The following is a 50,618-nucleotide window of genomic DNA, read 5'->3' as shown; positions in this document are numbered from 1 at the left end:
CCTCCAAAGATCCTCAGATTACGTATCAGGAATCCAGGCTGGGCACTCTTGTTATCCCAGGGAGCAGTCACATGAGCCTTCACTATCTTAGACACACATCCTGGGACACCTTGCAGCATTCCCAGGCTGGGTAAAGGGGTTGGGGCCCAGAGGAGGCAGGTGTGAAAGCACCTATCCCCAGGGTCATGTCACCAACGTGTCCTGGCAAGGCCAGCATGTGTGTACCTGGGGTGTAGATCTCAGAAAAAACAGGTCCATGGATTGCCTTCCCGAGACGGAGAAGCCAGAGATTGTTCCAAATGACAGCAACGGGCTGGGTGATCAGGAGGTGGGGTGAGGGGTGGAGGGTAGAGGGCTCACCTGCCCTGATTTTAGCGTGTTGGAAGGCGGCTCCAGCCTAACAGTCCAAGTCTCAATATTTGAAACAGCTCTCTGCCTACCCTCCAAGACCCAGGTTGCCCCACGATTGGCCCATTACATCTTGTCTTCCTTCCCAACATGACCTAAGGATTCAGGGAAGCTCAGCTGTGAGCAGTGGGAAGCGGCACCCGGCTCCAGGTTCCCGACTCTGGGATGGGACACGATGGCTCAGTGTCTTCCCTAAACTGTCTGGGGTAGAGTGCAAACACAGTTGAGTGTGTTGAGTGCTTACTGGAGTGTGGAGCTTGGGCTGGGGCAGGGCGTGGAGACCTGGGTGAGACATGGCTCCTGCCCTCAGGAAGGTTATGTTATGGTTTCACTGGGGTGGAGGGAGAGAGGAGAGAGAACACCAGGAAAGATGCATGTTTTTTTGTTTTTGCATTAAATTTTTAAAAAAATTGAAGTATAGTTGATTTACAATGTTGTGTTTATTTATTTATTTAAAAAATGTTGGCTGCACCCTGTGGCATGCTGGATATAGTTCCCTAACTAGGGATCGAATCCATACCTTCTGCATTGGAAGGCAGAATCTTTACCACTGAACTGCCTGGGAAGTCCCAAGTTGCGCCACCTGGGAAGCCCTTAAAGCCCCATAAGGTGACAGAATTGCCTTAAGAGCTATAAAATGTCAAAAGCAGGAAGAACAGGGTCTTCAATTCCTGAGCACCTACTGTGTGCTAGGCCCTTTGATGTGTGTTTCCTCATGTCAACATCCGGGACCCTGTGAGTGATGATAAGAATAATGGTAGCTGCTATTTGTGGAGCGTAGAAAACGTGCCAGATCCTTTTCTAAGTGCTATAGTCTTTCTAAGACATTAAGAGGTGAGCATCAGATTTCCGTTTCGTGAGAAAACAGGATCAGAAGTTTCAATAACAAAGCTGATGTCTGGCAGTATGTGTGGTGATGGTGAAGAGACAACCCAGGTCCAGTGAGGAGGGGAGCTGGAAGAGATTCCTAAAAGCATTCCAGGTAGTAAGAGCTGCAGGAGCATGGTTAGGACACCAGGGAAGGCCTGAGCAAACAGCACAGCGGGTGAGAAGGTGAGGTGGCACCCAGTGGGGGTCAGGGATGGCATGAACACCAGGAGTAGAAGTATGGGGGGGGGCACGGAGAGGGGTGTTGGCAGGCAGTGAAGCCATTTTGGAGGTTGTGAGCTAGAGAATGTCAAGACCTGAGCTCTGCTTTGCCAGGCCGAGGGTTAACCTGGTGGACCTTGCTGGAGAATTGAAGAGCTAGCCAGGCTTGGGGCTGCCCTTCTGTAAGGCTCTGGGGAGTGGCTGTGGGTCTCCCTTGAGCTGGGGATGTGTGGTAGGCTTAGAGGACAGAGTGGGGCCCATTCAGAAGAGACAGGCAGCCTGATGGCCTTTACAGCCAAGAGGCCTTGGATTCAGCTATCTGCTGGGCTGGTCCCTGACTTTTGCAAGCAGTAAAAGCCCACAGAGGGATCGCCCGGCATCACTCAGAAGATAACAAGTTGCAAAACTAGGATTACAACTTAGCCGTCCATGAGGGACCAGGGCTCGGGAAGGTCTTTGGGGGCAGCCCAAGGAGCCTAGGATCATTCCAGGGGGAGGAGGTCGGAGGTTCTGCTCCCTAGAACCTGTCCACCCATGAGAAAGTGGTGGTGGGGGATGCGTTCTGCTTTGGCAGTTGCGGGAGAGAAGCACCATCAGGACTGATCCTCAGGCAGATGGGAAACTAAGAGCTGGAGGAGATCAGGAGGGGCAGGTAGGGGGTGTTTGGGAACTGTACATTCTTTGGGGCCCTTTGGAAATAGGGAGAGAGAACTGGAGACCCAGGCCCTTCTAATGCTCTTCCCTGACTTATCCGCTCATTCATATCTCATTCATTGCCTACTCTGTACCACGCATAGTTCTAAGGCTTTAAGATAACATGAGGGAACAAAACAGCCAGAGATACCTGCCCAGACAGACAAGTTAATTGCTTAGTGTGTCAGAAGGCGATGAGTGAAAGAGAAGGTTGGGCTAGGGAAGGGGCACCGGGAACGCTGGGCAGGTGGGGCAGACAACAACATTCACTGAGCCAGTCAGGGCGGGCTCACTGCGTAGGCGATGTCTGAGCCCAGCGAGAGGAGGCCAACTGGAGGAGGGAGGCTGTTGGGAGAAGAGATGGAAGCCAGCGTGGCTGGAGCTGCTCTAGAGCCTAGGGAGGCTTTGGCTTTTTCCTTTTTTGCTGCAATGCAAGGCATATGGGGGGCATCTTAGTGGCCCCTGCAGTGGAAACACAGAGCCTTAACCACTGGACCATCAGGGAAGTCCCTGGAAGGCTTCGTTTTGTTTTTAAAGATTTATTTACTTGGCTGTACGGGTCTTAGTTGTGGTGTGGTATCTGGTTTCCTGACCAGGGATCGAACCCAGGCCCCCTGCACTGGTAGGTGGATTCCTAGCCGCTGGGCCACCAGGAAAGTCCCCAAGGCTTCGGTTTTGACTCTGAGCAGGATGGGCCCATTGCAGGGTGTGGAGCAGGGGAGAGAATGGTCTACTTCAATTTCAGTTGCGTCATCAGGCTGCTGGTGGAGGACAGGCTGGAAGGGGAAGTGGAAGGGGTGGGGCGGGGGCAGGGAGGCCAGCTGCAGGCAGGTATCCAAGTGGCGGTGGTGGTGGTTTGGGGCCAGGGCAGAAGCAGCAGCGGAGCCGGCAAGGGATGGATTCAGGGTCTGTTTTGGAGGTACTGTGAATGCGTTTCCTCATGGAACGGTGATGAGGTAGAGAGAAAGGGAGGTGTCCAGGCAATTCCAGGGGTTGGGGCTGCCTTTGGGGCCATCACAGCTTTCTCTGGGCAGTGACACCTGAGCCCGGGGTCTCCGTGCCCTTGAGAGAAGACCCCTTTCTCCTCAACCTCCACCCCAAGGCCCCAACTGCCCAACATTCCTGAGAATACAAATCTGACAGAATATTTCATGTTTGTCCATGTGAAGCACGTGTTCCATTGGAGTGCCCCCACTCTCTCCTAATGCCGTCTTCCTCCGGGTTTGCAGTCAAACTTGCGGTCAGCACCTTGCCTGCATCCATGGGTCTGCCCCACCCATGCCTCCACATCCGCACCGCTGCTGTCTTCCGGGCTTACTTCATAGGAATACATGTGAGATTAACAGACAATCAGAAACATGATCCTGGATGATGTGTCCTGAACAGGGACACTAACAAAAGGAATGTTCACTTACTGAGGTGTGGGGGAGTCACTCTGGCTTATACATGAGTTAACTTGAATTTGATGCTAACTAGAGCAGCCTGTTTGTGGCCTATCAAACATACACTGTAGATCTGCTTCAATTATTGACCAGAAGTAAAGAACGTCCGTGTTAAGGGACATCCCTGGCAGTCTAGCAGTTAAGACTCGGGGCTTCCACTGCAGGGGGAGCAGTTTCGATCACTGGTCAGGGAGCTAAGATCCCACATGCTGGGCAGCCGGGAAAAAAAAAAAAAAGAATGTCCATCTTAAAAATAAAGATGAAATGCCCGTCTTCCTGGGACACCAACACACCTTCAATGATAAGACACCCTTCCCAGGCACCAAGGCCATATTGGCTTACTGTGTTCGTGCTGATTTGTTTTTCTGAAACTTTGAAGGAATATATCACTGATTCGTTTGATGTTCTTTGTCCTTGTCGTTGTTCAGTCGATAAGTCTTGTCTGACTCTTTGCGACCTCATGAAGTGCAGCAGAGCAGTCCAGCAGAGCAGAAGCCAGGCTTCTCTGTCACTCACTGTCTCCCGGAGTTCACTCAAATTAATGTCCATTCAGTCAGTGATGCCAGCCAACCATCTCATCCTCTGTCACCCCCTTTTCCTCTTGCCCTCAATCTTTCCCAGCATCAAGGTCTTTTCCAATGAGTCAGTTCTTTGCATCAGGTGACCAAAGTATTAGAGTTTCAGCTTCAGCATCAGTCCTTCCAATGAATATTGAGGGTTGATTTCCTCTAGGATTGACTGGTTTGATCTCCCTGCTGTCCAAAGGACTCTCAAGAGCCTTCTCCAACAGCACAGTTCAAAAGCATCAATTCTTCGGCACTCAGACTTCTTTATGGTCCAACTCTCACATCCGTACATGACTACTGGAAAACCAAACCAAAGACTAGACGAATCTTTTTCTGATCAGACATAAAAACTGTGCTGAAAACCATGCTTCTCCGGAACTATTCCTCAGAGTTACCTGAGGCTGTCTTCTGGGGTATAGTCCTCAGTTTTGCTCAAATAAAACTTCTCAATTCTTATTATAGATTGTCGCTGATTATTTTTGTCTACAACACCAACACCTGGAAAGCCCCTTTGATGACCTCCCAAGCCTCCCAAATGACATGGGACAAGAGATCCTCAAAAAGCACGTGCCTGGCCGGATCGCCCTGTTGACTGGGGCAGCTGAGACTGGAACTCAGTTAGAAGATGCCAGACCCTGTGCTTCTTTCACTCCAGATACATGTCTCCCCTTGTGGGGGAGAGAGAGATAACAGAGTAGGAAAAACCAAAGTACCAGACACTTATAGAAAACATAACCTATGAGCAATCATCTGATTTATAAAAAGAGGCAACACAATTTTTTAAGTCGAAGTATAGTTTATTTATTGGAAAAGGCCTTAATGCTCAGTAAGATTGAGGGCAGGAGGAGAAAGGGGTGGCAAGAATGAGATGGCTGGATGGCTTCACGGACTCAATGAACATGAGTTTGAGCAAACTCCAGGAGGTAGTGAAGGGCAGGGAAGCCTGGTGTGCTGCAGTCCATGGGGTTGCAAAGAATGGGACAGGTCTTAGGGACAGAACAACAATAACATAGTTGATTTACAATGCTGTGTTAGTTGCGGGGGGGTAAGGCCAAGTGGCAACACATTTTTAAACGATACAAAATAGCATTTTCAAAACAAAGCATGTGTGTTTTGGGGCTTCCCAGGTGGCCCTAGTGGTAAAGAACCTGCCTGCCAAGGCAGGAGAACTAAGAGATACCGGTTCAGTCTCTGGGTTGGGAAGATCCCCTGGAGGAGGAAACTGCAACCCACTCCAATATTCTTGTCTGGAAGACCCTATGAACAGAGAAGCCTGGAGGACTACAGTCTGTGGGGTCACAAAGAGTTGGACACGACTAAAGTGGCTTAGCATGGCACAGCTCATAACAGAGCAAGAGGGTGACTGGAGTAACCATTCGTTTAGCGAGCTGGCAGCAGGGGAAGAAGGTTTAAGGAAGCAGAGAGGAAGACCGGGATTCCGGTCCCTGGCCCGTTGGCTTGGGTTGTTGTCCACAGAGAAGTGGGCATCATAGCCTGGTCACCCCAGGCAGAGAGACACACCATCCTTTGAACACCAAGTCCCCAGCTCTCCCCTGGGAAAGAGGCTCCAGGAAGAGAGGGCTAGGGAGGCTGCTTCTGACACATGCTGGGGAGTCAGTGGTAAACAACCCTCGGAGAAGGCGGCTCCCGGCCCTGGTGAGTCACTCCTCTCGGCTGGGCCTGGCTCCTGGTGGCCAGGCCCCACCTACCCCAGCTGGGGTGAGCAGCTTGCTGTGCAGGGCCAGGGGATGAGCAGGAGTTGGGCCAAGGGGGGTTGGCTCCTTAGATCCTTGTCCACTGAGGCAGCCCCGGAAGGACCGCCCCAGGGCCCGAGCCCAGCTGCCGGGCCTGGTCACACTGTGAGGCCCTCGCTGGCTGTCAGGGGGCTCAGGCCACAGTGGGCCATCCTCCCTGCCCCGTGAGATCTCACACCCTGCACATCTCTAGAGCTGGTTGGCTCACCCTCCTGGTCCCCTGAGGTCTTGGCACCCGGCCCTCACCCAGGGTTAAACATTAGTAGCAGATTATCAGTCCAGGGTCCGGGGAGGGTGGAATTACACTTTCACCAGCGTCTCCTCTGCTGGAGCCACCTGTGCCCGCCCCTGCCAGACATGCCCGTGGAGGAGTTTGTGGCTGGCTGGATCTCCGGTGAGACACTTTTCTTCCCTCTGTCATATCAATGCCAATTGCAGGTCACTCTTCCTGGGGAAGGTGGGTGACCTGAGAGGAGCTGCAGCCAAAGTCCTGGTGGCCTGTGAGAGCCCAGAACCAGCTGTCCCTGGGCCTCCTGGGAGTTGCCTGAGGGGGCGAGGAGAGGACGGTGCAGTGGGTGGAGGCTACTGCCAAGCCCCAGGCTGCACCCCCCCAACCTGGACACCTGTCAGAGGTGAGGCCATGGTGAGCGCTCTCCCAGACTCACCTGCACCACCAGCTTCATCTCCAAGGCTCAGAGGACAGTTCACCTTTGACATCACCCACTGTCCTGCATTCCGCTCTGGACCTCTGTCCTACCTGGCAATGCGCTGTGAGCCCTGAGGCCAGCTGAGCTGTCGCCCCGGCCCAGCATCTGAGTGACATTCCCCTTTGGGAGAAAGAAACGTCAGAACTCACTTGCTGGTGTTGTGACCTCCCTGAAGCTGCATGACCAGCTTTGGCTAAGTAGGGCAGGACCAGGAGGTAGCGAGATGCTGAGGGGGCTGGATCCCCCTGGTGCCAGAAGGCGTCCTCTCAGAGCCCCTGACTCTGCACTGCCAAGGCAGAGAGCTGGGAGGACGGGCCTGGACCAAGGTCCTGCACTCGACTGCAGTTGTGAGCTGAAGGGAGGCTGGAGCCCTGGAATCCCCCAGTTAGACAAGTCAGCAGGATGCTCGGGGGTCAAGTTCGGATGGGCGATGACTCTGTGTGTCTGGAGTTGGCTCCTCCCCGCCACATGTGCATCCTCCAGGCAGGGCCAGGCTCGCTCGCTCTCTCTGCTCCCCACACCTTCCCTGCCCAGTGCCTGGCACGGAGGAAGGTGCCAGGGGGCAACTTCCGCTCCCCCCTGGCACACCCTGGCTTCCTCAGCCCAGCTTGAGGGGCCTTACTCCTAGCACCTTATCATCCCCACAGGAGCTCTGGGCTTGGTCCTGGGACACCCCTTTGACACTGTGAAGGTGAGTCTAGGGGAGGCACCCAAGAAAGGAAAGATGTTGCCTGAAGCAGACATCAGGGAGAGAGCAGGGCCTGGCTCGCAGAGGCTCTCTCCGCCTCTCCCGCCCTACTGGGGTCCCGCCCAAAGGGCCCGAGGGATGAGCCGGCTGGACGCCTGGCCTTCCAGCCTGCTCTGTCCTCCCTGTCCAGGTGCGGCTGCAGACCCAGACCACGTACCGGGGCATCTTCGACTGTATGGTCAAGACTTACCGCCATGAGTCGGTGGGTGACCTGGGTTGGGGGGTTTGGGGGCGAGAGGCCTCCGGGCGGTCAGGGCCAGCTTCCTTCTCCCCCAGCAGGGCTCTGCCCCCTCAGGAAGAGAGAAAGAAGATCCAAGTCTGGGGCTACTGGGGGTGGGCTGAGCAGTAGCTCTATGCCCCCCAAAGTGGAGCTGAGGCCATCCCCGGCCTTAGCTGGCCTCCACTTGCCTGTGGCCGGACTCGGGAGTGGTTTCCAGCCAGAGGAGGCCGTGCCAGGCCTGGAGAGGGCCAGGGGAGGCTCCCACAGCCCCAGGCCAGCTCGCACCGTGTCTCTGCAGCTCCTGGGCTTCTTCAAGGGGATGAGTTTCCCCATCGCCAGCATAGCTGTGGTCAACTCCGTCCTGTTCGGGGTCTACAGCAACGCCCTGCTGGTGCTGACGGCCACCTCCCACCAGGAGCGGCGGGCCCAGCCGCCCAGCTACACACACGTCTTCATAGCCGGCTGCACCGGGGGGTTCCTGCAGGTGAGGGGGTGCACAGGCACACACACACACACACACACACACACTTGCATAGTGATGATCAGTTCACTCCTTTCCCTCCAACCCGCCTCTAGTGACCCACAGCCGCAGACCCCTGGCCTTCTCAAAGGGAACATGAGGAGTGGTGGGGAAAGGCCTGCTCCTGGGACCTGGCCTGGCAGAGCAGTGGCCTTCTAGGCTGCAGGTCTGGAGGGGAGAGTCATGGAGAACAGAAGGGGCAAAGGGGCGAGAGAGCTGGGGTGAGGGGGGGACAGTGCCAAGAGGACAGCCGTTGGTGCCCACCTCGGGGGGTGTCTGTTGCCGTCTCTGACCCTCACCCTTGGCCCATCCACAGATCTCGCTGGGAGAGGTCCAGAGTGTTAATTATTAAGTGACTAACCATTTGATTCTGGTCTTTGTTCTCGGTGCTCGAGTACTGGGTTTTGAGGGGTGGGGTAGAGGGGAGAGGGCAGCAGGGGGAACCCCAGCTAAGGGAGGGCCTGAGCACAGAGCCCCAAGGGCATGAACCTGGCTTCACCCCCCCGCCCCCAGCTAGTACCCCAGGTCACCCTCTACTTGACACCTGCCCTGACGCTCTGTCCACTTCAGGGCAGAGATCAAGGACAAAGAACAGAGTCAGGGGCTCACTGAGTGAATTAATAATTCATGAGACCCAAAAGGCCCTGGCTTTGCTTCTGCCCCTAGTGCGGGGTTCATGCCTGAATATTTCCCAAACCCTGAGACTTGCATCCCACGAAAACAAGGAAGAGAGTGAGCCCCCAGGCCAGATGGCCTGATTTAGGCTCAACCAGGCCCAGCTTCTCCATTCCCCTCCTCTCTGGTTCCTCAGAAAGCAGAACAGATGGTGGAACTGGGGACTGTCCAGTCGCTGATGGGGACAGGGTCCAGGGACCAGGTGGAGCCCCGTTTACCAGCAAGCCCAAGGCTCTGATTTCCACCCTGGAGCAGAAAATGTATATTTTGCATGGAGATGGGAAGGAACACTCTAGTTAGCATAAAGCAGGGAATGACAACCTCTTGTGTACAAAGGTTGTGTTTGACTCGGCTAAGGCTGGTAAAGTGTATGACGTCCCCACGGCCCCTGTGCGCACAGGGTGGAGAGGGCAGGGACCCGAGCCCATCCCTCCCCGCCACCCTGCCTTTGGCCCAGCTGTGTCTTCACCCCCAGGGACCCACCTCCCAGAGCAGCCCTCAGCTCAGTACTGCCCTTGGGCTCTGCTGAGAGGGCAACATCACAGCACCACCTCACAGGGAGGGACCCCAGCCCACAGCCGTTTCTTCGGGGGAGGAAGTAAGCCAACTGCCACCCTCGAAAGATCACCACCAGAGCCAGCCTGCAGGCTCCGCTGCCGTCAGCCGTCTCCAGGGCTGTGAGCTTGGCTGCCTTCCACAAAGGAAAACAAAAAACACCCAAGTCCAGAAATGCTGTGCTAATCTCGGCTGGGACCTCAGTCCTCACCTGAACTTGCCCTAGTTGCACCACTGACTCACACCTTGGGCCCTCCCTTCCCTCCGAGCCCCCAGCACCAATGTTACCCCAGATCTGTCTCGTCCGCCTCAGCCATCGTATTCGAGGACCCTCAGATCCCACCCTGTCACCCACCTTCTTGGGACGCTAGAGTCTAGGGCTTTGTGAGGCGAATTTCCCCACCCAGGGGCCTTTGAGAGGCGTCTGGCAGGGGGTGAGGCCGGAGGAGTCTATGAAGTCGAGTCCCCAATGCTATCGAGGTGACCTCTTTATCCGTGGGGAGGGGTCCATCCCCTGCTGTTTCGTGGGCACAGACGGAATTCTCTTTTGTTTTTCTGGGCCCCAGCCATGGCAATGAAAGCACCAAGTCCTAAGCACTGGCCCGCTGGGGAACTCTTTCTTTAGCGCCTTGAGTGTGTCAGCAAGTCCGGCCGAGGGGAGGGGCAGGGCTCCTTGCTGTCAGGGGTCTGATGGTAAGGGAGGGGGCTCTGGCCCCTTCCCCACTGCGCGTGAGAGAGGCTGAGAGCAGCCACGGAGCCTGCGAGGTCCTGCAGAAAAGATGCTGCCCTGTCTGCTCGCTGCCTTCCTCCCATCAAGACAACTTGGAGGGATTGTTCCTGTCCCAAGGTCCGCCCAGGCCCTTCGTGCTTCCTTCCCTACAGGCCTACTGCTTGGCTCCTTTTGATCTCATCAAAGTCCGGCTACAAAACCAGACGGAGCCCAGGGCGAAGCCAGGGAGCCCCCCACCCCAGTACCGGGGGCCCGTGCACTGTGCCGCCTCCATCTTCCAGGCCGAGGGGCCCCGGGGGCTGTTCCGGGGAGCCTGGGCCCTGACCCTGAGGGACACCCCTACTCTGGGAATCTATTTCGTCACCTATGAATGGCTGTGTCGCCAATTCACGCTGGATGGCCAGACCCCCAGTAAGTGAAGTGGCGTCAGAGGGTGAGGGACAGAGAGGAGGAAGGAAAGGGGAGGACGGGGAGGGGGACTGTGGATGGGGGGCTGTTTCGTTCCTCGGCTGAATGCCTCCCCACTCCTGTCCCCCAGGCTCGGGCACAGTGCTGGTGGCAGGGGGCTTTGCCGGCATCACCTCCTGGGTTGCCGCCACCCCCTTGGATGTGATCAAGTCCCGGATGCAGATGGCGGGGCTGAAGCAGAGGGCCTACGGGGGGCTGCTGGACTGCATGGTGAGCAGCGCCCGGCAGGAAGGACTGGGGGTCTTCTTCCGAGGGCTCACCATCAACAGTGCCCGTGCCTTTCCCGTCAACGCTGTCACCTTCCTCAGCTACGAACACCTCCTCCTCTCCTGGGGGTGAGCCGGCCAGGCGACTCCGGCAGCTCCCCGGTGGGACCACTGCCCACCTGCCCAGACTGGAGGCCAGGCTGACTGTACCGGCTCGTGGGTCTGATGCAGAGGGTGAACCCCCTTTTATCAAGTCCCCTCCAGTGCTCAGACCAGACGGGGCTGGAGAGACAGTGTGGAGTCCCTGGTCAGGAAGCCTGGGGTCCCTGGCGCACCGCCCCTCTCAAAGTCCAAGGCTGGCCTGGGCCTCTCGGCAGCATGTGCCGATTCTTTGCTTCCTGAATCTGAGAAGTAAACCCAGAGCCAGCGGTGCTGGTGACATTCCGGCCCCCCCCCCCAACCCCGTCCTATGACTTTGCCCCTTTAAGAGCTGCCTGGTGCTAACCACCCTCCCTGGATTCCAGTGAGGAGATCCTCATTGCCCCCCCACCTCACTTCCCTTCAAACCTCTCCATGCAGGACTTGAGGGTAGCCTTAATGCCTCCTCTAGTCCAGAATCCTTCAGTGACTCTGTCACCTTCAGGAAAAGGCCCCCTCCTCCCCCCTGCCCCCCAGCTTTCCTCTCCTGTTCTCAGCAGCCCAGTCCTGCTTGAGGTCCCTGAATAAGCAAGCCGTACTCTCTCATCGCTTCCCACCTAGAAGGTTCCTTTCCTCTCAGCCAGCAGTGGGCAGTGCTTGAAGGCTGACTCCCCTATCCCGGGGCTGAGCCAGCTCCAACCTGGACCTGTCTCCTGGAGTCCTTCCTTGGCTTGCCTCTCCCTGCCCAGAACTGATTTTGGGGTTTCCAGACCTTTCTGCTCATCGCCATGCCTTGATCACAGACTTGGCCTGTACTTAATCATGGTTGCTGGTTTGCTTCTCGGCTTCCCAATTAGACTGGGTGCTCCTTGAGGTCAAGGGTCATATTTCCGGTCATTTCCCAGCACGGAGCCCCATGCTTGAAGGAGCCTGATAAATGTTTGTGAAATGAAGTGTACTCCCAGCCTCCATCCTCACTCCAACCGCCACATCCCTGCCCACCCTGTCACCCTCTTACCTGCTTCCACTGAGAGATCCCCTCGCCTGGCCCCTCCTGGGGTCTCCAGTGGAGCAGTGTCTGCCTCGCCCACTCCCATCAAGGGCATTTGTTTCCTTCACCGTCTTTATTGCTAAAGGGGAATTAAAAACTAGCTGAAAGGGTTCACTTAATTGGCAAATAAAGTGAGCAGACATCCTAATCTAGTCTGAGATCAACCAGGGCCGCCTTCCACCCGCGCATGGTGCCCTGAACGCCTGGGATTCCTGCTATTTACTGGGGCCCCTGTTTAAAGACAATCTCAGTGTTATCATCACGGTTTATACAGGAGGTGGCCTTGGCTCAGAGACAGCATGTCACCCGTCCCAGGCCACACGGCTGCTGCTTTACACAGCTCACCTGCACGCATCTGTGCCTCCGCCTCCAGAGCTCAGTTGCTCTGCTACCCTGCTCTGCCTGGGGCTTGTGACAGTCTCTCACGAGACACCTAAGCTCAGATTCACGCGGACTCGACCTCCCCGCGTGCTCTTCGGATCCCTTGTTTATGGGATCGTGTGTTACAGGCAACAGACGGTATCCTAAGCATTCTTCCCTTCTCACAGCATGGCCGCTGTGCACGCGGCAGCTGAGTGAGGCTCTGTTCCCCTCTGTGGGGACTGCTGCTTGGCTTCTTGCTAGCGACATGTGAGCAGAAATGTGTGCAAATTGCCCATTGCTTGCTTCAGAGGAGTTTCCTCACTGATGGCTGGAAATAAGGGCCACTGCTGAGGATATAGGAGGCTCCTGGAACCCGGGGACTCAGTGAGCACTGCTGACCGGGCCGCCCTGGGCTGCTGCATTCTGACATCTCTTTAGCCTTCACCTGAACTAACACAGTGGGTAAGGTCAGGGGTAATCCCAGCGTGGTCCATGGAGCAGCAGCAAGAGGACTTCCTAGAGGGCGTTAGAAAGGCAGAATCCCAGGCCCCACCCTGAACTGACGGAATCAGAATCTCTGAGGCTGGGGCCTAGGAATCAGTGCTGCACAAAACTCTCACTGTGATCTTTTGTTGTTCAGCTGCTCAGTCGTGTCCGACTCTCAGTGGTGTCCCATGAACTGCAGCATGCCAGGCTTCCCAGTCCTTCATTATCTCCTGGAGTTTGCTCAAACTCATGTGCATTGAATTGGTGATGCCATTTAATCGTCTCATCCTCTGTCGCCCCTTTCAATCTTTCCCAGCATCAAGGTCTTTTCCAACGAGTTAGCTCTTTGTATCAGGTAGTCAAAGTACTGGAGCTTCAGCTTCAGCATCAGTCCTTCCAATGGATATCCAGGGTTTCTTCTCTTTGGGATTGACTGGTTTGATCTCTCAAGTCTTCTCCAACACCACAGTTCAAAAGGATCAATTCTTTGACACTCAGCCTTTTTCTATTGTCCAGCTCTCACATCCATACATGATTAGAGGAAAAGCCATAGCTTTGGCTATACGGATCTTTCCAGGCTAAAGTTTAAGAAACGGTGCTCTGGATGCTTCTAAGGGAAGAAACGCCCCACCTTTTCAAGCTGAGGAAGTTGTCATTCTGGTAACCTCCAGTGGCCTCCACTCTCACACAGATTCAGGCAACCCATGTTCCTGGTGTGGAAAAACAGGGTCTGTCTGAGGCAGCCGGTGCCCTTTCTGTGCCCCAGTTTCCTCTGAGATCCCTTCTAACTGGTCTATCCTTGAGCACAAGTGACCAGTCCCAGATCTCCAGGATGACTGCAATGTCAGGGATTTCAGGCCAGACACTGCAGTGTTGGGGAGCAGTCATTGGACCTTCTCAGGGGAGTCGGTGGCTGGTTCAGAGGGAGCAAACAGCATGCATGTGAGAAAGGAGGTGGTTCTTAGAAACGGGGCAAGGAGGTCAGAGTGGTCCTCTGCAGTTTGTCATTTCTCACCACCTCACCAAAATGCTTTTTTTGGGACTTCCTTTGTGATCCAATGGTTTAGTTTCGGCACTTCCAATGCAGGAGGCACAGGTTTGATCCCTGGTTGGGGGACTAAGACCCTGCATGCTGTGTGGTGCAGCCAAAAAATAAAAAATAAAACAGAATCACACAGCTTCAAAAAAAATTAAAATAATAATGATAAAATTTCCAAAATTATTTTTTGACTTTTTCTCAAGATTTTTTGATGTAGACCATTTTTAAAAAAGTCTGTTGAATTTGTCACAATATCGCTTCTGTTTATGTTTTGTTTTTCTGGCTGCGCTGTATCTTCCTTGCTGCAAGCAGCCTTTCTCTAGTGGTGGAGCGCGGGGGCTACTCTCCAGACGCGGTGCCCAGGCTTCTCATTGCAGTGGCTTCTCTTGTTGCAGAGCACGGGCTCAAGGCGCTTCAGTAGTTGTGGCACAGGGCTCGTTGGTTGTGGCTCACAGGCCCCAGGGCATCCAGGCTTCAGTCATGACTCATGGGCTAAGCCACGGTTGCTTGCAGGCTCTAGAGCACGGGCTCAATAGTTGTTGCACACTCGCTTAGTTGCTCAGTGGCACGTGAAATCTTCCCAGACCAGGGATCAAACTCACGTCCTCTGCACTGTCAAGCAGATGCTTATTCACTGTGCCACTAGGGAAGTCCTGCAACTTTGTTTTAATTAGATCCTTGCTGCTGCTGCTGCTAAGTCACTTCAGTCGTGTCCAACTCTTTGCAACCCCAGAGACGGCAGCCCACCAAGCTCCCCCATCCCTGGGATTCTCCAGGCAGAATACTGGAGTGGGTTGCCATTTCCTTCTCCAATGCATGAAAGTGAAAAGTGAAAGTGAAGTCGCTCAGTCGTGTCCGACCCTCAGCAGCCCCATGGACTGCAGCCTTCCAGGCTTCTCTGTCAATGGGATTTTCCAGGCAAGAGTACTGGAGTGGGGTGCCACAGCCTTATCCCAATTAGATCCTTTGGGGGCTATAATTCCACCCGCAAGCTTGCCTTTGCACTGCAGGGCACAGAGTTTCTGTTTCCTCCCTTCCTCTGTGCTCCTTGTTAGAACCAGAGAGAGTGGCAGGCCCCCCTCTGGCTGGCCATGCGGTCCCAAGCCCAAGTCGCTTCCACTGGCCTATGGCAAGGGCTGCCAGCTGGCCTGGAGAACAGTGCTGGGGTGAGGCGAGGGTTAAGCGCGGTGTGATTAGAGAGAAAACAACTCACTCCTCTTGGAAAGGAGGGTGGAAAGACAAACAAAGATCAGGCAGGAAATGACCAAAGATATTTTAAAAAGCCAGATGTTTTTATTTCAGCAGGGGCTCAGAATGCGCCTGTTAAACTCCTTAAGGAATTAACACATGTTGCTTGGCATCATTGGGCTTACTTTGTGGTTCAGCTGGTCAAGAATCCACCTGCAAGGCGGGACAACTGGGTTCGATCCCTGGGTTGGGAAGATTCCCTGGAGAAGGGAAAGGCTACCCACTCCAGTATTCTGGCCTGGAGAATTCCATGGACTGTATAGGCCATGGGGTTGCAAAGAGTCGGACACGACTGAACAACTTTCACTTTTACGCATCATTATTTGAGACTGATTCAGAGAGGAATCCCTGAGAACTAGGAAATAGTAAAGGAACCTGCTTTGAGGTTGAACATGGGGGTTGTGTCTGAGGGTCACAAGTAAACGGTTTACAACTTGGGTAAACATCTTAAACAGTGTCTCATTGGATTTGGGCCATCAAATGTCCTACTTATTTTTTTAAGGTCTTTATTGAATTTATTACAATTGTGCTTATATTTTTTTTTTCTGGTTTTTTGGCCCTGAGGCTTGTGGGATCTTAGTTCCCTCACCAGGGATTGAACCTGTTCCTTCTGCACTGGAAGGTGAGGTCTTAAGCACTGGACCATCAGGGAAGTCCCCTGTCGTATTTATTCTTACAGCATCAATCACAGTAGGAGAAATGGAGGAGACTAATTTCTGGGTATAGAGACTCGAGGGCCACACACGCAGGTAAAGGAGGACAAAGCAGCACCCTGGGCTGATTCTGGTTAAACCACGTTTGCCAGACGCACTGAGCCAAGAGGAGTCGCACTGCATTGGCGTCTCTGGCCTGAGTGCTGTCCCGAGCTCCCGGCCCACATGGCCAACTGTCTCTGGTCGCAGATCCTCGAGCATCCTACACGTGCCTGGAGTTTCCAGAGGCCAGAAGAGCAGCTCTCCTTTTCCCCTGCTCCCACTTCAAAAGGGTCCCCAACCTCTGTGAATCCTGCTGCTAAACTTGGGACTGATTCTCCCTTTTCCAATCCTACTAACACACCCCAAGTCCTATCTGGAATCTGGACAAATAACTTTTCAAATGCAAATCTGATCAGGTCCGTCTACTCCTCTTGCCCCTCGATGGCCTCCCATTGCTCTGAGGAATCGAGGCAGTTTCCTTCCACGGCCTGTAAAGCGCTCGGACATCCCTTGGCTCCCTCACAGGGCAGGACATTTGCGTTGCGCACGCTATTCTCACTATCTGTGTGCCTCTGGCTCTCAGTTCAGCATCACTTCCAGAGTGAAACTGTCCTCAGCTCCTCTTTCTAGGTCAGTGTCCTTTGGTTTAGGCCAGTGATTCAGAATTACCTGGTGGGCTTGTTAAAATACAGATTGTTGGGTCCCCCTCAGAGTTTCCGATTCAGGAAGTTTGGAGAGGGTCTGAGAATTTGCTTTGCACAGTGTATTCCCGGATGCTGCTGGTTTCAGCCACAGTTTGAGAACCACTGGCTTGTAATTTTCCTGTTCCCTCCCCTTTTCAGTCTGTAATCACATACTTTCATTTGTGCGACCCTGGTGGTTCAGATGGCAAAAAATCTATTGCAATGCAGGAGACCCAGGTTCAATTGCTAGTTGGAGAGGATCCCCTGGAGACGAGAATGGCTACCTGCTCTAGTATTCTTGCCTGGAGAATCCCATGGACAGAGGAACCTGGTGGTCTAAGTCCATGGGGTTGCAAAGAGTCGGACATGACTAAGTAACTAACATTTTCTCTTTGGTTATAATTGTCTCTTCTCTAAACTATAAGCTCCATGAGGCAGAGACCTTGACTCTTTTGCTCATTAAAACGCTAGTGGGCTTACAGAAGCTCAATATATAATTGTTGAATGAATGAATGAATGAAAACTGGTCTTTCCCACTTCCTCCCAGCAGGCTGGCACTCTAGATTTTACACAGAGCCCTCCTACTATAAGGCATTAGGTTTCAACCATGATAACAAATGTGATTGTAAAACCATTGCTAACTTTGCAAGAAGTGAGGGAACTTTCCAAAGACCCCTTCAAAACAAGGAAGTGAGTATGTGTTGGAACTGTGCTGCCCTTGAGGCAAACGGTGACTCAGAACTTGAAAGAAACACACAGAACAGAAGACTTTGGCCCAAATTAAGTCAAGATCCTGGAAAGGGCTACACCTTTAGTGAGAGGAGAACAGAAAGACTCCACCCACCAGTAAAGGGAACCTACAGAGACAACTGCCTTTCCCTGTGGTGGGAAAAAATTCACAATAAGATGAGCTCCTGTAACTGGTCAGTATTATGTAATAACCCAAATAGGAAAATAATTTGAAAAATAATAGATACATGTGTATGTATAACTGAATCATTTTGCTGTACACCTGAAACTAACACAACATTGTTAATCAACTGTAATCCAATTCAAATAAAAAGTTTAAAAAAAGATGGGCTCCTACGAACCACAGCATCTGCTACCAGAGTGTCCTCCAGCTGTGGGACACCTTCCTCCCAGAAATTAATTTATCATGAATGTAGTGCCCCCTTGTGTCTCATAGGAGTAACTACAGGTTTTTCCAAAGGAGAATCCCCAAAAGGGGATTTTCAGGTTTTCCAGAGATTAAGTGCAACCAATAAAAAAAAACTCCAGGACCAAAAAACCACCAGACCCACTAAGAAAAAAGCCACCACAAATTAAGGCATCAAGAGAAACAAAAGCAACAGATTTAGCCCTCCAGGATTTCAGGTATTACACTCAGTAAATACAGAATTTAAAATAACCATGCATGAAAGATCTAAATATATAAAAGAATTAAAAGAGAGGAAACAAGAGAGTACAAACATGACTATAGGGCTTCTCTGGTGGCTCACTGGTAAAGAATCCACCTGCTAGTGTAGCAGGCATGGGTTTGATCCCTGGTCCAGGAAGATCCCACATATCTCGGGGCAACCAAGTCCATGTGCCTCAACTACTGAGCCCACACTCTGAACAAAAGAAGCCACTGCAATGAGAAGCCTGCGCACCGCAGCTGAAGAGTAGCCCCCACTCCCTGCAGCTAGAGAAAAGCCTGCGCAGCAACAAAGGCCCAGCACAGGCAAAAATAAATAAAATCATTTAAAAAAGTTTTTAGAAATGATTTATTGTTGTTCCGTCGTGTCTGATTCTTTGTGGCCCCGTGGACTGCAGCACGCCAGGCTTCCCTGTCCATCATCAACTCCCAAACCTCACTCAAATTCATGTCCATCAAGTTGGTGATGCCGTCCAACTGTCTCATCCTCTGTCGTCCCCTTCTCTTACTGCCTTCGGTCGGGGTCTTTTCCAGTGAGTTGGTTCTTGGCATCAGATAGCCAAAGTACTGGAGCTTCAGCTTCAGCAACAGTCCTTCTAATGAATATTCAGGACTGATTTCCTTTAGGATTGACAAGTTTGATCTTGCAGTCCAAGGGACTCTCAAGAGCCTTCTCCAACAACAGTTCAAAAGTATCAATTCTTCAGCACTCAGCCTTCTTCATGGTCCAACTCTCACATCCATACGTGACTACTGGAAAAACCATAGCTTTGACTAGACAGACCTTTGCTGGCAAAGTAATGACTCTGCTTTTTAATATGCTCTCTAGGTTTGTCATAGCTTGTCTTCCAAGGAGCAAGCGTCTTTTAATTTCATGGCTGCAGTCACCATCTGCAGTGATTTTGGAGCCCAAGAAAATAAAGTCTGTCACTGTTTCCATTGTTTTCCCATCTATTTGCCATGAAGTGATGGGACTGGATGCCATGATCTTAGTTTTTTGAATGTTGAGTTTCAAGCCAGCTCTTTCACTGTCCTCTTTCAGCTTCATCAAGAGGCTCTTTAGTTCCTCTTCGCTTTCTGCCATAAAGGTGGTGTCATCTGCATATCTGAGGTTGTTGATATTTCTCCCAGCAATCTTGATTCTGGCTTGTGCTTCATCCAGCCTGGCATTTCGCATGATATATTCTGCATATAAGTTAAATAAGCAAGGGGACAATATACAGCCTTGACGTACTCTTTTCCTAATTTGGAACCAGTTTGTTGTTTCATGTCTAGTTCTAACTGTTGCTTCTTGATCTGCATACAGGTTTCTCAGGAGGCAGGTAAGGTGGCCTGGTATTCCCATCTCTTTAAGAATTTTCCACAAGTTTGTTGTGATCCACACAGTCAAAGGCTTTAGTGTAGTCAAGGAAGCAGAAGTAGATGTTTTTCTGGAATTCACTTGCTTTTTCTATGATCCAGTGGATGTTGGTAATTTCATCTCTGGTTCCTCTGTCTTTTCTAAATCCAGTTTATACATCTGGAAGTTCTTGGTTCACGTACTGTTGAAACCTAGCTTGGAGAATTTTGAGCATTTCTTTGCTAGCATGTGAAATGAGCGCAACTGTGCGAGAGTTTGAACATTCTTTGGCATTGCGTTTCTTTGGGATTGGAATGAAAACTGACCTCTTCTAATCCTGTGGAGTTTCCAGTCCTGTGGAGTCCCTGCCAAGTTTTCTAAATTTGCTGGCGTATTGAGTGTAGCACTTTCACAGCATCATCTTTCAGGATTTGAACTAGCCCAGCTGGAATTCCATCACCTCCACTAGCTTTGTCCACAGTGATGCTTCCTAAGGCCCACTTGACTTCGCACTCCAGGATGTCTGACTCTAGGTGAGTGATCTCACCACCATGGTTATCTGGGTCATGATCTTTTTAATATAGTTCTTCTGTGTATTCTTGCTACCTCTTCTTAATATCTTCTGCTTCTGTTAGGTCCATACCATTTCTGTCCTTTATTGTGCCCATCTTTGCATGAAATATTCCCCTGGTATCTATAATTTTCTTGAAGAGATCTCTAGTCTTTCCCATTCTATCATTTTCCTTTATTTCTTTGCATTGAAAAAAATGATTATATATATTAAAAAAACAATCCAAAAGAATTGTCACAGCTGAAGAGAACTAGAAGGTAGATGGGGAGTGATTTCTCACAGGACAATGCAGATATAAGAAGACAGGGAACCTATCTTCCTGCTTTGGGGATCTCTGCATCCCACGTCCATCACCTCCATACTGATGCTGATGATGAATGTAACAACAACAATAATTTCTATTGTGTGCACGCATGCTCAGTCGCTTCCAACTATTTTCCGGCCCCGTGGATGGTAGCCAGCCGGCTCCTGCATCCATGGGATTTCCAAGGCAAGAATACTGGAGTGGGTTGCCATTTCCTTTTTCAGGCGATCTTCCCGACCAGGGATCAAACCCTTGTCTCCTGCACTGGCAGGAGGATTCTTTACTACCGAGCCACCAGGGAAGCCCTCTCTAGAACGCCGTTATTTTATTTTCATCTTGCACTTATTGCTGTCCAAAATGACCATGCGTATTTCTTTACTTATCTCTTCTTTATCCCCTCTACCAGGAAAGAAGGGCTTAGTGAGGAAGATCCTTTCTATTTTTCTCGCTGTCTTGTTCAGCACTAGCTTCAGGTCCTGGAACAGGACCCACTTCACAAGCAAAGCATTCAGTAAATGTCAGTGAATGCTGCTTAAATGAGCACATGGAGCCACCCAGGAAGAGGTATGATACCTGGTAACAATACAAGAAAGGAAGACGTAATGGACCCGTTTTAAAAAACGGAAAAAAGAAAAGGCTCTGAGATGAAGTCAATGAGAAAACCCTATACTGTATCCCGCTCCTCCAACAAGAATAGGGATCCCTGGTAACACAGCTCATCTGTCCCCTCTGTTACTCTGGTCACGTCTTTACAGATCCTTTAAGTTTTGGCTTCAACATTCAAAGAATTATGTCAGAACTGGAATGACTTCAGAGAAAGGACAACTTAAATATTTGAGTACAGGCAGGGGGACTTCCCTGGTGGTCCAGAGGCTAAGATTCTCACTCTCAGGGCAGGGGCCCCAGGTTCCACCCTTGGTCAGGGAACTAGGTCCCACATGCTGCAACTAAGAGTTTGCACGCCTCAACTCAAGACCCCAATGCCGCAACCAAGACCCAGAGCAGGGAAATAAATAAATGTAAGGAAAAAGGAATGAGTGCAGGTAGGAAAGCAGAATCTGTGGGGGAAAGGCGGATGATTTGGGATCTTATGCTGGGAATAGAAAGCTGGCAAGAAGCTTCGGAACAGTTTACGAGTGGACCGTGAACATACCTTTGTTTCACTGTTGAGCAGCCAGGTGTGGAGGTGGTCAGTGAGGACGATGAGCCAGACTGAAAGAACAGTCGGCCTTTATTCACTGGGGTGCCCCTGTGAGGAGCAGAAAAAGGCACCAGCTCCCCAGGGGCCCATTTTCACCAGTCTGGAGGGGAGGGTCAGATGGCAGGCTGCTGAAGGGGCTCCTTCCACTTTATGGGCTCTGGGGGTCGGAGTGGGGGAGGGACGGAGAGAAGGGCTGGGAGTGAAAGACGCTTCATCAAGGTGGAAGAAGTGTCTCAGCCCACAACCCCAGTAAGGATCCCAGTAAGACCCAGTAAGGGTCTTGGCTGAGGCCCCATGGTGAGCGGCCTGGGCTGGAGATGCACAGCTGGCCTGTGTCCTTGCCAGCGATGCCCCCAGAAAACTGCACTGCGCTGGCTTGATTCCTGCAGCCGACATGAAAGGCCACATGTACGATTTCTGCCAAGAGCTGGACTCCTCACCAGCCTGAGTCTGTCTGCGTCCAAAGTCCCGATCCTTTCCAGGTAAACCATCCCCTTCCTGCCCTGCTCCCTCGATCTGGCTCGGGCTGCCCCATCTCTCACGGGGACCAGTGAGAGTTTCTCTTCCTCTAGGTCTCACATCTCTGACCCATCCTCCACATCTGTTTTCTAGAACCTTACAAATAACCTGAAACTCTTTGGGGGTGCCCTACCACTAGGCTCGGTGGGCTCCAGGCCCCTCCTGCTCCCCCTGGGCCTCCCTGTGCGCTCTGGGAAAAGCTGCCTCCATGCCCGCTGCCTTTTGGCCAGGACTGTCCTTGTCTTTCCTGTCTGTCTGTCCCTGACTCTCCTGTCTGTCTGTCCTTCATCTGCAACTCAAAGCTCCCCTCCTCCGGAGGCTTCCTAGGCTCACAGCCCTGTGCACACACCTTTAGGATGACCGTTAATCACACTCCACTGCCACTGTCTGCAAGGTCCTGCCTGGCAGGGACACGACCTTCGCAACCTTGCCCTCAAGAAACCTTGCTAAAGAGATGTGAAATAATCAGATAAATGGGAAAAAAAAAAAAAAAATGAATGACTTCTATGTTCTGGCTCCTTCTGTTTCCCTAGAATGTTCCTAGCCTGCCCCTTTTTCTTCCTCAGACAGCACCCCAACAGAGATGAATTCACCAAAGAGAGGGATGATCAGAGAAGCCGAATGTCCTGGGAATCTGTCTGTCTGTTAGCCCATGAGGAATCTTCATGGTTCCTTCAGGGTTCCTTCATGGTTCCTTCTTGCCGGAATTCTGGGAGAGGAGGTTCACTCCTGGTCATTCTCAGACAGCTCTAGACAGCTGCATGGCAGCAATCTTTGGCAATCAGTTTAAAAAATCTGAGTCTTGGGACTTCCTTGGTGATCCAGTGGTTAAGACTTCGCCTTCCAATGCAGGGTATGAGGGTTCAGATCCTGGTCAGGGAGCTAAGATCCTGCATACTTTGAAGTAAAAAACCAAACCATAAAACAGAAACAGTATTGTAACAAATTTAATAAAGACTTTAAAAGTGGCCTGCATAAAACACAAACAAAAAAACCTGAGTTGAAAGTTTCTATACCCTCCTCTCATGAAAATAATGGGCTTCCCAGGTGGCGCCGTGGTAAAGAATCTGCCTGCCAATGCAGGAGACGCAAGACGCCGGTTCAATCCCTGGGTCGGTAAGATCCCCTTGGGGAGAAAATGGCAACCTACTCCAGTATTCTTGCCTCGAAAATTCCATGGACAAAGGAGCCTGGTGAGTTACAGTCCATGGGGTCGCAAAGAGTTGGACATGACTTAGCACGCATACGCACATGAAAACAAAACCTTGGCCTCTTTTCTGATTAAAAGCTTTATTTCCAGAAGCAGAAGTGTTTTGAACACGAAGTTCAAGGGGTCGGTCTGTCTGTAAATTCCTATTCCACCTTCCTAAGTCCCAGCCTCCACAGAGGTTCAGAAACTACACAGCTGAGCTTCACTGCCCTACCGCCCTGTCTTTAGACTCTCTTCTCTAGGGCTTGGACAACTTTCACTCAGAGCCTAGACTTGGTCTCCCAACTTGTCTCCCTTCAACACCTTTCACAAAAGCTCCATTTCCACAGGAAAGAGACCAGCCCCCAACCTGCCTTTTGAGAGATGGCGTTTCCATGGGAAACAGGAGAGAAGGGGACTCCGGCAGGAAGAGCCCTTCACAGGCAGCAGAGTCGCTCCACCCCCTCTTCACAGGCATAGAAATTTTCAAATAGCTCTGGGGTGGTGCCACTGCACTCCAACCACCTCCTCAAGGTGCCCAGAGCCTGGAGGGCATCAGCCTTGGTGGGCAGGGGCTCGAAGCTGTCCTCTCCTCCCCCCGCTTCATCTGCAGGGCCCACCTCCTCTTTGCATGCTCCAGACACAGGCTCCTCACTCTCCAGATCCACAAAGCGGGAAAATTCTTCGAGGCTCAGCCCGCCAGGGACCTGCAGCACCTCCAGCACCTCCGAGGCTTGGTCCTGGGCCAGTGGCGTTTTGCCGGGAGCCAGCCCTTCCCGAATGAAGCTGCTCACAATGAGCTGGAGAGGCACCTTGGCCCAGGCCGCTGCTGCCATGTGCAGAGCGTCCAGAACTGTGATGCCCGCCCCGACCTCAGCCAGCGACGTGCCAGCCCTCTCGCTCTGGGCGGCAGCCAGCTTGCTCAACAGACGCCGCCGGTAATGGGCCTTAAACGCCCGGACCACGGAGCTGGGCAGGGGCGGTGTGGGGTTCGCAGCAGACAGAGGCAAGAGCCTCACGTGGCAGAGCCCAGGCAGGCCTGCCACCTCCTCCACCACTCGGGCAGCCATCAGCAAGGCCACCTGCCGGCCCTGCCGCCCCATGTCCCGATCGAACTGTGACAACCACTCCGACCAGGGGATGGCCAGGTCAGGGTGGTAGGAGGCAGGCAGGGCCTCGCTGCTGACCCCAAAGAAGCATCGTGGGGCAGCCTGGGGCCCACTGACCAACAGCCGCCGTTTCTCTGTGCCCCTGCTGTTGGCACACAGCAGCACCTGCACCCGATCACACGTACCCACTCTGCCGGGCACTGCCCGATACAGCAAGGGCACTTCAACACAGCCAAAAATGTCCTCTGGGGAGAAATCTTTAAGAGAAAGAGGCAGCTGGGCCTGGGGAGTGGGAGCTGGGGGAGGCGGCTCAGGGGGGAACGGAGGTGCCAATATGTGGCGGGCCCCGAAGCCCACGTTGTTTCGGCGTTTCCAGCGGACCAGCCAGCCGATGCTGGGCACAAAGTCCTGGCCCAGGATGTCGGCCAGCTCCTTGGCTTTGTGGAGCAGCATGGGCCCCGTCACGTCCCAGGCCTTGGCCCGGGCAATGTGGTACCAGCAGAGCAGAGCCTCGTCGATGCCGCTGTACTTGGACTCCCGCTTGCGCTTGCGCTCCCGGTTGGCCGTGCCGCTGCACCAGTCCGCCAGCAGCTTCTCTTTATTCTTGCAGATGCGGGAGATCTGAGGCTGGGAGACCTGGAAGCGCCGGGCCACCTCCGACTGGGACATCTTGGACTCATCCAGGAGTTCCAGCACCTGGATCTTCTCAGCCAGGGACAGGGCATGAAGCTTCTTCTTGCCACACAGCTCCATGGCCTCTCAGCAGCACCTGGACGGGGAGGAAAGGGTGAGCAGGGGACCGACGGTGGAGGCCACGCGGGTTAGGAGAGGAGCGCAGCAAGGAAAAGAGAGCATATGGGGCAGGGAGACAGGTTGGTGTGGAGGGGCGGAGGGGCAGTCCAGGGAAGGCTGGACCAGCTGGGAGAGGGTGAGGGTACCCTGGGTAGGAGGTGAGAAGGCTGGGCTGAAAGGAAGGGAAAAGGCCAGGCTGGGTGGGCAGTGGGCCGGGCACTGATGGGAAGAACGACAGAATGGAGCCTGGAGGGGGTGGCCCCCTGGTCAGAGGGAGAAAGGGGTCCGCGGGAGAAGGATGAATAGAGCCGAGGGGACAGCTGCAGACACAACAAAGGAGCGTGGACCGGGGAGGACAGGGGGCTGGGGCCGAGGCGGGCAGGTGTACGGGATAATCAGAGCCCGTGGGAGGAACCCCCAGGACGGGGAGGGGGCGGTGGGCCTAGGCTGAATTTAGATGAAAATGTTGGGGGCAGGGTGGTGGAGTGAATGAACAGAGTTGGGGGGACAGGTGTACAGACGACAAAGAGGGACAGACTAGGGGCTGAAGAAGCAAGTCTAATTTGGGGCTGGGTCCTGAGCAGGAAAGGCTGGGCCGGGGTCCGACCTGGAGAGGGGGTGGGTGGGAGCACAAGGCCGAAAGGCAGGTGCACAGGCGACAAAGGGCAGGAGGGGTTAGGAGGCCGCGGGCAGCGAGAGGGGCGGGTTGTCCTCAGCGGAGAGGTTTGTGGCCTGGGAGGGAGGAGGAACGAGCGTACGGGACCCAGGCAGGCCAGGAGTCGGGCTCCGCAACTCGGCCGGCCTCTCCCTCTGGTGACCCGGAGTCCATCGGCAGGGCGGACCCAGTCATCTGCCTGCCCGGCCTCCCCGCCTCCCTGCTTCCAGCCCTTCCGCTCCGCACCCACCTCAGGCGCTCGTCCCGCGGCTGCCGCCCCGGTCCCAGCCCTGGCTAGGGCCGGACTCTCGAGCCCCTCTCCCGGCGGCTACCGGAGAGCAGGAGAGGGACGCGCCGAGCGGACAGAGGTGCTGCGCGGGCGGCGGGCGCGCGCACCCTTCACGCGCAGCTCGCGCGGGGGTCTCTCCAGGCTGGGAAGACCGCGGTCCGCCGCTCAGCTCCCACCCGCCGCAGCCCCGCCCCGAACCAATTAGATTGGCCTTCGGTGGAGTCGGTCCCGCCCCCGGCTAAGTCTCATTGGACATTGAGAAAGTGGCGGGTCGTCAGGTCCCCGGGGGGACGGCGCTTTCTGCAAGAAGGGGTGGCGAGGCGGAGACTGGTCTCGGCGGGAGTCCTGGATGCGCTGCCAGCCTCAGAGGACCCGGCCCTCAGAGCCTGACAGGACTCGGCAGCGTGGACACAGGACGTCTTCCTGGCCGTGACCCTAGGCAGCTTCCTCATCTACCAAACAAACAGATCTCGTTCCTCTCACCCAGTGATCTTTAAAAAATAGAAGTTATAAGCCACACAAAAGATGTTACCATGGACAGCACTGACCTCAGGTCGGTCAGCCAAGGTACAACAGACTGTTGTATCCACGCGTTCTGGGAAACAAACTCACTCAGAAGGACAATGCAGATAGTGAAGTGCAGGTTATTACACTAGCTGGCCCAAGGCAGAGTCTCCTCTTAGCCAAGGACCCCGACCTGTTTTTGTGAAAACCTTATATATCTGTGAAGGAGGAAACAGAACAGGCTTCATCTTGAAAGCAGGACTCCATCTTGGGCTGGACTGTGGACTTGGAGCTTTATGCCCAGTATCTATGGAAACGACATACCAATTGGAAAACCAGACCCCCCAGATGGAAGAGCCCCAGGGCTCATACCTAGACTCTCTGTCGCCTGAAAGAATACCCTAATTATCTGTATAATCTAATGGAATCATAAATTTTATTATGCTTATTGGGGTATGACCACAGGCCTATTGATAATTGTCCACTGTTAACTACCTAGGCTTAAGGCATATGAATCATGGGTTAACTTTGATTGTATCTTTCCTTTCCTTTGTTCAGACTAGTTTCAGGGAATTTGGGGAAGTGGGTTCGGGCATGTACACTTAGGGTATTTAAGGTTTTCACAAAAACTGGTCAGGGTCCTTGGCTAAGAGGAGACTCTGCCTTGGGCCCGCCGGTACAATAAACTGCCCTCCACTATCTACATTGTCCTTCTGAGTGAGTTTGTTTCCCGGAATGCGTGGCTACAATACCCTAAGTATATCTGCCCAAACCCACCTCACCAAATTCCCTGAAACTAGTCTGAACAAAGGAAAAGAAAGATACAAAGTTAACCCGTGATTCATATGCCTTAAGCCTACATGGTTAACAGTGGAGAATTATCAACAGGCCTGTGGTCATACCCCAATAAGCATAATAAAATTTATGACTCTATTGGGTTACACAGATAATAAGGGTATTCTTTCAGGTGATGGAGAGTCTAGGTATGAGCCCTGGGGCTCTTCCATCAGGGGGTCTGGTTTTCCAATTGGTATGTCGTTTCCATAGATACTGGACATAGAGCTCCAAGTCCACAGTCCAGCCCAAGATGGAGTCCTGCTTTCAAAATGGACCCTGTTCCGTCTCCTCCTTCAAGACTACTTGCTTGGGGCTAGTTGAGTTAGGGCACGTAGAGATTAATTTTTTAGTTTTGGTACCTTTTAGGCAAGACTCAAGTTCCTAAAGTCAAGATTTTGTAGTATTCCTTTCCTTGGTAGACTTCAGTTCTTTGAAATCCAACAGACTTTTTAACCCCGGGTCTAGAGTGCCGAATCCTCAGCTCTAGCCTGCTTTCCTCTCCCTTCATAGTCAATTGAAAGGCTGGGGCCACAGGTGAGTCCCCCTTCTCACAGGCTTTCCTTCCCATCCCATCCCTGATCCCTCTTCCATCCTTCTATGTCTCATCCTAAATCCTCCTTCAGCAACCTTTCCAAATCTCAGCAATGCCGGGTTCTCATCAGCATTCTCATCTTCTACACTTACTCCACCTGCAAGGATCGTCTCACTGCTTTACTCCCTCTGCTCTAGGCCTACTTCCAGGTACAGACAGGAGGATGGGGGCTGTGCTGTGTCCCTAATACAATTCCAAACTGGAGCACCCGGCTTACTTAACTGAGCACAGGGGCCCAGGCCACTCTGCCTTCCAGGAGGAAACAAGCGGCTTTCAGGCTGGCCCAGAAAACCCTAAGCGTATTTCAGGGGGTTCATAACTGATTCATACCTTTCACATGTTGGCTGCAGGGAAAAGAAACTCACTTTTGTGCTCATAAATCTGTCTGGAGGAAGGCTGTGGCACTGCATTGTGGGCTCACTCACACTGCATTCAATTAAACGAATGAACACCAGGCAAGCAAGGTTGGGGTCTCTCATGTTCATGGCTTACGCAAAAAGTCCTGTGTCTCATCATGATGTCATGAGTCTTCCTGTCATTCTATTTATATAATCATCAAGCTTCTGGACCTATTTTTAAGTATCTTAAATTGCAAGGTCAACTGTCATAAAGCTGTCATTACTTGCATGTACAAATCCAGCAGAATTTCCCCCAAAGACACAAAAATACAGAAACAAACAGGATTCTAAAGTTAAACTACAATTTTAAAAAATTATTTTTGGCTGCGCTGGATCTTTGTTGTTCCACAGGTTTCCTCTAGTTGCAATTCTCCGGTTTTTCACTGCAGTGGCTTCTCTTGCTGGGGAGCAGGGGCTCTAGGGTGTGTGCCTCAGTAGCTGTGGCTCCAGGCTCCAGTGCACAGGCTTACATAGTTATGGCCTGCTGGTTAGGGTTAGTTGCTCTGAGGCATATAGAATCTTCCCAGACCAGGGATCGAACCTATTTCTCCTGTAATGGCAGGTGGATTCTTTACCACTGAGCCACCAGGAGTGCCCTCAAATTTTGAATTAATCAAAACAACTTCATTTTTCTTTATAAGAAATTGTCATAACTTAATTTACATAAAAGATTAAAACAAAGTATCCAATTTTGTATCAACTTAATCTACTAAGGTTAAGCAAAAATTTTAAGTTGGGTGAAAAGCTATGCTTCAAAACATTTAAAAACCACTTTTGGATAAAGTGGCCTTAAACAGGAAAGGAGATCTGGAGATAAAAGAATCCAGCAGAAGGCTCTGTGTAAAAATGTTTATTTGTACTAATGCTTAGAATATAGGAACTAAGGAAAGAAAGAAAAAAAAGACACCTCAACTCCAAAGTGACAGTGAATTAGGGCCTGCCCACAGCCAAGGGGAAGGACATTCCAGGCTGTCCTGGGATGAACAGTCCCCCCTATTACTTGAAGTGTCACCAGGCAGAAAATTAAAGGATCAGGGTGTGAAGACCTTACCAGCTGCTAACAAGTATGCGAGGGAAGAAAGAGATGTCTAGGTGGCTTCCCCACGACCCAGGAGCCAGGATACACAACGCAGGCGGCAGAGGCTCCCAATTCAGTTAAGGGCAGGAGCTGAATGCCCAGGTCCAGGAAGAACAAAAAGGGGATTTCGGAGGTAGGCTTTTTCATCGAGTTAAAAAACAGGCACATTATCCAATATCTCCCAGTGGCCCCCAAGCTTCTGGCCTGGCCCTGTGATGCTTCCCCTCTCCCCACAAAACCAAAGGGAGTAAGGAGGGGGGCGGGGCAGAAGACAGAAAATAACAAGGGTGGGGAATGCTTCAGTCGCTAGAGACCAGGGCCTGTGAGAATGAGACAGGCAAGCACAAGGGACAATCAGGGCGAGGCTGCTACTCCCCCTGGGGTAAGTTGGTGGGGACGCGGTAGAGCCAGGAGCAGGACCAAGAGCATCCTGGCTCAGGTAAAGGATCCTGGGCTGCAGGAACAGAGGGCTGCAGTAAACCACTCTGGGGGAAGGAGGCGGTGAGGCTAAGCAGCATGAGGGCATGGCCAGCTGCTTGCCAGCTTGCTCAGTTCTCACTCCCAGCTGCTCTGGCATATGCCCCAGTCTGACTCACCTTCACAGGAAGGGAAAACCCTGGGACCAGAGTGGAGGCTGAGCTGAGAGAAGTGAGCTGCTCTCCCACTCTTTCCCGGAGGACACTGCTTGAACCCTGTGATCACCAGGGCCTTGGCCCAAGGCAGACACAGTGAATGCTCTTCAGGGAGAAGCTGGGCCCACAGCTATGCCCTGGGGCAGTGTGCTGCTCCGTTCTCGCTGAGGGCCTGGGGCCAGAGGTGGTCAGAGCTACCACCTTAGCTTGCTGCTGCCAAAGGCAGGTTGGCATGACCACCCTGCGATTCTCTGGACTTGAGAAAGAGAGGGGGAAGGGAAAGTGGGTATGAAAAACAAGAGAGGAGGAGAGAAACAGCCCTAGATGTATGAGGGGTCGGGGGTGGCCACATCAAGAGGAGTTCTGATTCTGGTAGATGGAAGCTTTTTCCTTCAACAGGTCCAGACACAAGTGGCAGCTCCAACTTCCTGCAGAGAAGCATAGAGGGTTAGGAGGGCTCCACACAATCCTCCCCTGCTGTCCTTCGACCTCCACCCTGCACCTCCAGTGGCAGACCTGGCTACAGGTAGGACTGGAGATGTGCTGCAGCAGCAAAGTTTCAGTTATCTTGAGCAGCGACAAGCTCTAGGTTTTCAAACAGCAGGAAAAATAATTCTCAATGGAGATGAAAGAAAGAATCACCTGGAGGCCTATTTTAGAATACAGTTTCCTAGGCCCTCTGGGCCCTATAATTATAATCACTAAAGAGGACCTGGGGAGACAGAGAACTTTTTTTAAAGCAACTGAGCTTTAAACTTGTGATTACAGAAGAGCAAGACTTTTGTTCTCATGACCCCAAAGGCTAGAATAAAGATCATGAATAGAGGGTCTAGAGAAACCAATACTGATTCCATAGAAGACAGTTTTCTGCAAAGCCCACAGACAGAAGAGAAGGGCTCGCCACCATCACCAGGTGTCTGAGCAGAGGCTGAGGACCCAGTGAGAGGAAAAGGGGGCCAGCTATGATGATGCAACTTACTGTGACCCAAGTCTGGTTTCATTAAAAAAAAAAAAAAAAAAAAAAGGAAATAATATTCCTTATAAGCAAAATAACTGGTTTATTTTGCTCATTTATTAATACTTGCTACAGCTAAATTCTTCTATGCCTTCTTTTTTGAGAAACAAAATTAGCCCTTAATGCCTCAAAACTATAAACATAATTGTACATATGTGTATTTCAACATCATTCTGAGGGAAAGAATCCATAGCTTTTAACAGCTCTTCAGAGGTGACTCTCAAAAAGCTAAGGTCCTTTCTAACCCAAAGATCAATATATAGCAGTTGATAAATTTTTTCTGTAAACTGCCGGACAGTGTTAACTACTTTAGGCTTTGTGAGCCACACAGTTTCAGTCTTTTTTTTTATTTTTTAAAAAAACTGTTTAAAAATGTAAAAATAATTTTTAGCTTGTGAGTTATGTGTGCTGGGTTCGGCCTGGCTTGGTCTGGGGTCATAGTGTGGAACTCCTGGCCTAGAGGCTAGACCGCCTGATGGCTCTGGCGGGCACTCCCCAGCTGCCTGCTGTCTACCACCGCAGTGTCTGACAGCACTTCCTCAGGAACACTTTCTACAGTTCATGCAGAACTGTGCCTGTGAATTGGTATTTTATGGTTAAAAAATAATAAAACACAAAAGATGCTACTTCTCCCTAAATGTGGCCTGACAGATAAAACAAATAAATGTGGTGTGACAGATGAAAGATCGAGGGAGTGCCTCCCTGCAGCTGCTAAAGGACCCTCAGACGTTGTTAGTGGCATCCTCCTCTAGGGGGTGACAGCAGTCTGACCTACACTGCAAGTCAGCTCACATCAGGCAGTGAGCTACTTTCTCTCGCCTCTAATGCTGGCCCACATCCTCTGCCACACTAACAGCTCCTGGGCTTCATGTACTCCTGAGTAAGCTTCTGAATTTCGATAAAGGAGGGACTTCAGCACAGAAATCTGGTAAGAGGACTTGCAGAGAGGCAGCCACTTTTTGGTGTCCCCAGTGGTTTCATCGAAGACCTTCCATAAATTTGAAGCATCTTACTAGGCACTGTTGGAGGGCCAGAGCAAACTGTTCAGGTCCCAGGTTCAGCTCCCTCTCCCAATTGGAGGAAATGAACACTCAAATCTGTCAGGCATGGAGTGGTGAAACCAAAGTCCCTCACTGGACACACTATGACTGAGTTTTGTAGGCTGGTTGAAGGATATCAGATCTCTCCTTCTGGTAATTATTTTCTGCTCAGCATTTGTTTTCTTTCAGGCTATCCGTTTTCTGTGGCTGTGCATGTTACCTGGTGATAATGTACAAACGCTAAACCCTAGAAGTTGCAATGCTAGTAAAGCACTCTGAACTGAGTGAAGGCTAAGAGCCTACTCCCTAACCTGGAAGACTGTATCACTGATACAGAAATACACTCACTGTATAAGTGATTTTCAAGTCACTAATTAATACTTGTTCTGAATAAGAGTACACGGAAACCTACCTTCAGGAGGCTCAGACATGGACGGGGTTAGACAATACATGTGGTAGCCACGATCGCAGTCATCACAGAAGAGCAGCTGGTCCTAGAGGGGGTGAGATGGAAGAGGAAGGGGGAGGTGAACGACTCCCCTTGGCTGGGCCGCTGGGAATGGGTTAGGAGGGCTCTTCCAAGAGGGGCAGGGGCAGATGGCAGGAACAGATGTGGGCCAGAAAACCACTGCTGTCCCTCTCTATCCAGGAAGTCACTGTCATCCCACTGGGATCCCAACAGCCTCAGAAAAGACCTCTCTATCTGAATCAGTTATTCACTTACTCTAACAGTTAACCACACTACTGCATGGAACATTCTCTGCAGGGAACAGTATGAAGATGCCACTCATTTTTTTGCTAACTGTTTGTTCACACAAGCGTGTGAAGCCCATGAAAGCAGGGACGTTGGTTAGTGTCCTTCGTGCCTAAAACAGGGTCTGACACAAAGCAGATACTCAGTGAACACCTGCCAAACCAATCTCAGTGCCCGCTGGCGGGAAGGAGAGGGAAGCCGAGCAGGAGCGGGCGGGGGCACGCACGTCGTTCTCGGAGGTGCCGCAGATGTTGCAGCACTTGCACTCGATGCACTGCCAGCGGTAGGTCTTCACCGCTGCCATCATCACGGGGGTGAACTGGAGGCAGGACGGGTGCCCTGTGGAGGAGAGCGGGCAGGTCAGGGAGCTGAGGACTGTGGAGCAGCGAGGGGGCCCGGCGAGGGCAGCCACCAGGATGCTGGTGAGCCACGGGCCCTCAGGGTCTGGGTGCCGCCAGGGGCTGCACTGGCTCAGATACCTGAGCGGCCACAGTCAGAGCAGGACACCAGCTCCTCGGGCTGTCCTGTCTTCTTGTTGATCTTGGAGTCCCCCAGGCAGAAGTCGCAGTAGTTGTTGGGCAGGGCCAATCCATCAGGACCCTTCTTGGCTATAACAAGAAAGGGAAGAACTCAGATGATACCCAGGCGGGCCTCTGGGTCTCCTGACATCCCTGAAAGAAGGGTTTTTCACAGCCAAGCCGACTCCTGCTTGCCTCGCCCCTGACACCAGCTTACATTTCTGCTCCTCGGACCTCTGGGAAACGGGGGTGGGTGGCTGTGAGTCTTCCTTGTCCTCGCCCTCCTCCTCAGCCAAGTGGGAGTGGGCATAGTGGTAACTCAGGCCTGGTCGGTTCTTGTAACGTTTTCCACAAACTGAGCGGGGAGAAGATTGCAGAGAAAGGTGTTAGGATCTCAGGGTACCTCATCCCTGCCCCTCTAAGCTGTGGGCTCCACCTGAGGCAGAGGTAACCGCCCCCATTAGCTCTGCTCAGGGACAGACCTTTACTGAGAGCCGCCTCCCCGTGGCCAGGAACAGCAGGCCCGGGGGTCTCAAGCTCCCACGGCTCCTCCACTTACTAAAGCCCAGAGCACGGCCACCTCTGCTCCTCCACTCAAGCTGTCTGGGAGACTGAGCCGTTGCCTTCTGCCTGCCTTGGGAATAGTCTGGGGAGCTCCAGGTCAGGAAGGAAAGGGACCTTCCATAGTACTGCAATAATTCTGCAATAATGGCAGGCAGGAGGAAAGCTAAGACTCTAAACTTTTTTATCCTATCAGTAAATGTAGGCTCATGCTACTCCCTACATACAACACAGCCCACCTCTGCCCAAATAAAGAAGTAAGGGTGGATCTCTTGGGAAAAATCTATCAACTGAGTCTGCTGGGGTAGCTGTCCCCCAGAGAAACTCAAAGACATGCGTACAGCAGTGCTCTGTCCAACCAACAACCCCTCAACCACCAAGGAAAGCAGATCCCCACGAGGCACCCTGTACCTTTGAGCAGTGATACCAAGAAGAATAAGGGGTGGCAGGAAAGGAATGGGGAAGGGATGGGAAGGGTGGCGGGATGGTGGGGAACGTTAGCTGACCACCACATGTCTGTTTTGGGGAAGCGGAAGCAGAGGGATCTGGGACAATGGGTCCCTCAGAATGCTTCTAAAGCCACTCCATGCAGTGGGCCCAAGCAGCCCTAGAGCAACGTGGTGGGAGACAAGCAGGGAGAGGCAGCTTCTGGGACTGTGAGGAGTGGACTGCAACAGAAGGGCCAGGGCTCCTCTCTCCATGCCATTCCAGGGACCTTAACACTAGCGTCACAGATGAGAAAGGCAGGAACAAAGGGAGAAGGGAAAAAGGGAAAGGAAAACCAAAAGTCTGAGAAGTTGAGAGAGCTACCTCTCTGGGGCGCTTTCGAGGTATGCTTTTGTTTGAAACTATCTGAAAGACAGAAAGAAAAGTCATGAGAAGAGGGCCTTGGTACACTTGAGACAGGTACAGCAGCAGCAGGAAAGCAGAGCAAACGAGAGAGAAACCCCAGCGGTGACGGTGGTCCCAGGGTGGAGGGACAGAAGTGGGGCGAGTCAGAGAAAAGGGGAAGAGGGAACAGACATTGGAAAAGTCAGCGCTGGACTCCTGGGGCCTGACTTGATTCGGGCCAGCAGGCCCAGATGTCATCTACTGAGAGGCCAACTTTGCCTGCTGTGTGTCCCTCATGGGCACCCCCACCCCAGAGGACAGCAGAAATCTCCCCCAGAGCATGCAAGGCTCACCCATCGTGCAGCAGAGGCCGGGGCCTCTCAGGGATCTCAGAGGGAACCAGTCAGCAGGCAGGACAAGAGTCCAAGCTTATTTTACCACTTTGAGCAAGAATACAACCTTCCCTCCTCTCATATCCCGAGGAGCTGGGTCGAAGGCAAGGACTACCCACCCACTCGTGAGGCACTCACTGTCACAAGCATAGGGTTTGTCCCGATCCTCCAGGATGGAAGCGTCCAGCTTCTTACGGGCACTGCCCACACCTTTACTCTGCAAAGAAAAAGAGCCCTTACTAAGGTGTCTGGGCCTGAAGAGTTATTCCCCTGGTAGCGGCTGCTAATCTCATTCAGGAAGGATGATGGCAACAAGCAGCAGTAAGACAGTGGGACTCTGCAGGCTCCCCAATCCCCTGGGCTGCCCCTCACCTTGGACTTCCCCTTGCCCCGACGCTTGGGAGTGTCTTCTTCATAGTCCTCATCATCAAGGTCATCCAGGAAGTCATCTGGTTCTAGGATCCGCTGAGTAGACAGGAGGATTAGGATGGGCAGAAATGAGAACATCCAACAGCTCCCCCACGTTGGGACTGGCCAAGGTTGCCAGAACCGCCTCCGTGACCCAGCGGCTCCACTCCAGCCTCACTCCTCACTGCTGTTCTTTCAAGGCTTTGGGCTCTCCTTCCTTTGGGCCTTTCTTCATGTTGTTCCCCTAGTCTGGAATGCCTTTTCCACCATCTCCAAGTAGCTAAATCAAACGCCACGTTTTCATAAAACTTTCCCTGATACCCCAAGTGGCATGCCCTCTCCTGCCTCTGATCTGCCACCTGGGAGCATGTCAGCAGCGGTTCCCTTCCAACACCTAACATCCTAGAGTTAAACTGGAGCTATGCTGCTTACTTGAGGCAGGCTTTTCTTTTTCCTAATGTGCTGTAGCGCGCCACCCCTCCTTGTGAAATGGGCAATGGTACCTATTTCCTAAAATTGTAGAGACTGCAGAAAATGATGGAAAAGCGCTTAGCAGTGCCTGACATATTTTTACGTACAGTTTTCGCTTCCTTGTTGGCAGAGACATCACCTAGGTAACCCCAGGCACTAAAAAAACTCAGGTGGCAACAGAAGATGAGAGTCTATAGTTACTAGAAAAGGAGCAGGCAAGACGGGATGGTGACAGTGCAGCCCGTCAGTACACAGTGCTCATTAAGGAATTGAGCAGGCAGAACAGCAGGGGCCCCTCCTGGCCCATAGCTCTTGCTTCTATCCTGATTACTGGGTGGCCTTGGATGAAGAGGAGACTGGTTTCCACCACAGTTTCCTTAATCATAGTGTTAACTGTGTACCTTCCGTGCTCGACTGTTCGTCACAGGAAACTCGCCCAGGCTGTCATCATCAACTCGGGGATCGGGGGCGCCTCGCTTCTCCAGGGGGTCGGTGCGTAACAGAGCCTCTAAACTACTGCCGTCCTGAGAGATCAGCCCCTCCTTCTTCAGGGTCTGGTCTGTGTCTGCGGGCAAGGTCAGGAGGAGGTGAGGCTCACAAGGGCTGAACGCAGATCTGCCTGACCTACAGTGTCAGACCAATCACAAGCCAGTCACTGTCTTCTGGTCTCTGGCTGCCCAGGAACCAAGATGCTTTCATTTACTTGGCACCATAACTTATCTGTTTACTTGTCTGTTAACTATTAGACTGAATTCTTTACAGAAAGACTCACATGTCATTCATTTTAGTATCTTCAGAATCTAGCACTGGGCCTGGTATGTAACAAGTGATTAGCAGGCCTCTGACTATGCAGCAGGGTATATCCCGCTCAGGGAGGACTGGGCTTCACCTGGTTTAATAGATGGGAAAGAAAGCCTTGGATCCTCAGGAGGGTGGGCTCGCCGCTTTTTCCGCCAGCGCCGGGCAGGGTAAGAGTACAGCTGTCCAGAGGCCAATCCTAAGGAAGGAAGGAAAAGAGAGAAATCAAACCCTAACACAGCTCTAGAAAATAGTATCAAACACGTTCTACATGAGTAGCGTTCTAGAGCAAGGGAGGAATATGGATGGTGAGCACCTGGGGCTGGAGGAGGCATGGCTTATGGACAAGAAAACAGATTAAGCTCAGGAGCCTTGGCTAACACATAGCTCTCCAGAGCCCAGCAAGACCCTGAGCAGTGTAGCCCTGTGGACAACAAAAGGAGTTTCAACCTCTCCAGGCTTCTAATCACGGGAAGACTGTATGCATCCTGGGTGGAAAGCAACAGGGAAAACCTATTCAGCTGGCTCATCACCTAAGATGAGGAAGCTGGTTCCTCCTTGGGCTCCTGAGTGGATTCTCACCTGGACCCCGATGTCGCTTTTCCATCCAGATATAACAGTTGCTCTGGGCTACTCCCGTCTGTGAGTCCAAGAAAGGCAGGCGTACGCTGCGCTCAGCACAGAGGCGGGCGTTGTAATTGTGGCACTGCTCCATGGCATCTTTGTAATACTGCTCCCCAAGGCTTCAGGAAAGACAAAACTCAGGTGTGACTGTGCACGTGTGTGTTTATGTGCTGGGCTATCCCTTTCCCTTGCCATCTGCTTCTCTAGAAGGCTCAAGGGACTGGGAGAATGTCACTCTGCTTTTATTTGCTTCCATTTCTGCCTCATGGGACACCAAACCCCTTCACTAGGCCATTATGAGGAAAAGTACCTTACAAATAAATTACCGTCAGAGCGCATGATTGCACACTGTGTCTAATCAGTCCTTAGTCTAACCCACAAAGAGGGGAAGAAAATAATGTTTGTTCTGTGCCTCTCATGAATCCAACCCTTTGGTAACCAAAGAGCTACTTATCTTAACCCTCAGGATTCTGAGAAGCTGAAGTTACTCCTGTTTACAAATGAGAAGAGTTCAAAAGATCTGGGGGGACTTACTAAAGTTTATCAAACTCCATCTATACAAAGAAATTCAACTTAGCTATAAGAAAAAAAGGAAGCTCTTCATGTACAAACATTAAACAATCTCCAAGATAACTACAAAAAAAGGGGGGGGGGTACAGGGATGAGCAGTGCTATGGGATGTCCCTAAGTGGTGGGAAAGAAACTGTAGGAGTCCAAGGAGAAAAACCAGGTGACTAGGGGACTTTCTCCTCTGTGCCATTTTATATCTTTTGAGTTTTAAACTAGGTATTTGCAAAGTAGCTAATTCTATATACTAACTTTACAATCAATATAAACCAGTTGGAAATATGTGAACACCCTTGAAGCCTACTTTCTACTGAGTACCATTACACTGATACAAAACCTGTTTGCAGAAAGGCCTATTCTAGACCCTTCTCCATTCTCACACCAACAAATTTTTTAAGAACCTTTTTGAACTCAAAAGACTTCCTTTGAAATTTGAATTTTTTAAGAGTGATTTCACTTTGACTTTTCACTTTCATGCATTGGAGAAGGAAATGGCAACTCACTCCAGTATTCTTGCCTAGAGAATCCCAGGGACGGGGGAGCCTGGTGGGCTGCCCTCTATGGGGTCGCATAGAGGACTGAAGCGACTTAGCAGCAGCAGCAGCAGCAGCAGCAAGAGCTTTAAAAAGCTGCAAAACTGCAGTGCCAGGAGTAATCTGGTTCTAAGAAGCATGTATACAGAACCAACCCTGTTCTCATCCTTCAGGGTTTAACAAGCACAGTAATACTAGAGCTTAAACTAACACAATTCACATTTATATATTCGAGCAAACTTTTTCTTTCTTCGCACTACGTGGCTTGAAGGATCTTCAAGTTTGCCAACCAGGGATTGAACCTATGCCCTTAGCACTTAAAGCGCCAAGTCCTAACCACTGGACCGCCAGGGAATTTCCCTTGATTGATCTTAAAGTAAACAAACTGAGGGCAGATGATTTCTTTCCCACAATATCCTCAGCACCCATGAAGGTGTCTGGAATATCCTGACTCAGAAGTAAAAAGATCAGGCTTGGCTGCAAGTCACCACATATATGGACATTTAGTCAACCCACGTGGATCTCAGGTATGCTATTGACTAGGGAGGCTGAACTAGATAAGCTCTGACATATTCTACAAGAGGGAGACTCCAAGCATGAGAAGTTGAACACAGTAAATCTCTGTCGCTTATGTTCGTAACTCAAGCTGCAGCAACAAACCCTGCTCTGGAATCGAAGAGGGGCTTTCATGGGGCAGCCACTGAGGCACAGCTTAGAACCTTCCCAGCAACCAACAAAGACATACACTGCACGCAGGCAGTGACATCACAAGATAGTCTGGCTTGATTCAATGTGCTGTAATGACTGTAATTTGAGGTAGGCATGAAGCCTGTGCTGGAGAATAAAGAGAAGGAATAGGCTCATATTTGCTCGCCTTTAGGAGGCAGCCATGTCCTCACTAAACAGAGGAAAATTGGATAAACAAGGCTGAGTGCGGCAGCGCCTTTGTTTCTGCTGATGGAAATTGATACTGACACTGTAAGTCAGATGGAAAGAAGGGCTAGACAGGCTGAGAACTGCAAAGTCAGAGCAAGGAGGCTGGAAACTGTCGGGGGTGGGGTTGAGATATGATGAGAGATGTTCTATCAAAGCTCTGGTGAGTTAAATGGGATTTCAGAAGGTGGGGCAAACTGCATTGTGAGTGAGAGAGCTGATAACGAAATACAAGTTGGAGAAAGAGAAGATCCGATGAGGATAGAGCAAAAAAGAATGAGAGAGCTCTCTTAAGAATCTAAGGCTCCTACTACAAGAAATTTTAAGCTAACATTCTCCAGATCTTGCTACCTAACTCAGAGGATTTCAGCAACCACAGCTCTTTCATACTATTATTTTGCCCTGTAAGACCTCTTAAAGATTGTTTCAATTCTGACACCACATTTGGGAGGGATGGAGAATTTACAAATAGGAAAATTCTTCTCCCAGAACAAGATGCAAGTCAGAAAAGATGAGCTAGTAGTCCTGACCTCAATGTAAAACCTCAGCAGTCAGAAGACTAGGCACACCGTGGTCAAGAAAAGCGTCTCTTTACAGGATGAGAACGGTACAGGAAGACTGGAAGTCTCTTTTTAAAGAGCAGGTTCTGTACGAAAATGTATTAACTGTGGTCCACAGCTCTTTACAGCCAGAACTGAGGAACAGAAAGTTGGTTATTTATTACTGGTACTCAGGAATCAGCAGTTGGTGACCTTCACTCTCTGCAGATCTTTAAAGAGAAATAAGAAGTCAAGCTCTATTTAAACGGGCAACCCCTCACTTCCAATACTGCATGAAAGGGTTGGTGACCTTATTTCTCAGATGAAAGTCTTCCAACATAAACAATCTCACTACATAAAACTCTTAAACCTAGGCAAGTTTTGACATTCCCCCATTACAGTAAGCTTTCCAAGGTAGAAGCTTTGATTCTTTTTTGAGAGGCATGAAAACCTGTGTAAAACCTCCCTTTACAATGGGACAGGGGCAGTCAACAAAGAGAAAGACAGGGAAACAAAGAAAGAACATCTGAGTCAGTATGGATAACATATAAATGGTAGATCAGCAGCGTCATTTCTAAATTGAGGGAAATGTCAGCTTGGAGAGAGTGCTGGGGAAACTGAAGTGGGTAGATCAGAGAGGAAGATAATAAATAGTGCTGGGAGTAGGGGTGGCTGAAACAGGCAGCAGGATGGAGCTGAAAGCACGTTAGAAAAAAAACCAAACCAAAAAACCCACAAGGAGAAGGCACTTAGCTTAATGGAAGTGGGAAAGCATTCTCAAAGAAAAGGCTCCAGGCAGGGGGAGGGAGAGAAGCAATGTACTCAGAAAAAAGGATCTTGGGAAGAGTGGGGCTCAGCCTACTACAAAGACAGTTGAGAAGCTATGTGCCCCTTAGAAGAGTTCCCAAACCTTTACCTTCTCACCCAGTCAAAATCCAAAAGCCAAGCTGCACAACTGGTCACCTCATTTTTCCTACCCCTGCACCAAGCCAAATGTGTCCATTAAAGAGCTTGCTGTATTGGCCGACGGGGGTGGGGGTACAAGAACCCATTGGAAAACTCATTGAGATTCTTCTTCGGGGAGGAGGCTGGATTAAATCAAGTCCCAAAGCATCTTTAACTCACAGCTAACAGGCCATTCTCAGTCTGCCAAACAACCATGAACTTTAACTTTGCTTGAAATCTGCCCAGTCCAAGAGTATTGCAGAGCGAAGACGCTCGACCCAGATGCCCCTCGGAGCGGCCAGGGCGTCCTGGACTGCGTCCGTCCAGTGCCCACTTTCCGATGGCTGGGACTGGCCGCCGCCAAGCCCCTCTTCCCTGAAGTTCTTTCCCTCTGGATCTTGCTCTTCCACAAATTCTCCCCAGGAATATTTCTGGTCTCGGGTACCTGATACTCAAGGACCACCCCACCCCCGCCCCCGCCCGCCCAGGAACGTCACGGGGCTGTTCAGAACAAAACAGCCCTGAGCGCTTAACGGCGCCAGGGCGGCCGAGCCTGCTCCTCCGGGGCCCGCTGCGGGCAGCCGGCGGGGAGGGGCCGGCGGCCAGGCTTCGCGGGGGTCGGCCCCGCTCTCCCGGACGGAGGCGAAGCCGGGACCGTGTGCCGTACGCAACAAGGGCGCCATACTCTGGAAACCTTCCGCCTGAAGGAGCGCCCAGCCCCACAGGGAGGCTGCCCGTCAGGGGCTCCCGTGTGCCCCCCTCAGGGCCTCCACAAGTTTCCAAAGAAGCGCAACGTCTTTCCCGAGTCTCCTGTTGCCCTCCCCTCTAGGAGTCGCAACACGGCCTCTCTGGGCACGTCCCTCTCTCCGCCTCGTCCGTTCCCACACCGCCCCCTGCTTCCAGGTCCCTTACAAGACCTCCCAGCCTAGAAGAGAAAGAAACGGCCACTCACAGCTTCACTACATTTTCCACCACGGCCGCCATCTTCCCGGCTTCTCTCCCTCAGGCCGGGAGGCCCGGAGCCCGCAGCGCGCAGGCGCTGGGACCGCAGAGGGAACCAATTTCCTTGTCCTTCTGCGCAGGCGCCACCCGGGCGCGTGCGCCCGAGAGCGAGCGACGGAGAATGAGCTTCTGGCCGGTTCTCCCCGGCCTGGAAATCCGGGGACGAATGCGCAGGCGCAACGGAGGCGGGCGCGCGCCCCGAGGCTTCTGCTCCAGTTTTGCCTCATCCGTTTAGTGAGAAGGTAGAAGGGAGTGGATCTGACCAGGTCCATAAATGAGAAGGTGAGAGGTTGGTGAGAACTGGCAAGCCCAGAGGTGATCTAGATGGAGGTCATGCGTCCTGTTACCTCGCTGACCTTTAACCTCGTGGTTAATAACCCTTTGCCCTCATGTACAGACTCAGGGTTGGTGGGTAGCCGGAGGTAAGAGCAGTGCACACTCCTCTTGAGCTGCCCACTTTAGTGAGAGAAATATTAACTCCAAGAACTTGGCAGATCTTTGGCCTGAATATTGGGGTCTGACAAAAGTTCCCCCACCTTCCTGCCACCAACTTAATTGATCTCCACCTCTTCTCCCCTGCTTCCTACCCCTAAGCTCTTGTCCTCTGAAGAACTTCTCTCCTGCAACTTCCTCTCCTGTACCATTCACTTCTCCTTCACTATTGAATCATGCAAATTCATCTGCAAACATGGCTTAATATCCTCTTTAAAAAATATCAGGGCCCTTCCTTAAGCCCTTTCTGCCTTTATCACCCTCTTTCTTTTCACCCTTTCAGAGCACATATTCTTGTTTATACTTACTATCCCTGCTGATTTATTTCCAAGTGTCTCTCTGCCCAGTTTAATGGGGATTTTGTTCTCATCAGTTCATTGAAACATCTAACAAAGACACCACGATCTCCATTTCAACAGATTTCGAGATCTCCCTGTCTTTATCAGCCTATCAGCCCTCATGACAACACTGGCCAGTCACTTCTTTTTCAAACTCATCTCTGAGACACACACTCTCCTGGCTGTCTGCCTATCACACTGCCAGCTCCTTCAGCTTCTTTTGCTGGCTCTCTGTCCTCACATCTACCTAGACCCATCAGAGTCCCCAGGGCTTGGTGTTTGATCCTGGTAATATGCCGTATTTCATCAATTCTAAGATGCACATATTCTCTGCCCTCCCCCCATTTTAGTATTTCAGAATCAGGACACATCTTACCATCATTGTGCCTTAAAATCAGGTTTGGCAGGTGAGAGTTGAGTGGTATTTGTCATTGTCCTGCACCAAATTTGCAGAATAGATGTCAGCAGCTTGGAAGGAAAACCTAGGGACAATACTGTTGCACTCTTGTTCCCCAAATGATTGTGGGAATCAAAGATGATACCAAAAGAATTCAAAAGTATGTGTTTCAGCATGAATGTGAAAAGTAGAAGTGTTAGTTGGTCAGTTGTGTTCGACTCTGCGACCCCATGGACTGTAGCCCATCTGGCTCCTCTGCCCATGGAATTCTCCAGACAAGGACACTGGAGTGGGTAGCCATTCCCTCCTAAAGGGATCTTCCCAACTCAGGGATCAAACCCCAGTCTCGTGCATTGCAGGCAGATTCTTTACTGTCTGAACCACCAGGGAAGCTCCCACCCCCAAATTCATAGGTTTAAGTCCTACCCACTAAGTCTGATAATATTTGGAGGTGGGATCTTTCAGAGGTAATTAAGTTTAGATGCAATCTGAGGGTGGAGTTCTCATGGTGGGATTAGTGCCCTCGTTAGAAGCAGCTGGAGATCTATCCGTGAGGAAAGGCCATGTGAGGACCCAGCAAGAAAGCAGATGTCCACAAGCCAGGAAGTGGACTTCCACCAGGAACCAAATTTGCTGGCACCTTGATCTTGGATTTCCCAGCCTCCAGAATTGTGAGAAATAAATATCTGTTGTCTATGGTACTTTGTTACAACATCCTGAGCTAAGACAGTGTGTGAGCACTGAAGCTGAACACACACATACCCTCTGACCCAGCAATTCTATTCATGCATGCATATATGGAAAACCATGTGTAAGAACGATCACAATAGCATTAATTGTATTAGCCCCAAACTAGAACATTCCAAATGCCCATAGCACTAGAGTGGATTAAGCAACATGGAAAAGAACAAACTATTGCTACACAACAACATGAGTGAATCTCAAAAACGTAATATTTGAAAAAAAAGAAGCCAATTTCCAAAGAGGACATATTGTGTGATTCCATTTATATCAAATTAAATAATCATACATGCTAAACTATGGGGGCGGAAGTCAGGAAAGTGGTTCACTTTGGAAGATAATAATGAGGGGGGCATAAGGTGGCTACAAAGGTGCTAGTAATATTTCTTGTCTGGGTTACACAAGTTTGTTCACTTTGTAAAAATTCATTGACCCACCCAAGATTTGTGCACTTCTCTGTAGGTATGTCTCATTAAAGTTTTTAAATAAAAGCTATTGATAAGGTAATGATAAGTAGCCTAGTTCTCTGTTATTGGAAAGGCAGTTTATGAGCCCAGTACCAATGGCTTTTGATTCTTATAGGATTTTTTCTTTCTTTTATTGATTTATTTGGTTATGCTAGGTCTTAGTTGCCACACATAGGATCTCCGATCTTTGTTGCAGCATGTGGGATCTTTAGTTGTGACATGTGAACACTTTGTTGGGGCATGTGGGGTCTAGTACCTTGAGCAGGGATTAAACCTGGGCCCCTCTCCATTGGGAGTGTAGTCTTAGCCACTGGACTATCAGGGAAGTCTTTCTGTTAGGATTCTTTTAAGAAATGCTGCATCATTGAACAGTAGATCCTCTATATCCTCTGAACCAGTGACTGATACATATAGTGTTTTTCTTACAGACAGGAACCAAGAAGTGGAAGTGGGGGTGCAGCCTCTTGCAATCTCAGCAGATGGTTATTTTGCAAAATGTTCGTTTTCTGTTCTCGCCACTCTGGGCTCTGGCTGATCCAGTCTTTAGGACACAAGGGAGAAAGGCTTCCACCAGGGGGCGCAATAATGATTTCTCTGAATTATTAATAGGATCTGAGATTGCCAATGGGCTGTTTTGAGTTCTGCCTGTCACTGGGCAAGAAAGTAAAAAGGAAGTATCATTGATGGCTGGGGTGATTGATTCTAATGGTTTAGGGTAAGCAGGATTGCTGTTACCCTTTGAGGACAAAGAGAAATGTAAACAAAACCCAGGAGATCTTTCTAATATTGCATTCAGGTAGTTAATGGGAGACAGGCCTCCTGGTTGGGTGTTTAATTCCAACCTTTCTACTGAATAGAAAATAAAAAAGGGAGAAATAGAAAATAAAAAAGATTTTTCCTCTTTTTAAGAGGAAAAAATCTTAAAAGAAAAAAGAAAAAATCTTAAAAGCATTGACAAGCTAATAATATAGTGAAGAATTACTGATCCAACATTTAGAAAGTTGAAACCCAGAACTGTAAGCCCAGAATTAAGACAGTTTTTGTCTTGGGGACATTTACTGATCTTGAAGATATAACTGAAACTGAGCTCTTATTTGGTGGTCTTTGGTGGGGAGGGTCAAAATCAAAACTCAGAGCCTGCGCAAGGTCAGATACCCCAAGTCAGATACCCCACTACTAATACATATATACTTTAAGATGTGCTCCCAACATCAATGGACTAGTGGTCCCGGGAACTCAAGCCTAGAATTTGGATTAAAGTAGACCCATCCTTATAAAGCTCAACATTCAGAAAATGAAGATCATGGCATCTAGTCCCATCACTTCATGGGAAATAGATGGGGAAACAGTATCAGACTTTATTTTTGGGGGGCTCCAAAATCATTGCAGATGGTGATTGCAGCCATGAAATCAAAAGATGCTTACTCCTTGGAAGGAAAGTTACGACCAACCTAGATAGCATATTGAAAAGCAGAGACATTACTTTGCCAACTAAGGTCCGTGTAGTCAAGGCTATGGTTTTTCCTGTGGTCATGTATGGATGTGAGAGTTAGACTGTGAAGAAAGCTGAGCGCCGAAGAACTGATGCTTTTGAACTGTGGTGTTGGAGAAGACTCTTGAGAGTCCCTTGGACTGCAAAGAGATCCAACCAGTCCATTCTAAAGGAGATCAGTCCTGGGTGTTCTTTGGAAGGACTGATGCTAAAGCTGAAACTCCAATATTTTGGCCACCTTATGCCAAGAGTTGACCCATTGGAAAAGACTCTGATGCTGGGAGGGATTGAGGGCAGGAGGAGAAGGGGACGACAGAGGATGAGATGGCTGGATGGCATCACCAACTCGATGGACATGAGTTTGAGTGAACTCCGGGAGTTGGTGATGGACAGGGAGGCCTGGTGTGCTGCAGTTCACGGGGTCGCAAGGAGTTGGACACGACTGAGCAACTGATCCTTATAATGCTTCAGTTCACCTAGTAGAGTGAGCATGTTTGGGATGAAGCAATATCCTTTTTGAAAGAACATACTGTCATCCAAGGCCTTAAATTATGTCTTAAAAGTACTTTTTCATATACAATATCCAGCACTTAGTCAAAGACAACCAGGCACAGAAAAAAAATGAGAAACCTTGCATAAGAACTGACTGCACCCAATAGAAAGCACAAATTGACCTAGAGATTACAGATGCTGGAATTATCTGATACCAAACATAAAAGAACACTGCTTACTGAGTTTAAAGAAGATAAAGACAAGCGTAAAAATATCTGCAGGTAACAAGTTTCTGTTAAGTGTCACAACAGAATTTTTAAAGAATCACATTGAACTCCTTCAACTGAAAAATACAATAACTGAAATTAAGAGCACGATAGATTGGTTAAAAAGAAAATTAGACACAGCTGAAGACAGAATGAGTGGGCTACCAGAGTGGTCCCCAACCATTCTGTTACCAGGGACCCATTTCGTGGAAGCCAAGTTTTCCATGGACTGGAGGAGGGTGGGATGGTTTCAGGATGATTCAAGGGCATTACATTTATTGTGCACTTCATTATTCTTACATCAGCTCCACCTCAGATCATTAGGCATTAGATCCCAGAGGTTGGGGACCACTGAACTGTATGATATGCAGGAAGATATTATCTTGTCCTTAATACAGCATGGAAGACATATGGACAGGAAATACAGAATTAGAGTAGAAACAGAGGATAAATATAGAGATCTAAGATATATTTAATTGGAGTCCCAGAGGGTGAAGAGAAAGAAAAGGTGTAAAGGCAATATTTAAAGAGAAAATGATCAATAATTTTCCAAAAGTGATGAAACACACCAATTCACACATTGAAGATGCCAAATAAAGCCCAAGAAAGCTAAAGGAAGACTTAACAGAAAAGATACTGACAAGTTGTGATGTCTGTAACTTACTTTCAAAAGGTCAGGAAGAAAGTTTTTATATTCAAGAGAGAAAGCAAATTAGGAAAAATGGTAATAATTGGCAGATCTAGATGCAGATATGTGGGTGTACATTCTTACTGTTGTCCAGTGGCTACACCATGTCCAGCTCTTTGCGACCCCATGGACTGCAGCATGCCAGGCTTCCCTGTCCTTTCCTATCTCCCAGAATTTGCTCAAACTCATATCCATTGATTGGGTGATGCCATCCAACCATCTCATCCTCTGTTGCCCCCTTCTACTAGCCTTTCAGTATTTCTGTAGGTTTGAAATGGAAATATTAGTTCTCTACAGGGAGATCCACCAAGTGCTCAGATTCTTGAAAACAGTAGGTCTGGGATGTGTCAACCTGGTGAAGAACCCTGAACAGGCAAAATGCAGGCTGGAGACAAAGGGAACAGGAGCTGGGTAGCAAAGAAGGGAGGTTATTCATACCAGCTACAGCTTTGTTGTAGAAAAGTCTATAGCTTCTACATATATTTCTTTTCTTGTTGTGTCAAGTATATTTTTTAATATATTTTAATTCTCCCATTCTCTGTTTTTCTCCACTGTTGTACACAGTGGTGATTAACTTTACAGTGTAGTTTATAGTTTGCAAACTATTGAGATGAGTTGGTAAAGAACTGCAGGGGTAATGGACATCATCTCAACATCCTGGACTCGAAAGTAGATGTGATCCTTTACAAGATTTTGAGTTGTCTCCCTTTGGGAAATGAGTGAATGTCTTTTTAAAATTGTTATTATAATAATTAATGAGTTAATATTTATTTGGCTGTCCCAGGTCTTAGTTACAGCATGTGGGATCTTTAGTTGGAGCATGCAGACTCTTAGTTGTGGTACATGGGATCTGATTCTCCACCAGGGATCGAACCCGAGCTCCCTGCATTGGAAGCACGGAGTCTTAGTCACTGGACCACTAGAGAAGTCCCGAGTGAATGTATTTTTGACAGGGATAGACATATTATACCAGAGATGATATATATAGACTATATAAAATAATACATGTAATATTTTTAAGAGTAAATACTCCAATGAGGACATGCATGAATGTCAGCTATTTAAAACAGTGGACTGTGGGGATATCTGCTTTTTTTTGGCCATACCATGTGGCTTGGAGGATCTTAGTTCCTCATCCAGGGATTGAACCCAGGCCCACAGCAGTGAAATCACTAGTCCTAACCATCGGGAAACCAGGAAATTCCTGTGGGATATTTTTTTTGGCCATCCAACAACTTCACTTCCTATATAGGGGTATTCCTTTGTGGGAGTGGTATCTGTAGGGAGTTTGTACAGCTCTATACAAGCTGAAGGGGGAAGGTCCTTCACTCTACCTCTGCCCACCTTAGTCCCAAGTTTAGATAGTCCGATGCTTCAGTTTCCCCATCCAGTTCCCTTTCTCCGCCCAGGCATGGTAGTCCTTTGAATGTGCCTGCTAGGTAGGGAGCACTTCCGGGGACCCAGGACAAGAAGGTCCGCCTTCCATGGCCACTTTATCCTCATCGCAGGTCCAAGGTGACGTGCTGTTTTCTGGCTGGGTGAAGCTATAAGGAAGGCGTTGTGTTTCCTGTCTTCCCCTCCGGGGCAGGTGGGGCCAAATCACCCAAAAACTGACAAGGAGTCTGCAGGCAAAACGGTGCTGGCCTTCAGCTCCCCACCCTTTGCCTTCCTACGTTACCAGGGTCTGAAGCTGAACACCAGTGGGAGTAGAGGGTTGCAATCAAGTACGGGCTTTGGGGCCTCACAGACCTGGGTTCAAAATCCCACTACAGATACTGCAACTCCTATTCTCTAAATGATGGCCAAAATTTCAGATTAAAAACAAAAAGTTCGGTGGTGGGAATGTAAAATGGTACAGCTCCACTGGAAAATGGCTCTTCCTTAAGAAATTAAATATAGAGTAATGATAGGGTTCAGCAATCTCACTTCCATACACATAAAGAAGTGAAAGCAGAGACTCAGATATATGTACACCCATGCTCATAGAAGCATTATTCACAATTGCCAAAAGGGTAGAAGCAACCCAGGTGTCCATTGATTGGATGAATGGATAAACTAAACGTGGAATACACAGACAATGGAATATTGGGTGCTAAGTCGCTAAGTTGTGTCTGACTGTTTATGACCCATGGACTGTAGCCCACCAGGTTCCTCTGTCCATGAGATTTCCCAGGCAAGAATACTGGAGTGGGTTGCCATTTCCCTCTCCAGGAGATCTTCCTGACCTAGGGGTTGAATCTGTGTCTCTTAATTCTCTTGCGTTAGCATGTGGGTTCTTTACCACTAGTGCCATGTGGAAAGCCCAATGGAATATTATTCAGCCTTTTAAAAGAATGAAATTTCAGTGCCTGGTGCAGCATGGACAAACCTTGAAGTTGTCATGCTAAGTGAAATAAGGCAATCACAAAAAAGACAAATAACATGTGACTCCTTTTGTGTCAGGTCCCTAGAGAAGTCAAGGTCATGAAGAGAAAGTAGAAAGGTGGTTGCCAGTGGCTGGGGTTAGGGGATGGAAGTTGGTGTTTAATGGGTATGGAGTTTCACTTTGGGAAGATGAAAAAAATTCTGGAAATGGATAGAGGTGATGGTTGCAGAATAATGTGAAAGTATTTAATGCCACTCAACCATATGCTTAAAAATGGTTGAAATGGTAAATTGCATGTTATATATGTTTTACCACAGTTTTTTAAAAAAATCACTGAAAAATAAAAAGGTAGTATGGCCAAGAAAAATGTCCCCTGCTCCAATTCTGCCTCTGCCTCTAGTATGAAATCTTGGCCTAGAAGCAGGAAAGCCTGGAGGTGAGGTGGGAGTCAGATTTGTAGGGTCAAAAGGATGGAAGACAATCAGCAGAGTGGAAGAGGGGGGGTCACTGAGGCCAGCACGCGCCTCCAGACACCAAGCCCCACCCTCTCAGTTCCCACTTGGGGCCAATTCTCTTCCTGCAACAGCTTTTTCCTCTCTAATCTGTGATCCATCTCCCACTCAGGCCCTGTAGTGACCCTTCTAAAACCTGGGTCTGACCACGTATCTCTCCTTAAAACTCTTTCAGCGGCTCCCACGGCCTCAGCTCAGTCTTGCAAGTAGAACTGTTCTAAACTGACTCTGAAACTATTTTTCCAGCTTCACAGGCCTCTTTCCTGAACCCTGGGTTCCTTTAAGTCACACATCATAACCATGTTTGAATACCTGCTATCTGCAAATAAATGTTATCCCTGATTTTCTCAGCAACCCTGCAAGGCAGGTGTCACTGACTCCCATTTTAGAGATGGGAAAACTGACTCTCAACAAGGCTAGGTTGGACTCAGAGACCTAGGCCCTTTTGGCCAAGCTTTGGATCCTCTCTCATTCACTCAGGTGCCTCAGTGCCTTTGTTCAAGAAGGTGCATAATCCCGTCCGCCCT

General features: G+C 50.2%; 3 protein-coding genes across 4 annotated transcripts; 1 reads left to right on the top strand and 2 right to left on the bottom strand.

Annotated features, from left to right (window-relative positions):
- SLC25A45 (solute carrier family 25 member 45) lies at positions 6,152–12,136 on the top strand. The gene is made up of 6 exons (XM_018043597.1): positions 6,152–6,346; positions 7,307–7,350; positions 7,538–7,609; positions 7,926–8,111; positions 10,260–10,518; positions 10,646–12,136. Exons 1-6 carry the CDS (start codon positions 6,310–6,312, stop codon positions 10,912–10,914), a joined length of 867 nt encoding a protein of 288 aa, XP_017899086.1. The 5' UTR covers positions 6,152–6,309; the 3' UTR covers positions 10,915–12,136.
- TIGD3 (tigger transposable element derived 3) lies at positions 23,109–26,028 on the bottom strand. Its single transcript, XM_018043606.1, has 2 exons — positions 25,831–26,028; positions 23,109–24,902 (listed from the first exon to the last, which is right to left on the bottom strand). Exon 2 carries the CDS (start codon positions 24,884–24,886, stop codon positions 23,462–23,464), a length of 1,425 nt encoding a protein of 474 aa, XP_017899095.1. The 5' UTR covers positions 24,887–24,902; positions 25,831–26,028; the 3' UTR covers positions 23,109–23,461.
- Positions 30,008–41,927, bottom strand: DPF2 (double PHD fingers 2). 2 transcript variants are annotated; one of them, XM_005699890.3, is made up of 12 exons: positions 41,792–41,927; positions 37,281–37,441; positions 36,790–36,897; positions 36,302–36,465; positions 35,394–35,486; positions 35,160–35,238; positions 34,609–34,650; positions 33,455–33,592; positions 33,199–33,327; positions 32,946–33,058; positions 32,378–32,459; positions 30,008–30,338 (listed from the first exon to the last, which is right to left on the bottom strand). In XM_005699890.3, the coding sequence occupies exons 1-12, from the start codon at positions 41,821–41,823 to the stop codon at positions 30,262–30,264; spliced, it is 1,218 nt and encodes a 405-aa protein (XP_005699947.1). In that variant the 5' UTR covers positions 41,824–41,927; the 3' UTR covers positions 30,008–30,261. The 2 variants fall into 2 exon arrangements, with proteins under 2 accessions (XP_005699947.1, NP_001272540.1); NM_001285611.1 differs by lacking the exon at positions 34,609–34,650 and having other exon boundaries at positions 30,262–30,338; positions 41,792–41,823.

The sequence above is a fragment of the Capra hircus genome, chromosome 29 (assembly GCF_001704415.2).
Source record: "Capra hircus breed San Clemente chromosome 29, ASM170441v1, whole genome shotgun sequence".
Lineage (NCBI taxonomy): Eukaryota > Metazoa > Chordata > Mammalia > Artiodactyla > Bovidae > Capra > Capra hircus.
The sequence above is the reverse complement of the archived record's forward strand: the minus strand, read 5'-3'. Positions and strand labels throughout refer to the sequence as shown.

Bases quoted from the DNA above. Each gene is read 5' to 3' on its own strand.
- SLC25A45 (XM_018043597.1), top strand. From the start codon at position 6,310: ATGCCCGTGGAGGAGTTTGTGGCTGGCTGGATCTCCG. The intron at 6,347-7,306 runs GTGAGACACTTT...TCATCCCCACAG, and splicing joins TGTGGCTGGCTGGATCTCCG to GAGCTCTGGGCTTGGTCCTG. The intron at 10,519-10,645 runs GTAAGTGAAGTG...CCTGTCCCCCAG, and splicing joins GCTGGATGGCCAGACCCCCA to GCTCGGGCACAGTGCTGGTG.
- DPF2 (XM_005699890.3), bottom strand. From the start codon at position 41,823: ATGGCGGCCGTGGTGGAAAATGTAGTGAAGCT. The intron at 36,466-36,789 runs GTGAAGCCCAGT...CCTTGCCCGCAG, and splicing joins TTTCCCATCTATTAAACCAG to ACACAGACCAGACCCTGAAG. The intron at 33,593-34,608 runs GTAGCTCTCTCA...CTCCCCGCTCAG, and splicing joins CTCGAAAGCGCCCCAGAGAG to TTTGTGGAAAACGTTACAAG.
- TIGD3 (XM_018043606.1), bottom strand. From the start codon at position 24,886: ATGGAGCTGTGTGGCAAGAAGAAGCTTCATGCCCTGTCCCTGGCTGAG.